The sequence below is a fragment of the Ziziphus jujuba genome, chromosome 9, assembly GCF_031755915.1.
Source record: "Ziziphus jujuba cultivar Dongzao chromosome 9, ASM3175591v1".
In the NCBI taxonomy this organism is placed as follows: Eukaryota; Viridiplantae; Streptophyta; class Magnoliopsida; order Rosales; family Rhamnaceae; genus Ziziphus; species Ziziphus jujuba.
The window spans coordinates 19,625,735-19,697,823 of NC_083387.1; the positions used below are offsets into that span (position 1 = coordinate 19,625,735).

At 31.4% G+C, this 72,089-nt stretch overlaps 5 protein-coding genes across 9 annotated transcripts; 1 reads left to right on the forward strand and 4 right to left on the reverse strand.

Annotated features, from left to right (window-relative positions):
* Window positions 1-11,658: 11,658 nt before the first annotated feature.
* Window positions 11,659-16,331, reverse strand: LOC107408240 (glutamate receptor 3.2). Of its 3 annotated transcripts, none has more exons than XM_048480086.2 (7): window positions 16,118-16,331; window positions 15,336-15,619; window positions 13,889-15,234; window positions 13,515-13,792; window positions 13,395-13,426; window positions 12,917-13,311; window positions 11,659-12,400 (listed from the first exon to the last, which is right to left on the reverse strand). In XM_048480086.2, coding segments are annotated over exons 1-7 (2,811 nt in total). In that variant the 5' UTR covers window positions 16,120-16,331; the 3' UTR covers window positions 11,659-11,926. The 3 variants fall into 3 exon arrangements, with proteins under 3 accessions (XP_048336043.2, XP_048336045.2, XP_048336046.2); XM_048480088.2 differs by having other exon boundaries at window positions 11,660-12,400; window positions 15,336-15,668; XM_048480089.2 differs by having other exon boundaries at window positions 11,660-12,400; window positions 15,336-15,678.
* A 20,246-nt stretch (window positions 16,332-36,577) lies between these two features.
* Window positions 36,578-39,878, reverse strand: LOC107427171 (transmembrane emp24 domain-containing protein p24delta3). Its single transcript, XM_016037522.4, has 4 exons — window positions 39,529-39,878; window positions 37,942-38,154; window positions 36,997-37,073; window positions 36,578-36,873 (listed from the first exon to the last, which is right to left on the reverse strand). The coding sequence occupies exons 1-4, from the start codon at window positions 39,730-39,732 to the stop codon at window positions 36,729-36,731; spliced, it is 639 nt and encodes a 212-aa protein (XP_015893008.2). The 5' UTR covers window positions 39,733-39,878; the 3' UTR covers window positions 36,578-36,728.
* Window positions 39,879-41,116: 1,238 nt separating this feature from the next.
* On the reverse strand, window positions 41,117-42,370 carry LOC125424041 (probable anion transporter 5). The gene has a single exon (XM_048480227.2). The coding sequence runs from the start codon at window positions 42,368-42,370 to the stop codon at window positions 41,117-41,119; it is 1,254 nt and encodes a 417-aa protein (XP_048336184.2).
* Window positions 42,371-54,905: 12,535 nt separating this feature from the next.
* On the forward strand, window positions 54,906-58,091 carry LOC107427174 (probable protein phosphatase 2C 27). 2 transcript variants are annotated; one of them, XM_048480648.2, is made up of 6 exons: window positions 54,906-55,065; window positions 55,722-55,854; window positions 55,969-56,123; window positions 56,222-56,416; window positions 56,599-56,804; window positions 57,332-58,091. In XM_048480648.2, exons 3-6 carry the CDS (start codon window positions 56,034-56,036, stop codon window positions 57,888-57,890), a joined length of 1,050 nt encoding a protein of 349 aa, XP_048336605.1. In that variant the 5' UTR covers window positions 54,906-55,065; window positions 55,722-55,854; window positions 55,969-56,033; the 3' UTR covers window positions 57,891-58,091. The 2 variants fall into 2 exon arrangements, with proteins under 2 accessions (XP_048336605.1, XP_048336604.2); XM_048480647.2 differs by having other exon boundaries at window positions 55,722-56,123.
* Window positions 58,092-58,771: 680 nt separating this feature from the next.
* Window positions 58,772-66,101, reverse strand: LOC107427175 (protein NUCLEOLAR COMPLEX ASSOCIATED 4). 2 transcript variants are annotated; one of them, XM_048480645.2, is made up of 15 exons: window positions 65,581-66,100; window positions 65,404-65,496; window positions 65,181-65,254; window positions 64,835-64,896; window positions 64,683-64,734; window positions 63,707-63,807; window positions 63,390-63,463; window positions 63,135-63,236; window positions 62,801-62,859; window positions 62,549-62,723; window positions 62,030-62,203; window positions 60,817-60,976; window positions 60,577-60,634; window positions 60,371-60,476; window positions 58,772-59,277 (listed from the first exon to the last, which is right to left on the reverse strand). In XM_048480645.2, exons 1-15 carry the CDS (start codon window positions 65,956-65,958, stop codon window positions 59,080-59,082), a joined length of 1,866 nt encoding a protein of 621 aa, XP_048336602.2. In that variant the 5' UTR covers window positions 65,959-66,100; the 3' UTR covers window positions 58,772-59,079. The 2 variants fall into 2 exon arrangements, with proteins under 2 accessions (XP_048336602.2, XP_048336603.2); XM_048480646.2 differs by lacking the exon at window positions 62,030-62,203 and having other exon boundaries at window positions 65,581-66,101.
* Between the last annotated feature and the right edge of the window lie 5,988 nt (window positions 66,102-72,089).

The following is a 72,089-nucleotide window of genomic DNA, read 5'->3' on the forward strand; positions in this document are numbered from 1 at the left end:
TGTGCGGCAACAAAGGTAAATGTTCAGTTTAGGGTTACAACTTACAATTTGATTTGAGATTTGGAATATGGGTATGTAAAAGAAAAAAAAAAAATATATATATATATATATATATTAAAAATCAATATATAAAAATAGAAAAAAAATTTAAAAATTAATATATAAAAATGAAAAAATATTCTAAAATTAATATATAAAAATAAAAAGAATAAAAAATATATAATTTTTTAGTTATATAATATATTATTTGGATTGGATTGGATTGGATTTATATTTTCAATCCATAACCAATCCAATCCATACAATTTATAATATTTTGAACCCAATTTATAATATTTTGAACCCAATCCAATCCAATTGATGTAAAAATCCAATCCAAACCGTTAAAAATGGATTGGATTGGGCGGATTGAACGGGTTGGATTGGATTTTGCCCACCCCTAATTGAGGGTAACTCCATGATGATGAGGTTGTTTCTCCGAATCTATTAATTTTCTTTCTAGAAACTTAGTTTTTTATTTATTTTTATTTTTTTATTATTATTTTTTTCAATCATGGAACAACTACATAAGATCCCTAATCTTAAACTACGAAAGGAAGGGGATAGTTTATGCTTGAAAAATGGTTTGAAAGGAAGGTCTTGGCTATGAGAAGGTTTTGGAAGTTCATGATATCTAAAATAGTTCTCAAGACTTAGAAGCTTAGGAACCAAGTATAGATCGAAAAGATTATTGATAGTATTGAGAATTTCTTTTTACCATGCTAAAAGAACTCTGTATAGTGTTGTTATTTATACACTACTATTTAAATATATAAAAAAATATAAAATAATTTTATACAATATTTTTAATACCTAAAATATCGGTAATTCATAAAGTCTTAACTAAGCCAAAAAATATTTTTTTTTTCCACAAATTGCTTGCAAATCAAATATCATTCCATAAAAATTGTTCATAATGTTTTTGGACAAAAGTGATAGTTATGAAAATTCCACAAAATTTTCTTTCTAGTTAAAACATTTTTGGGCAATGAAAAATATGTATTTGTTAGAGTATTCGGTCTCAAAATTATGAATATCTCTAAAGATGTTCGGTCCTATCCATTTAAATAAATTTTAGATGTTCAATGATATACTTTTAAACATATTTGAGATGTTCATATATAAAAACGTTCAGTTGCATACTTCTGAATGCATTTGATATGTTCAATTGTATACTTTTAAATACATCTAAGATATTCATATTTAAAAACGTTCAATCGTATATTTCTAAATATATTTAAGATGTTCAATCACATATTTCATAATACATCTGAATTGTTCAATCCTAATTTTGTAGACAGACGCATTAGGTCTTTATTGGAGAGCAGTGCTAATAGAACAAGATGATAGTAGAAAAGAGCATTATTGCAGTCATACTAGTGGACAGTTTAAGCCTGTAGAGCAACATTACCACTCAATCTACAAAGTGATTTTGGCGATCAAATATGGGATAAAGAAATTTGAATTTCATCTCATAGGACACTGAACATAAATATGTTTAATTAGTAAATATCATAAATAGTAATTTTAAATAGGTTTAGCAAAACCTCACACGATACGAATCATATTAAAATTTATGAATTTGGATTGATGATTTGGCATCGGGTCCGTATTAGTGCTACCCAATATGAGCTAATAAATTAAAGGGTTTTTAACGAGTAAAACACAATAATACATAATAAACCCATTAGACTCATTAAAGAAGGATATTTTTGTAATTATATAGGTTTTTATAATATTAAAATACTTAATTTATCGTTAAACATGTATTAACTTGTTCTTTTTAGTTTAATTTTAAAAAAAATCTAAAAATAAATAAATCTTTTTATTAGATTTTTTTTAAAAAAATATTATTTTATTATTTAAAAGCTAACTCAAATTTGTATATATTTTTAATAGGTTAATCAGTTCGATGACGGGTACATGATAATTTAACGAATGGGTTTAAATTTATCTATTTCCATACGAAAGGTTAACGGGTGGTGTTTGGGCTAACTAAATTTCATATAAACATAGCACAACACGAGACAAATACAATTCAATGTGACACTTTGCCGTGTTTAATTATAAATGAGGGTAAAAATATAAATTATAATGGGACTGTATAGAATTTGTTTGGTAGTGCAACTAAAACTTTTTAATAGCACCTTCAAGTTTATGTTCGGGTTGAGGAAAGATAAAGAGGATGTTTGCAAAGAGCATTCTGGGTCCTTCAGTGAAGTTCATAAAGAGCAAAAAGAACATTGCTTTAAATGAGATATCCTTTGAGGAAACTATTTTCACATTCCATATTCATAGGCTACCTTCGGTGCATATCCATAAAGGGATGGTATAGTCTATCGTTAATGTATCACAATATTTTTGGTATGATATTATTTATGGAGACTTTCTTTGGATTGTGGAAGCGTGATAGGATTTTTGCTTCATTTTACATTTGATATCCCTTGTATACAATGATATTGGTACTTGAGGTGTTGAAAAAGATTTTGTAAAGTTTTTTGTGTATGTATTCAAAATGGTTTTCAAAGGAGCTTGATGTTCTTAAAGTGAAGCATTAATTTGTAACGTATTATTGTTTGGATTTTCTAAAGTCTTTGTTATTTTTTTTAAAGCTATTGTTTGGAAAAGTATTTGAAAAGTGCATGGTTTTGTGTATTGATATTATTGGTTTTGGAAATAAGGATTTGGAAACTCTTTTGGAAATGATTTGTTTTACATAAACATTTTGGCATTGTTGCCCATTCGTAATGATAAATGATTTGATTTTTGGTATTATGGATTTGATTTTGAAATTTTAATTTTGATGAGGATTATGGTTTAAGCCGGAGCTTGCTCGGCTATTATTATGATGATTTTGATTATTGATTGATTGATTGATTGATTATGCATACATGGTTTGAGACTTTTATGCCTTATTGTCATTGGCTTGGTCGGATCCATTAAAGACAGTGTCAAGTCTGTCTTTTGATGAGATATTTTCTTAGGTGGAAATGTCCTCTGATTGTATATTTCATCTAAAATCCACTTTAAATTTGGTTTGAAATGATTTCCTTAAGTATTGGAGGTAGAAATATGAAGTTTGTCATCGACATGGTTTAGAGGCATTCCCTAAATGATAGAATAGTGGTTAGGGTTCACCTAGTTTGACATTGAGCTCTTCCATCAAGCATGGTGATAATTTTTTTTTTTTTTAACTATATCCTTATATGTATAAAATAATATTTTTCAAAATGTGAGTTTTCCCCTGTTCGACATAGACTGATATGTTCTTTATATGTGTTTGAGACGATGTTAGTTTACTTGTTGGGCATACATGAACTTGTTTTTGTAAATGCCTATGATTTATATTTCACTGAATTTGACTTATTATTGAAAAGGTTTTTCTTATGGATCACAAAATTTTGGTAAATTGCATTGCATTAATTGCATTACTATATCCCATGAATATATATATATATATATATATATATATATATATATATATATTATTTTGCTGTATATTAAGTTAGTTGGTAATTTGTATAGGTGCCCATAACCCCACTCGTAGAATATTCATACTCACCCTTTTTTACATAATTTTTAAATGTAGTAGTTGAGGTATTACTGGTTCGCAATAGAGGGAGTAGGAAGTAAGGTTGTTGACTTGAAGATGAGAGGTTGAGATGGAAACTTTTGGATTTGATAGTTTATTTTGAAATTTTTTATGTATTGATAATACTATAAACTTTTGTAATCTTAATAAGTTATACAATCTCATTTGCATTGTCTTTTTATGGCATGAAGATTTGGTATATATTATTAGATTTGGTGATGAATGGATTATTTGGTTTGATTAAGATTTTTGATGAGTTATGAAAATGATCATTTAATAAATAGTATTTCAAAACTTATTATTGTTTAAGCCGTTTAATGGAGTTGTAGTTAACATCATTGTGGGCAAGATCTTTGTGAATGCTTGTTTAAGCCGCTTAATAGAGTTGTTGTTAACATCATTGTGGACAAGATATTTTTGAAGATTATGTCTCATACTAGATGAATTATGATGTAATAAAATATATGAATAAGGATGTAATTACTTGCGTTGGTGAAAAATTGTGGTCTCCTTCCAATTTTTTCAAGATTTTGGAATTGATGGCAAAGAGAAAACAAAGAAACAATCAAAGCACATACACAAAAACATTAGAAAATAAAAAAAAAAGATAATAAATTTTTAACATAGTTCGGCGATCAATGTGATCCCTATGTCTACGAATCTAACCAATCCAAAATCCATTATCAATATTAGATGTTTTAGAAAGATGGTGAAAAACTCTCGTTTGTTCTCTTTTGTCAGCTCTCTTAGTTTTTCTTTGAGTTTCACAAACTTAAATCACACTCATAATGAAATTAAGGCTTAATAAAACCCATTAAAACGAGGATAAAAGAGTAAAAAAACACAAAAACTCCTTAAAGCCTCATGACCTTGCGAAACTGGTGCCGCAACACTTTGCTTTTAGGTTTTTGGCTATACAAGCCATTATGCCTACCATTGCGGCCCTGTTTGGGTGGCATTGCGACATTTCCTAGGCTTTTCAATGTCATCATAGCGTTGCAGATCTCTTTGGCTAGCTATGAGGTGGCAATTGTCATGTTTTTGTATTGCATCAAGTTTGAACTAGAGTCACGGCTCCACTTGACCAGCATTATGGCTCTCTTTAGCTAGAGCTACGATCCCATGTTACTATCTAGTAGCTTAGAATCTTCCTTTCTTCAGTTGCTTCAGTCTTGTGCTTTGGTTTTCATGTCTTCACACTTCAACAATCTCTCATGTGAAGGTTGAAAGTAACATGCTACCTTAATGACTAATGGATGCGGTGCGACCATCTACAGTCTGCAACCTTGAAGACCCATTAAAGTTACACACAACTCCAGTTTCTCTTTTGTTACTAGCTTGGTCAACATGTTAGAGGGATCCTTGCTTTCTTATTTTTTTCCACAAGTACTAACACCTCATCTTCAGGCAAATCTCTGGTGAAGTAATAATGGATATCAATAAGTTTAGTATATGCATGATATGCATAGTTTTTTGCTAAGTGTATTGCACTCTGACTATCACTGGAAAAAGCATACTCCTCCTAGTGAAATTCTAACTTTGATAATAAGCCTTGCAACCATATCATTACCTTGTTGGTCTCTATTACCATATACTCCATTTCAATTGTGGAAAAGATCACAATCCTCTAAAATTGAGATACCCAACTCATGACAATCCTACTCAAAGAAAACACGTGACCAGTAATGCTCTTCCTGTTATCCATATTACCAGTATAGTCCTCATCTACATAGCTACGCAGTTTCAACTCACCCCTTTTGAAACATAAACATTTCTTTATGATACCCTTCAAACATATGAAAATCTACCTATAGGCCCTAATGCAATTTACTTGGGCTTGACATGTATATGCTAATAGCTCACATTGTATGAGCAATATTTGGTTTCATGCTAACCATGACATATGTCAAACTACTAACTGTTGAAGATAAGGAATATTAGCCATGTAGTCTAAAACATCAATTGTTTTTGGACTCTATTTCTTATATAACCTAAAATGGTTTGCCGAAGGCACTCCAATAGGTTTAGAATCATTCATTGTAAAACTTTCCTATAGCTTTTGAATGTACTTTTCTTAAAAAGGCTTTAGAAGGCAAATTTATTTATTTATTTATTTTTATCTCACTTGAGTCCTTCATCTCAAATTTACTAGATAATTACTTATTCAACTTGTTGATCTCATTAAAACTTGAACTAGCAACCAACATGACATCAATATAAAGTAAGAAAACAATAAAACTCTCACAAGTTCTTCAAAAGTAGCAATGGTAATCGACGTTGCACTTGCAGTATTATTGTCTTTTATGAAATTGTAATATCCCGCCTCCATTGGCAAACCTATCACTTTTTGCAGATATTGTCCCACATTTGCAGTATCCATTATCTTTTATGAAGCTATAACACCCCATTTTCATCGGTGGAATTGTTACTCTCTGCTAATATTATCTCGCACTTGCAGTACCCATTGTCTTTCATGAAGCTGTAACACTTCACCTCCACTACGGACCTGTCACTCTCTGTTGATACTGTCCCAATTTAACCACTGTACTCGGTATGGAATTTTTTATTCAGAGCTTCCCAGGAGGTCACTTATCCTAGAATAGTTTTTTGTTCAGAGCTTCACAGGAGATCATTTATCATAGGATTTCTCTTGCTGTCAATATTGTTCTTAATTTAACCATTACACTCGGTATGAAGTTTTTTATTCAAAGTTTCCTACGAGGTCACACATCCTAGGATTTCTCTCATTTAAACACGTTTAACTTTAAAGTTCTTTCGAACCCTGAAATTAACCGCTTTGAAAAAGACCTTGATGTTATGAGGATGACTATTATTACATTTGAATTATTCCCTAATCTACATCTACGCGATGTGGGATTGAGTACTAGGTAATCTACCAGTGCCCCACATCCGTTCACATTGGTCGTTACAATCCACTCCTTTGGGGCCTATCATCTTCACTGGCCATATTGGTCGTCACAATCTACCCCTTTGGATCTAGTGTTCTTGTTGGCACACTTTCGATCAACTATAGGCTCTGATACCATTTGTAACATCTCACCTCTGTTGGCAAACCTATTAATCTCTGTTGATATTGTCCTTAGTTTAGTCATTGTACTCAATACGGGATTTTTTGTTCAGAGGTTTCTTGGAGGTTATATATCCTAGGATTACTCTTACTTGAACATGCTTAACTTTGGACTTCTTTTAAACCTAACGCCAACCGCTTTAAAAAGATCTTAGCGTTATGAAAGTGACTATTATTACATTTGAATTATCCTATTATCTACATGTGATCGATGAGAGATTAGACATTAGATAGCCTACTAGTGCCTTGTATTCATCTATACTGGTCATCATAAAGCCATCAAATTCTTGTACCACTGTTGAGGGGCTTGCTTCAAGCACTATAGGCTCTTCTTCAATCTGCACACAATATTCTCCTCGTTTGACTGCAAATCCCTTTGGTTGCTTAAATATATCTACTCCTTTAAATCACCATGGAAGAATGTTATTTTCTCATCTAACTACTCTAAATGAAGATCCTTAGCTATAACAATGCTTACAACTAACTTTACGATAGTTAATTTCACCATCAGAGAGAAAATGTCAGTGTAGTCTATCATTTACTTTTGTTAAATTGACCACCAACCTAGTGTTTTACCTCTTGGAACCATTGTATTCCTCATTTAAATGATAAATCCAATTGTTCTACAATGGTTTCTTTCCTTTTAGAAGCTTGACCAACTTCCAAGTTTGATTATGCATCAAAAATTGCATTTCCTCATTCATTTCAAGCTCTTACCTGCTTGCATCACTAACCCAAAGTGCTTCATCATTACTATCTGTCAAAAATAGCTAGTTTATGTATTTCCTGTTTGGTACATGTGGTTGACTAGATCTCCTAAGTGGAGTTGGATTTTATGGCTTCTCCACTTCTTGTGAGTGGTTTCCTCGACCTGTGCCTCAGTTTCCTCATCTTGAGGAGTTTGTTTAGATCTATCCTACTATATTTGCCAAGACATCATCATCATCATCAAGCTTAAAATAAGTAGGTTTAAAATGTACCAATCTTGTGGGATCTGATGCATCTTTATTTTTTTACATAACCTTCTCATTAAAGACTACATCTTGCTTCTGATAACCTCTTTATTATGCTCATCCTAGAATTTATACTCAAGGTCATCACCACCATTTCCAATAAATGTGCAATTCAATGATTTGACATCCAGCTTACTTCTAGCGTGATCACTAATGTGCACATAGGAAACAAATACAAATACCTTCAAATGTGAAACATTAATAATTTTTCCAATTACCTCGTAGGGTATTTTGTGCTCTAATGGTACTGATAGTTGGTTCATCATATATGCCAATATATTCACTACTTTTACCTAAAATTGCTTTGGTAGACTTGCATGCAACCTTTTTTATTTTTTTATTGATTCTATGCTCATAGCAAAAACTCTTAAATCCTGTATTTTCATATTCACCACCATCGTTGAATCACAGATTCTTGATTTTCAGCCTTGCTTTGTTCTCCACCATAGCTTTCCATTTCTAAACACCTCCAACACCTTCAATTTTTTAATAGAAAATAAACTCATACCTTCCTCGAACGATCATTAATGAAAGTTTCAAAATATGATTTACTTTCCAATTTCATAAACTCATACCCTCCTCGAACGATTATTAATGAAAGTTACAAAATATGACTTACCTTCCAATGATGAAATTGAAGTTGGTCCCCATACATTTGTAAGCACTAATTGGAGCTTCTCATCCTTTGGAGTTCTAGTAATATTTTAATTATAGTTCGCATCTGCTTCCCCATAATGTAGCTCTTACACATGTCAATTTCAATTAACTTTAGACTTGTTAGCTTCTAATTTGATTGCATAACCTTCAGCGCTTCTTGCTTATGTGGCCAAGTCTCTGATGCAATAAGCTGGTCTCCTCTCTACTTTCCACTACATTAAGAAACTCACAACCATTTAATGTCAAGTAGAGTGTCTTATTCTTCTTGCCATAAGCCATGGTTATAGCTCCTTTGGAGATCTTCCACTTGTCACATATACTCTTCTTTTGCCAATTGGCCAATGGATATCAAATTATTCCTTAGATTGGGAACATGTTAATGTGTAGCTTCCAAACTGACCCATTCAACTTGATTTCCACAACTTCATTACCAATAATATCACATACTTGGTCTCACCTAGATAAATTACCTGAAACATAATCTTCAAGTAACTATTTACATGAGGTAGGATGGAATAACCCCCCCAAATCAAGTGCCCATGACTTGGTTTACTCTCCATCGAGTAAATCAAAGCATCCATTTGACACAATATTTGCTTCTTTGTTATCATTATCTTTCTTAGAAGCTGTCTGCTGAATTTTATAGTGTCCAAATTCATCACAATTCCAACATTCTACGTCCTTGTGGCTTCTTATGTCGGTATCCCTATGATTCTTAGACTTAGACGTACCGTTCCTTAACTTAGAATGACATTTGTTCTATCCTTTACCTTTAGTTCTTTCTTTGCTTTCTATATTCGATGCCAAACCCGAACTAGAGGATCGATTCTCCTTCCTTCTAATTTATTTGGTTTCATGATCATATTCATAACTTCTAAAAACTTCAACTTAGATTTTCCCCAAAAAAACCACTAATTGAAGTGACAATACCCTTCCAACTATCGGATAATTGTCCTAGAATCAATAAGACTTGTCTCTCATTTTCAAATTTAATATAAATAAAATTCAACTGATCCATTATCTCATTAAATTTATTCAGGTGCTCCTAAAAGCTACTTCTCTCATGCATTCTTAAATTAAAAAGTCCTTTAACTAAGTGTGTTTTATTAGCTGCAAAAGGGTTGTATATACATTCTGGACAAGGCTTCTATGTGAGATGCTGTTGTACTCTTGGTTTTGATGTTGAAGGTCACTGATTTTAGACAATATTAACCTAATCACAGCTAGGGCCTTGCCATCAAGCAAGTCCTAATCCTTTTGTTTCATTGGATCCAGATTTTTACCCAAAGATGAATAGAGATTCTTATGATAAAAGTAGCCATTCATCTACATCTTCCAATACACAAAATTCATCCTGTTGAGTTTCTCAATCTTTGAGTCTTTCTCTAAACCCATTGCTTCTTTTTGAATTGAATCCTCTACATTGGAGATCAATTAGCTGAACTTGTCTCTAATACCAATTGTTAGGGAAAAATTGGGGCTTATTCCCAATTTCTTTTGGATCTTGGGATTGATGGCCAATATAAAATAATGAAACAATAAAAGCATACACATAAAAACAACAGAAAATAAAAGAGACGATAAGAAATTTTAATGTAGTTCAACGATCGATGTGATCCCTACATCCACGGAGCACACCCATTTAAAATCCATTATCAATCTTGGAGGTTTTACAAAGATGGTGAAGAACTCTTTCTTATTCTCTTTTGTCAAGTCTCTTAATCTCTCTCTAAGTTTTACAAACTTAGATCACATTCATAATGAAAATGAGGGCTAAAAAAAACCCACTAAAACAACGACAAAAGAGTAAAAATACAAGAACTCGTCAAAGGCTTGCTATATAGCCGTGGCCTTTCGAGTTGGATGCCATGGTGCTCTCGATGCTTTTCCATGGTCGTTGTAGCGCTGCTATTCCAACTCTTGGGTTTTGTTACTGCATTAGGTCTGAATCGGAGCTGCAACTCCACCTGACCAATGTTGTGGCCTTGGCAAAAGGGTCGCGACTCTCTTAAGCCAGAGCTACGCCCTTATGTTGCTGTCCAATAGCTTTTCATCTTCCTTTCTTTAGTCGCTTCAGTTTTGTGCTTGGTTTTCATGTCTTTACACTTCAACAACTTTAATATTTGGAAAAGCCCCAAAAAAATTCATTAGTTAGTTCAAATATTTTTTTGATCAACATTTATTTATTTATTTATTTTTGCACAAAACAATCAACATGTGATTATCACTTATAATGAGGTTTTTTTTTTTTTGGTGCTAATTATCTTATGTGGACATATAAAATATTTTATATAAGAGAGCTATAAGATAAAATAAAATAAGATATTTTACATATTTAAAAAAAAAATTATCTGATATAAGAGAGTATGTAGGAGTATTGAAAAAAATACCTAAATATATATATATTTTTTTTATATATGTTACTAAATAGATAAATTTCATAGAAGTGAAAATTAATAAATACATATATGTATAAATATATAAATTCATCAAATGTGGAATTATTTACTGAAGTATAAAATATAACTCTACTTTATTCTTTCGTAAATAGCAGGAAGTCATTTATATCATCCATCATATAGCCCAAGATTCCTAGAAATAAATAAATATATATTAAATATATTTTGTTAGTAAAAAAGATATGAATGTTTCCCCAAAGAGGGGGAGCAGAGATGAAGAAAATATAAATAGTTTATTGTTTAATGCTACTGGTTCTTAGTGAAATTACTTTATTAAGTCCCCCAAAAAGAGAGGGGAAAAAGGAAAAAAAAAAAAAAAAAAAATCTCAAGTGAAATATGCTGGTATGAAGTCCTATATAATACACTTATAAAGAAAACCGCTATTAAACTAAAATTTAATTTGTTTTTTCTGATGTGGTTGATTAGTATGAAGGCCTTATTATTTTTGTTTTTTACATTTAATATATTTATGCTGCTTTTGTAAGTTGCATAATGGTTGAATTCTGAAAAATTTAATGTATTGATTAGTATTAAACGAAAATTTAATTTGTTCTCTTTTACGTTTAATATATTGATTAGTATTAAACTAAAATTTAATTTGTTTAGCATGAAACTTATAAAGTTAGAATTGCCCAGTAAAATTAAAGTCCTAGGAGTTTTTTCTTTCTAAGAGCTCAATGCTAAAAAATGTTCTACATGTTCTGAAACAAAAAATGAGTTTCAAAGAACAACGACACTATCACTACATGGTAGAAGGACAATGATGCTTCTTCATTGAAAATTTATAGCATTGTGTATTTGATACCAAGATTGATCGGTGGCACTCCAGTAATTTAATCATGAAGTTAAAAATGCCCATCATCAAGGCCTGTCTGCAAGAAACTTTGTTCTATCTAATATTTTCTCTTTAAGTAGATAAAAAGACTTGAAAATTTGCTGTTTTAGGATCTTTGCTCATTGACAGTTTGACCATAGTATTTTTTTACAACCAAAAACATGATCAAAATAGCTTGTGAACGTGGAGAGAAAATGGGTAAAATTAGAGTAAGAGAATGTATAGCTAATGAAGTTTAAGTTTCATCCACTGTACCCATTCTGGGAAGTTCCCATATGTGTTCTCTTGGATATATTAATGTATTCATCTTCTTTCTCATAGACACTTGGTAATGTATCCTTCCGCTTTCTTTTTGACCTCTTTACTGGTTGATCTTCTTTCTTATCAATGAATGACATGAAAGTCTGTAAGCGTTCTGAAGGAGTACTGCTTCCATGTCTAGAAAGCTCAGAAACTCCAGGGGTTTGTTGGCTGAATTTTCGCATCATCAAGCACATATGCATTAACAGGGCGAAAACGCATACGCTACCACAGATGAGGAACAGACCCCAGAAGCTCTGTAACTGAAGCTGTTCTGATGGAAGATTGGAGCCTTGTGAATCACAAGCCTTTCTTGACAGCCATTTATTGTGAATCTTTTGGAGTTCGCCATTTTCCGATAGAGCAAGAATGGCGGTTGACATGTCGATGGCTAAAGGAGAGTCTTTTGGAAATGCCTATTGGAAAACATATGGTCAGAAAAATCAATTGAGTAGGAAATGCAAATAGCAAAACAGAATAAACATGTAGAAAATTAGAATTCCAAGTATAACATTATTAGTTTTTCATAACGAGCTACCTGTTATTAATTATGCTTTTTTCTAGTCACTTATTTTCACTTAATTTCTATTTAGACCATTTGTTTTTGTTGATTATTTGTTTGCAAATTTTTAAAGGACCTGAAGTAAACTTTGTTCTAAATGCCAAGATAAAATTTTGTAATCAAAAATTTGAAATTGTGTTCTTTGAGGTAGAATTCCAAGTGCAACCTTATTGTTCTCTTTTCTAGCCACTTATTTTTCACTTAATTTCTAGTTATGCCATTTGCTTTTGTTGATTATTTGAAATCAGCTCTTTCTAGAATAGAGTTTCTAAGTGTTTGTTTGCAAATTTAGATAAAAATACCAGAAGTACTAAACCAACTTCTAAATGCCAAGATGAAATTATGCAATCAATGAAGTTGAGATGCTTACAAATCCCCATCCACTTCTGGTGAATTGATTGCCTCTTATTGAGAACTTGCAGTAGTTTGAGAGGAAGCGTTCGATATATGATAGCTCATCCACCACAGCAGCAACAATTCCTTGCTCAAGCGCAGTAGCATATTCTTCCGGTGAGCCAAGAGCAAGAAGTCTTGATTTTGGGACGTCAAGTTCTTCACTCAAATAGTTCTGAGCGAAAGAGCCGACTTGGTATCCTATTGGTTCATTGTTCATTATCAAGCTATCAATTCCGTTGATGGGTGATATTAACTGTTCTACTGTGAGGATTGATGTCAAGCTAGCAGTATAGCTCGAGCTTATGATCAGAACCACGAAAAGCCAGATGAGCACCACGATTCGACCAAGTGTGGTCACTGTGTTTTCTCCTGTAAGTTTGCAAAATATATATCTACAATTGGTATTCAACTTTTGGAAACAACATAGTATATTGCCGGAGTGGAGAACTTACTATGTGCAAAGAACAAAGTAGAAAAGCCAAACCTGCAAAAAATAGGAAAAGATTTGTCATAAAGAAGAATGGACAAGTTTTGAAAAATCTACGTGCTTTTTTTATGTATAAAGTACTCACCATAGAACTGTGATAATCTGATTCTTAGGAGGCCCTCGAAACTCGTCATTTTTTCGATGTTCAAGAATCCATACAACTACTCCAACTATGAGGAAAAAAGATGAAGTGACAGCCCACATGATTGGAGTAAATGGCCTCAAAAATGCCCATGCACTTGAACTCAACTTCCTGACTGGTGCCACCACAACTAGCCCCGACTCTATATAAGGTTGAGTGAAATCCACAATCCTTGTTCTGTTCGTCACGATTGTTATGTCACCTACTGCAGCATCAAATTCCTGCATAACATAATTTAAGATCAATTTAAAACTTCATAGTTCTGCATATTGATGAGTGTTTGTTATACTTTATTATTGTTTCCGGGTTCTACTTACACCTGAAGCAACCATGTTTGCAAGGTCTTGATAGTTTGGATTCTGTTGACCATCTCCAAACAGAATGAACTTGTATGGAACTGCATATGGAAGCAACTTTATAGCAGCAAGGAATACATCAATGCAATATCCTTGGACTACATCGGTACCATTTACTTGGGATATGAAGTCCCGGTAACTTACACGGTAAGGTACTCCAATTCGTAGTTTCTCCCCATTGTTAGGGAAAACCCAACCGCGAGGCTTGTCTGTTGTTCCTCCTGGCCATATTACATTGTCTAAATGTTGGTTTGAAACGGAACGGTTCGGTGGCTTGGCATAGAGTGTTTCAGGGGACACAACAGATAGTCCAGAATAATTAGTCCAGTATCCAATCTTCTTATACTCATTTCCAATCACATTGATGATTTCGAAAGCAGGATTTATAATAGCTCTGTCTGGACGAAATCGAAGAGGACCAGTTAGACCTGCCATATTTGTTGCCAATATGTTTTTTAGCAATTGCTCTCCAGCATCAAAAATGCTCAATTCTTCGAGATTCATAGTCCCTCCTGCATCAAGATTGCCAGAATTTGTATATTTGGAGAATGAAATGTTTACTCCTTTGTCCAAAAGCAGTCTCAAAGCATGAGCAAGCGCCCAAACTGTGTCATAAGCATACAGACCATATGGGTTCAAACCAATAGTGCCATCACTGAGTTTGTCCCACCTTGAAATGAAATCCCTTTTTCTCTTCGAATTGGGGGTGTGTGGTCGAAGCGTGAGAGCTCCTTCAATGGAGTTAGCAATCTTTGGAGAAACCGGCGAAGTTGAATCCAAAACAGTAGATAACCAACTTGACGCTATCCAAACATACCCTTTTTCCATCATTCCAAGCTCTTGTGCTACATCGAAAACCTTGAGTCCTGTTTTGGAGAATGTGTGTAGGACTATTATTCTAGACTCCATCAAACGAATCTTGACCAGTTGATCCTTAACCTCATTTCTTGTTGCTTTTGGATCAGGTGGAAGTGCTGCTTTGTATGAGATTTTGCAGCCCCTTTCGGCGAGTCTATCACCTAATGACGTAACACCATTCCTGCTTTGATCATCATCGCTGAAAATCGCTATAACCTCAGACCAACCAAAATAGCTCACCATCTCTGCAATGGCAGCCATCTGGTACTGATCATTGGGTGCCGTTTGAACAAAATAAGGGTACTGCAGAGGTGTTAGGGAGGGATCTAGTGCTGTGAATGATAACAATGGAACATGTAGTTCATTTGCAAGATGTGAAAGTACATGAGCCATTACAGAATTTTGTGGTCCAATTATAGCAACTGTATCAGATCCCATGTATCTCAATGCTGTTGTCAAAAGGCAAAATAGAATAATTATCCCTGAAAATATTTTGTTGCTGAGGGAAAAAATAAATAAATAAAAATTAAGAATACAAGATAACAAGTACCCCCAATGATGCCAAGGAATCCACTGAAATTGGAATCATGGAAAGAAATGGACAATTTAGTTCCACCAAGAATGCTCTCGTCAGAATTCACATCCCGCTCAGCAGCTTCAATGGCAATCTTTGAGACTCTTGCATTAATGGTGCTTAATGTGAAAATAGCTCCAATATTCACCACCTTTGGTCTTGAAGTCCCTCCTGATGAGACTTCTCCATAGCAGACAATGAAGATTGAAAGGAGAAGAACCAGTTTCACCATTGTTATACTGATGGAATTAGATCCCAACCTATTTTCCACTTGGAGAGTTTTAGGTACTTTGTCCAAGTTTAGCAAACCTAAAAATAACTAAATGCTAAGTAACATTATTACAAGAATTTTATATACTAGAAAATGCTATAAAGTTTTTGGTGATTGAAGAAAAAGAAGAAATACCAATTTGAAGATGACAGATGCTACATAATAGTTTAATATTTAGGCTGCTTAGAACTCAAGCAACTGACAGACAAAAACCAGTCAAAAATGCAAATCTTTTCCTTCTATAAAGTGGAATCTAAGCAAATTGAAGGAAAAAGTGAAACTCTGGTAACTACATGGAGTACACTTATATGAAGTACACAAAATCATGAATCTCATATGAAGGAGAGGATAAGGTAGAAAAATTTGGGGAACAGAGCCATCTGGCATGGAAGAGAAAGTGAAAAACAAAGTAAAATGGAAGCTCCATTTAAGGAATGGAAAGTGAAAAGCATGGAATAAAATAATGTTTGAGAAAGAGAAAACTCACATGAGAGTATTTAGCTTGAGGGATGAGAAGAAGGAATGAATAATATGATTAGAGAATGTTTTAAATCAGAGAGAAAGAACAACTTCCAAAATTGGTCTTTTGGCACAGTTTTTAAGCAGCAGTGTAATGGTTTTGGTTCTTTTTGGGGTGAGTCACTTTTCAACAATCAAATGGATGTAACAGGAGATAACGGGAGTAAGTGGGAAAGAAAAGTTTAAGGTGGAGGGTTTAGAATATAGTAGGCCAAGGGAGTCTATTTAGAATATATAAATATATATATATATATATATATATATATATATATATATATATATATATATATATATATATTTTTCTCTTTTCTTTAACATGGCCGTCTCTTTGAAAATAATGGTAGATGTTGATGGTATCGTGTTATATATTCCTAGGTCAATTTGATCTAAAATGATGATGCCATCGATGCTTTTTTTTTTTTTTTTTTTTTTTTTGGGGCTATTTTATTATCTTTCTTTAATTTTTTTGGGGCTAAGCTTGTATTAATCCCTCTAACAGGTAAAATCATGCTAGGATCAAGAAAAACAGTACTTCAAGATGATGTCTATCTGGCTTGCATTTGTTTGTCTTCATTGGAAAAACAGGCATGAAAACTATTTTATTTTTATTGTTATTTTTATATTTTTAAGAAATAACATTAAAAGAAACATCAGCCACATATAACCCAAACTTTTGGTAATTAATTTATATTTTTATAAAATTATATGTTATGGTTCAAGCTTCTCTCTCTCTCTCTCTCTCTCTCTCTCTCTCTCTCTCTCTGTGTGAGATACTTCTCTTATTCACCTTTTGCAAGTGGGACGTTTGTCTTATTTGATGGTGGATCAACCTAGCTAGGCTGACATATACGGGAAGCTGTATATGTTATTGAATAAATTCTCCTAGTTAACTAAAAAAAGAAAAGGAAATTCTCCTAGTTCCATTAATTTTGTTTTTGTTTTTGGTTTTTTTTTTTTTTTGGTGGTCTTATTTTGTTGGGCATTCCATCCATGGCAGATGGGTGGGACTTTAAACATACAAAAAACATGGAAAATATCTTAGAGGATGTCAATGAAATAATGACTGTTTCTTCCACTTCGTGTGAAAAATAATAAAAAAGAAAAAAAAGGTAACCCAACAAGTGGGAGGTAGGTTTTTAGTTTGTAGATTTGTGGTGGAGGCTGGTGGTCCTTTGATAATGATGATCTCTGAAAATCCGAGGCATGCACTAACTGAAAGTGGAGGTCTGCTGTTTTCTTAAAACAAAACATTATAGCATATCTTAACGATCTTAATACCATATAATATAATGCGTTAACTTAATTATTAACTAATACTATGATGTTTGTTTGTGGTGCTTCGTTTTGATATTATATAAAACTGCCTTAATTTCAACGTGCTGCCTAAATTGATGTTATTTTCAATCTTAGTGATGTTTTCAATTATAGCGTGTATCAAATTATTTCTTGTGCACTATGGATGTTTTATAACATTTTTTAACATATATATTAAAAAATTTTCAATTTTGACAAAATATTCACTTATATATTTTAATCGCTTTTGAGAAACAAATACACATATAGTTCACTCTTTAATATATTTTTTTTTTGGGTCATTTGGTTCACTCTTTGATATGCTTATATTTTCGGTTTAATTAATTAACTCTTTCATTAAGAACTTTAAAATTTAATTAATTTACCCTCAATTCAAAATAAAAATCAAGAATCTAAATAGGATAATTTTACTCTACACGACAATATTCTCCATGATAATGGCGATAACTCATACTCTCATACTCTCTTATACTCTGCCTCTTTTATGGTACATCCAAAATTTTCTTTTACATACCATCGAAGACAGTGGGATAAGTTCTTCCCCCAATAGAAGCTTTCTCATGTTGACTTTTTAAATCCCTCTATATATATATATATATAATTCTTTTTTACAAAAATTGTAATATTTCATTTTTTAATCTTGTTATTTGTTACTTATTGATTACGACTCCAATTTATATAGCAGCTTTTAATTGAGATATTTGATTTTATTATTTTTTTACTAAAAATTTATAAAAATAAATAATTTAATGATAATTATTTAAATTATCATATGACATATAAATTCTACTAATGATCATTCTTTAATAGTAATAAATAATATTTTTTTAAAATTTTTTTTCCTATGCTTAACTTTGAACTTTTTATAAAGATTAACATAGTTATTTGCTTTAAAAGTTTTCACTTCTCGATCACCTTCTATAATTTATTTATTTATTTATTTATTTATTTATTTATTTATTTTTTTGTGTTGGCACTTACATTCAACCACTTGTCAATTTTATCAAGATAATATTGACAACTGATTTAAAAAACTTTTTAATCCCACCCCTTATATGGTTCGGTTCTTCTCCACTCTTAATCATTTTTCATTTTTGTTTGCATCTTTCACTATAAAAGACATATACATATATACATACATATATATATATATATATATATATAAGACTCAAATAAAATTCCTAATATCAAGACTAACATGAGATTTTTCTTTTTTAGCCATCGTATTATATCAAAGGTTAAAATTTAAAATTATATTATTTAGTCGCCGAATCTCAACAGGATTTATTTTTTCTAAATATAGTTTTAGCACGTCACTAAATCCATAGTTGACTACTCTTTGAATTTAAATTTTAGCTTTTAACATAATTCAATGATCACCAATGATGAACCTTAGTTTAATAAAATAAAACGAACTTTAATTGAGACTGACTATATATATATATATATTTCAATCAATTCCATTCTTTTTCCTTAATTACCAAAGGACAATAGAAAGATCTATCTAAATTTATGGTATGGTCAGTCTCAAAGGCTATCATAGAATTCTTAATTCCATTCTTTTTCCTTAATTACCAAAGGACAATAGAAAGATCTATCTAAATTTATGGTATGGTCAGTCTCAAAGGCTATCATAGAATTCTTACATTGTCCTTATAATATATATATATATATATATATAATATAATTTTACTATGATAAAAGATTTATAAGTCTTATAGAGAGGAAAAAATCACTGCTCTTGCTCAATTGAGTCTCTCTCGCCTTTTTCTCTTCTGTATCATAGTTGAACTAGTATGGCCAGAACAAGCAGCACCTCTAAAAGGTTACACCTCTTTTTTATTTTATTTTATTTCTTGTTGTTTTTATTGTTATTTTATTTATTTATTTTTAAGTGAGCTGTACGCTTAACCCTAAATAACTATTAATGATTTTTTTTTCATTTATTCGTACATGTTTGATCGGGACATAAAATTTTAAATTACGTTAGCTATATAGCTCTTTCTTTTTTCTTATGGCTGATCCTCTTCCTTAATTAGGTTAATTTTTTCTTTTCCTCCTCTTAGTTAGAATCCTAGTTGGTTGTTTTTTGGACTCATTTGAATTAATGTTTTTTTTTTATCGTATATATATTTTCAGTTTACAGAAGAGAGACAAGAAATATGAGGTAGATTCCTCGTGCAATCAAATTGCCTTTATGTGGTTTTTAAAATGTATATGACAAGGGAATTAAGAGAAGAATTTGGCGATAGATATTGGAAATTACATATAATCTACATAAAGACTACCATAGTGAATTATGCATATCCAATAATTATAGGATCTACTGTGTTTTTAATTGCTTTGTTTTTACTAGCTTTTTCATGCTTAGTTAATGTCTACTTACGTATTTAGTTGTAATGTATTCTTTTTAATATATATATTTTTCTTATGTTTATGTATATAATTTAATAAATTAGCCTATTTTAACTAACTCTTTCCAGAATCATGCCTATACAAACATATATCCCACATCTTGTAGAAGAACGAAAAATTAAGGTTGGTCAATAGTTTCAATTAATTGAAGAAGCTTTTGGTGTTTATAATTCATATACACAAAAAATTAAGGTTGGTCAATAATTTCAATCAATTGAAGAAGCTTTTGGTGTTTATAATTCATATACAAGAAAATGTAGATTCAAGGCAAGGATGAGTTCTAACGAAGAAAAGAAAGAGATAAATGAACTATGTTGGAAACAAATTTATTTTTAAAGAAGGACAAACAAACGAAAACTATCAAAGGAATTGTGAATAGACTGCAAAACGGTCTGGTGAAAGGCATAGAGGTGTCATTTGATTGGGATGTAAAGCTAGGTTAGCAATGGTAAAGTGGCAAATAGGGCCAAACTGGATTGTGACTCATTTCATTTGTAGACGAACATAATCATGAACTTTCGATAACAACAAAAGTTCATTTATTAAGATTTCATAGAGGTGTATCGATTGCAAAAAGAGTATTGACTTAACAATTATCAGAGGCAAATGTACCAATATGTCTACAAGTACGGATAATGGAAATCGAATTTGGTGGTCTTCAAAATATTGGATGCACAGAGAAAGATCTCAGAGATTTTGGTAGTAATATAAAAGATGAAGGGAAGGAATTCAATGTAGAGTTATTGATCAAGTTTTTTTCTTCCAAAAAAGAAAAAAAAAATCCTTTTTATTTTGCGTATGAAACTGATGAAAATAGCATATTTTTATGATATTCTTAGGTAGATTTATTTTTCTAGGAGATCATAAAATTTCTTTAGAGTTATCGTAATCTTTGATACAACATACAACACTAATAAACATGATAAGATATTTGCACCACTTACAAATATCAATCATCATGGGCAAACGATCATATTTGGAAGTGGCTTTCTAAGTGATGAAAAAGTTGAGTCTTTTTTGTTTGGTTTTTCAATAAATGGTTGGATGCAATGCTAAAAGATCCACCTCAAATGATTATTACAGATCAAGATCCTTCAATGAAACAAGCCATTGCTCAAGTTCTTCTAATAACATGACATCGATATTGTATTTGGCATATTCCAGACAAATTTTTTGAAAGAATTGTTTCAACAATTGTCGAATGTTACTATTTGTTCAAAAGTGTCATTTTCAATTTTGAAAATAATGAAGAGTTTGAAGAAAGATGGTTTGATTTATTGAGATTAGCTAATCTATGGCTACATCAGATGTTCGAGATACATGATAGATGGGTTCTTGCGTATTTGAATCACATTCTTAGTGCAAGTATATTAAGCAGCCAAAAACCAAAAAGCTCACAATCATTTTTCAAAAGGTACATTTCGAAGAAAGATTCTTTAATGAACTTTATAATACGATTTAATAGAGCTATTAGCCATCAATGGTATCAAGAGTTGATTAGTGATCATGTTGATCTAAATGAACAACAAATGTTGAAATGTTCATGGCCAATGGAGATGGAAATGGTGAAAGTGTACATAAAGATAATTTTCATGCTTTTCCAAAAGGAGATATTTGAAAGTCATGCTTATTGTGTAAATTGCATTTCAGAGAATGAAGAGTTGATAATTTATTCTGCCTAGAAAGTTGATGTAAGTTCATCATCAAGGTCTTGAAAGTTTACTTACAACAAGCATTTATTTTATTTAGCATGTAGCTGTAAACAAATTAAGTCCTAAAGAATCCTATGCAAGCATATTTTGGCTTTTTTTGTATCAAGCAAATATTTCAATTACCAAATTAATACATATTGAAAAGATGGACAAAAAGTGCAAAGGTTGGTGAAGTATGTGATAATAGTAGTGGAGAAATCAATGAAGTACATAATACATATTTGATGACAAGATATGCAAAGTTGTCTTATATGTCATTTCTTTTAATGGATTTAGCATCTTAACTTATTAGAGTATAAACTTTTTTATTGGAGAACATTGAATTATTATGCCACAAAGTTGAAATGGTTAATCATGATAATAATGATGTTAAAATGATATCCAAAATTTAATAGGCCGGAAAAGTACTAAAGAGCATCAAAGTACCAACATAATAATCCTTTAGATGTGAGTGCAAAATATGTGGTAAAAGATTAAAACCTTTGAAAGACATGTCATCTACAAGAAATAGACTTTGTTGTGGTTGTGGACTTTGTGGATAGTCACATGATATTTGAAATTGTCCAAAATTACTTAAATTGTAATATTTTGTACATTTTATTATCTCAATCAATTTGCATCATAAGAAAATTTTGACTATTATAATCTTATTTTTTTCTATTGTATTGTAGGCCTAATATTGATGATAAATATACTACTTCAGATGAAGATTCAAGAGAAAGTTTTGCTTAACGTTGGTTCTCATATTTGTTAGAAAAAGACTCATCTGAAGTTGCATATTTATTTATTTTTGTTGTTCATTTCTTATGTTAACCATGCATATAATTTATTAAAATAGATATTATTGTGATTGTCGATAAACTTGTGTTATTATATTATTTATCGATATGTTTTAGATTAAGAGGGTTGTTCATGAGAGATACAAGATCAAAGCATTTGGCACATTTTGTTTTTCAAGTCTTTTTGGATTTTATCATTTATGTTCATTACTTTTTCTTATTTATTTATTATTTATTGTCGTTATGCATATAATATAGTGGATTAAATTGGTAAAAGTTTTTAATATATTATGGTAATTGGTTGATTTTCATAATCATGTTCTTAATATGTGCATGAAAAGGAGAAATAACAAAGTCAGCGTTCATGGAATTTCTTAGCCCTTTTAACAATAGGGTGTAAAAATGTACTTTATATCCATTTATAATCTATTTAGTTATTCTTACATAGGCGATGAAAGTTAAGAAAAGTTTTTCACCTATATTTTAAAGTGGCATCATAAGCATTCTGTTAACTTTTATAACCATGAAAGTCTAACTTCATCATTTTCTACATTAAAGCTATTTCACTAATTAGCCAAATAAAACAGGATTTTTCTCAATTTGAATACAAATTACTAGTTTTTTTACCAACTATAGCTTTGGACCTTTTGTAATGAGTTTATTCTATTTTTTATATGAAATATATGGACTTTTTTTATTTTTGGTCCTTCACTCCATCTTCTAGCTTGGTAATAATAAAATATATATAATATATATATATAATATTATCTTTTTAATTTTTTGCATATATATATATTTAAATGAAAAAGCTTATATTGACAATATTTTCCATGCATTTGTATGGGTTTCTTATTTCACTTGTAGAGTTTGGAGATTCAGCTCATTGTATTTAAATTTAGAACTGAACTTGTTAAAGAATCTTATTTTATTGACAAAATTTTTAATTTTTGTGAAAAGTTTATGATTTTCCTTATGTATTTGCATAAAAATTGAAAATTTTATAACTTTTGTTAATAATTAATGGGAAAAAATTGTTTGGAAATTTATAAATTTTGAGTGAACTTTTTAAATGGAATTATTGTCTTCAAATGTTTTTTGATTCTTTCTAATGTTGATGAACAATATTTGTCATGAAAAAGAAGATTTTTCCCTGACTATAATTAAAATAATGTTCTTTAATGAACATCCATCGAACCAGCTTGAAAATCTGAAGCATTTTTTATGGAATAGTAGGAGAAGCAGTTAGAACGATGAAGCTAGTTCTTGTCAGACTGGTTCAATTATGGTCCAGAAGAGAGAAAAGTGAGTGAAAATCAATTGAACGAAAGTGGCGTTTTGAAAAAGAGTGGCTTTTTTTTTGTTAAAAAAGAAATTAGGAAAAAACTAAGTGAGTAATATTTTTTAAATAATTGGGCTGGTATTTGATGATGTAGCTTTTTTCGTATTGAAAGAGAATAGCTTTTTTTTTTTTTTTAATAATAAATTTAGGGCAAGGTTGAGTAAGCATTTTTTTTTTTTAAAATTGACTAGGCTGATATTTGATGATGTGATTTTTCCCGTTTCGAAAGAGAGTGGCTCTTTTTTTGTTTTTGTTTTTTTTTTTTTCTTTTTTGAAATTTAGGGTAAAGTTGATCATGCAATTTTTTATTGATATTTGATGATGTGGCTTTTCCCTCTCTGTAAGTCTTTTATAGATCTCTTACCATAGCAAAACTATATATATATATATATATAAAATCTTTTTATAGTGTAAGTATTTGCATATTTAACTCTAAGATATATATATTCTTAAAAGGATAGAAGTTATAATTCAAAATATATAACTATCTTTTTAAGAATAAGCATGCGTCCTCAAATTTTTCACTTGATGATGTAAGCATCTTAAATATTTTGTTTATATCTATATATATATATATATATTAAAACAATTCTAAACCAGTCAAAATACTCTGATTTTTATAAAGTTAGAATACAATTTAAATCAGTTAGGATAAATTGATCATTTTCACTTTAGCTTGATTTTTTGTATTATATCTTGACTTTATAACATCATAATATCTTTACTAGATAATTATTCTTTCTCTCTCTATATATGTATCCGTGTACACAGAATTACTATAAATTGTCTCTCAATGTAAGTGTCCATGCCAATCAAAATTAAATAAACTAACTTTTAATTTTGGCTTTCCAACTCATTCTCCTTCTCATTTAACTATAAATAAAAAATAAAAAATAACGACTCATCATCGTTGTTACACTTTTTTTTTTCATTTTGTTTATGGTCTTCTTTTTCACTAACCAAATATTATTTTATATTATCAAATTGTTTTAGTTTCTCAGAACCAATGAGTCTATTCATAAATTGGTTTCTATGTCCTACTCTTTGCCCAAAACACCAAACAAAATCAATTCTTTCATACCTGAATTCTCCCTCTTTCTCAGGCTCCCACTTGCATGTAAAAAAATTATTTGTGAAATTTTAATTTTAATAATATTTTTATTATCTTTTATGAATTTAGTCTAGCACTAAGTTTTTAATTTGTAGTTATCTCATTTATTTTAATGAAAAGTTATCTTCAATTTGAGCAACAGAACTTGAATGGTATCCTATTGGTTCATCAATCATTAATAAACTATCAATTCTAGTGATTGGCGATGATAGCTATTGTACTATGAGGATTGATGTTAGGCTAGCAATATAGTTGGAACTTATGATTAGAATCATAAATAGCTAGATGAGTAGTATAACCCAACCTAACGTGCACACCATGTTTTCCCCTAAAAGTTTTCCAGAGACATCCATAGTTGATAAAGCTATTTGGGAACAACATATCATATATATGTTATATATCTATTGCTATAGTGGAGAACTTACTATGTGTAAAACACAGAGTAGAAAAGCTAAACTTGCAATACAAAAGGAAAATTTGCCAGAAAAGGAATGATGGGTCAAGTTAATATTCAAATGGAAAGACATGCAAGTATTCAATAATGTATGAAATACTTACCAGAGAATTGTTATGATTTGTTTCTTAGGAGGCCTCCAAACTTGTTATCCATTCTATGTTCAAGAATTGACATAACCTCTCCAATTATGAGGAAAAAAGCTAAAGTAACAGCCCACATCATGGAGTAAATGGCCACACGAATGTCCAAGGACTTGAGTGCAACTTCTTGACTAGTGCCACTGCAACTAACCCAGAATATGTATGTGGATGAGAGAAATACACAATCTTTGCTTGGTTTGGGAGAATGGCAATGTTCCCTGCAGCAGCATCAAATAATTTGACAACTTATATAGTTCAAGATCAATCGAAAACCTTTACATATATATATATATATATATATATATATATTTGCATTTGGTGCCTTTAAATTTGTTTTCGTGTTGTACTTACATTAGATGCAACTGTGTTGATCATTGTAGTTGAGATTCTTCTGGTGGTCTTTGAACAGAACATACCTATAAGGGAACTTCATATAGAAGCAATTTTAGTGCTGCAAGGAAGATATCAATGCAATATTCTCATACTTTATCTTTGTTTATTTGATTAATGACTCTGTTAATCACTTTGATTTGTAATGGCTTTCCAGTATTAGGAAAAACCCAGCTGCAAGGCTTATTTGTTGTCTTTCCAGACCATACCATATTGTATAAATGTTGGTTTGATAAGCAATGGTTTCTTGGCTTTGCATAAACTATCTCAGGTGATAGAACAAGTAATCCAGAATAATTAGTCCAGTAACCTAACAACTTTGTCATGAGGCTTAACGCCTAGTTCGCATAGTGGTGTAAAATTTTAAGTTATTCACTTGTTGTGAGACTTAATTTCTCCATATCATGAAATTGCCAATGTAATAGAAGTTAATATAGTAAATGTAATTTTATGTACTTACCTATAGTGAGGTTTAATTTGTTTAATTTATGGGTGTCAACTTGGAGTTGGCATCGTGGATAGGATTCTAAGTATATATCTGTCGTGAAACTTAACTTGCCTATTTCATGAAATTGCCGATATAAATTATATTCTCTCCCATTTTTGATCCAAAGTCCATATGGCTTATTAGACTACCCTGTCAGTAGTTAATTACTTGGTAGGATATTTGAATTAGCAATGGAAGTTGATTGAATACAATGAATCGTAGGTTCTAAGTTACCCTGTTCATAACTTAGTTTAATTCATGTGATTATGGTGATTTGGTTGACTGTTCCTGGTCCATATATGAGTATCCTTTGTGCTATGAGGACCCCATTGATATTTTGTGTTTTAATATGATTAGGAGAGCTATGAAGATAGCATTAGCATAGTCTTGTGATGTATTGCATTCTTGTTATTTGCTATTTCACAACTAGGAGCACTTCTAATATTTTGTCACTGAATGCCATGATAAAATTGAATAAACTAATTATTAGAAATCATAAAATATTTTGATAATGTTTGACTCTCATAAAGCTAGATATGGTTTTGAAAATTGGTCCATTTGAAATGGCAATGGAAGTTGATTGAATACTATGAATACTATGATAATGTTTAATGCATGTGATTATGGTGATTTGGTTGACTATTCCTGTTCCGTATATGAGTATCCTTTGTGCTATGAGGACCCTAGCAATATTATGTGTTTTAATATGATTGTGAGAGCTACAAAGATAGCATTAGCATAGTCTTGTGATGTATTACATTCTTGTTATTTACTATTTCACAACTGGAAGCACTTCTAATATTTTGTCAATAAATGCCATGATAAATTTGAATAAACTAATTATTAGAAATCAAGAAAGATTTTGATAATGTTTGACTCTTATAAAGCTAGATATGGTTTTGAAAATTGGTCCATCGGAAATACCAAATAATTATAGTACTGCCAAGCTTAAATGTTGTATAAAGACTTCAAGCAGTTGCATAAGTGCTATATGATGGTCATTGAGAATCACGTGCATGATTTTATACTTTTTAGGTTTATGTTCTATAAATATTGTGCATAAGCTCTTCGAGATAAATAGAAAATTGATCAATTTTCATAAATTGAGAAACACTACTATTTGGATTTATTGAAGTCTATTGTGTATGATGGAGTTAGTAGTGTGAATGAGCTTATCTTAAAGCTTTCCTCTTATTATATCAGTTTTATGGACCTTGATAAGGATTTTGGTAAAAAATATCTTTTACCATAATAAGAAGCTTTTTGTGTCTTTTAACAATATTAGTTCAAGTCTCAACATATTAGGAAGTTTGAATGTAGTTTGGAGGAGTTAATTATTATTCTCTTCAAGGAGAAGGATGATATCAAACGAAACAAGTTTAAGTCTTCTCCTATGATGACTAATCAAAGACAAATTCAAGAAGGTTTTTGCAATGACAGCGAAGATCTAAAGCCCATGAGCATAAGAACTTTGCTGCCAATTTTTATTGGTACAAAGGAGAAATAATACGTTCTTGAATCGTACAACTTTGGCTGCTATTTAGTCAATTGTTGGCTTAACAAGAGATAACAAAAAATGTTAAGCCAATATACATTGGCCATTATGAGATTTAATGTGGCATTTTATAATAAGTTGGCTTATTAGCTACTGCTTATGTTAGATTTCCTTCGTTTGTAATTGTTTTTCTTGTAGTTGCGCTTATATGGGCCAGAATTAGTAGTAATTTTTTATATTATAGCATTGATGTCTATGTTTTAGTTACACTACTTGTTTCAAGAGACTATAAGTATTTTATTATCTATAATAGTGACTTCCTTTGTTACGGATATGTTGCGCTTGTCTATAAGTAGTTAGACTGCTTGATTATTTTTAGAGGAGTTCAGGGTAAAAATAAAGCTTCAAAATAATAAGAAGTTGATAGTTTTAATGTAGATGGTTAATACTATGATAGATATGACAAGACTAAATAGAACCTAGCTTCATTCAAAATTTATTTGAGTGCGGCATTGATGAGTAGTTTACAATACCTTACACTCCTTAGCAAGTGGCATAATTAAAAGGAGAAATTGTACTGTGATTTACATAGTGCAGTTGGTAGATTTAATTTGCCATTTTTCTTATAAGTAACAAGTAATGCCTAATTTACACATTTTCTTATTGTGATGTTGTAAAGCTGAATTTATGATGTATAATTCTGATATCAAGAAGTTGGACTTTAAAACTTTTAATGGTTATCTTGTTGGTTTATGTAAAGGATTTAGGAAATTTGGATTTTATTGTTCATCTCACACCGTCATGATAGTTAAGCCAAACATGGCCATGTTTTTTCTTTTTTTTAGAATGTTTCAGATTTAGTGAGAATAAAGGTACAAAAGTGCTTTTTTTCAAAAAGAAAAGTGTATTGATTCTCACTATTGATGTCTTTGCTAGAGATTTTTGTTGTTTCAATAATGTGGAACTAATAGTCAATCAAGATTGAACCTATTAAATTAGAATGAGATATTCTGGTTGTAGCTGAAGCTAATGTGTGCCTTTAAAGGTCACATAAGGTTTGAAAATCTGTTATACTTTATTACTATAAGGTTTATTTACAAGAGCATGAGTTTAACATAAGTGATGAGTTAGATCTAGCCACTTATGAGGAAGTCAATAAGCAATGCAATATCTATTCTTTTAGTTTAATTACATGAAGATAGCAACCTATTGGGTGCAAATGGGTCTATAAGACAAAACAGACTCTAATATTTGAATAAATAGATATAAATCTAGACTTGTTATCGAATAATTTAGACAAAAGGAGGAATCTAGCTGTAAAGAGACATTCTCTCATATATCTACAAAGGATCTTTTAGAATTATTAAGGTAATTGTGGCTAATTATGATTTGGAGTTGCATTATATGAATGTTAGAACTACTTTCTTAAATAGAATTTTGTATTTGAATGTGTATATATATGGTCTAACCAGTTGGATTGCAAACAATACGGAATGAGAATTTATTTTGTAAGCTTAAAAGATTTATTTATGGTCTTTAATAAGTATCGAGATAGTGGTATCTCAATTTATAATGAAGTTGTCACCTAAAATTGTTTTAAGAAGAATGTTTTTGATTTGTGCATATGTTTAAGGGTCAATGGAAGCAATTTAATATTCATACTACTATATTTTGAAAACATATTATTGGTTTCCATTGATATTAACCTATTGACTAAGACAAAACTATTGTTATGTAGCCATTTTTTACACAAAGGATCTTAAGGAGATTTAATTGGTACTTGAAACAAAGATTCTTTAAGATAAGACTAATTGTGTATTGTAGTTGTCTTAGTTAGAGCTTATATTGGTAGGATTATGAAAAGTTATAATATGCACATATCTCCTAGTATGGTATTGATGATAAACTTTACAGAGATTTGTGTCCCAAGAATAAAAGATTGATAAAAAGAACAAATAATAGTAGTCCAATATTCTTTTGCATTTAGAAGTTTGTTGTTTACTTAAGATTGCAGAACATCATATATTGTTTATATTGTGGGCATGTTCTAGTAAATATTTGAGTAGTCTTAGTTATGTGTACTATGAAATAGTCATTTTGGTATTGAGATAAATGCATCACTACTTTAATGCAGTGGATCTTTATGAGTTGATTATAATGTCTATATATATAGATGATTTAAAAATTTAACATTGAAAATGTTATTTATTATAGCAGTAGTAGTTGTTTTATGAATTAGTATTAGACAAACACTTATAGCTTCATTGATTGTAAAGGCAGAGTATGTGGTATGTTTTAAGACTATGATACATGCTTTTGGATACATTTTTGTTATATTGCCAATAATATTATTTTGTGGTAATTTCCCAACTGTATTATTTTATTGAAAGTCTCATTTTGTTGTGTACATATCTGTTACAATATGGTAACAAACCCACTAAGAAAGGCTAACCTATAGACTTGCTTGAGGAGTATGTGTCCCTGTATGGGATTGTGAACCAGTTGAGACTGTTATAGCTTAGTGGAAGTTTTATAATCTGCAATAATGTCTATGTTGTATGTAGTATATAATTGAGTATTACATTATGAGCAATACATGTATATATGTGGATCATTTTGTAGCACATATTGTTGCTCTTTATGCTAGCAGGTTTTGTTTGAGACTTTAGTCTCTGTGTATGTGTACGTCCACAGGTGCCATGGTAAGTCTCCAATACCTAGTTTAAGTATATTGTCGTATCTTGTCGATACGTAACGTGCTTAAATGAAATGGTATCATGTATTTGGGATTGCACGTGATAAAGTAAATCTCTATTACGTAGACTAAGTTTATGGCATGCAAAATGCTAAGTTAAAATGGTATCTAGTTTTGGGAGATTTAATGAAAGAATCTTTACTACCTAGTCTGGTATATTGTTGTGCCATATCGACATGTTATATGCTTAGATAAAATGGTATTTTAATTTGGAAGATTCTATAGTAAGTGAATTTGTTGTTACTTATAATGATTATGCAGTCTAAATGAGAGATTGTTAGATATTTTTTGTGGACTAACCATAATCACATATTCACTTGTATGGTTTGTTTTCCAAAAATAGGACTGAATTATTTAGAGCCCTTGGGCACATACTCTCTTAACACTTTAGTTGGCCCATTGGACTGAAGAACCTGTTCTCTTTAAAAGCCAATTAACTTATGCCTTGTTTTTATTATAATATTCATTAAGCACTACTCTTGGTTTTGTATTCTGTTTTGCAGATTAAAGGATCCAAAAGATCTAATAAGTCAATGGCTATATTTAAAAGCTAGTACATCATATTTTAAAATACAGTATATGCATGTGTGTAGATCCTAGATTTAGAATGCTGTTTAATTTTTTTATTTTATGATAACACTAACAACTATTACTTTGGTCTCCATATGATGATAACGGCTATCAATATGCTTTGTCTAGGAATGATACATCAAGTTCTTGCTCAAATCCATAACACTTTGACTGTAACAATATATCTTATAATCCTTTTGCTTAATGCCAATTTTATGGAGTAAATGCTTTAACCACAATATCTTTTTACCGACTTCCGCTATGGCAATGTACTTTATTTTTGTTATGGATAAAGTTACACATTTCTGCAATCTTGACGACCATGACACTGCTTCTCCAACAAAAGTGTAAAGATAATCTGAAGTAGATTTCCTACCATCAAAATCTTCGGCCATATTTGCATCTATATAGCCTTCTAAAATTGGATCACCTTCCCTGTAATCGATGTACCTTTAAAATACTTGAGAATTCACTTGACTGCTTTCCAATGTTCCTTTCCAAGATTTGAAAGAAATTTGCTCACGATACAAACTGCATGAGCAAATCCGGTCTAGTACATACCATTGCATACATCAGACTTCCCATCGCTGAAAAATGAGGCTCTGAAGCCATCTCCTCTATCTCTACTTAGATGAATGGCACGATCTCTTGCTTAACTTGAAATGGTTAGCTAATGAAATGCTGACTGATTCAGACTTATCCATGCTAAATCTCTTTATCATTCGTTTGACATACTTCTATTGAGATAGTCATAACTTATGATTCTTCCTATCTCGAGCTATTTGTATTCTTAAAATCTGTTGAGCTGGTCCCAAGTCCTTCATATCAAATGACTTGGAAATTTCCTTCTTCAACTTACTAATTTTCATTGCATCTTATCCAACAATCAACATGTCATCGACATATAGTAAAAATGTAATGAATTTTCCATCTGAAAATCTCTAAATATAAATACATTGTTCTGCGTTAGTCTTTTTGTATCCTTGACTCACCATAAAAGATTCAAATTTCTTGTATCACTGCCTAGGTGCTTGCTTAAGACCATACAAGCTCTTTTTTAGCTTGCAAACGAGGTTCTTTTTTCCTAAAACCTCGAAACCTTCTAGTTGCTCCATATAAATCACCTCTTATAGATTACCATAAAGAAATGTTGTTTTCACATCCATCTGCTCAAGCTTTAGGTCTAAACAGGCTACTAAATTAAGAATAACTCATATCGAAGTCATCTTCAACACTGGTGAGAAAATCTCATCAAAGTCAATTCCTTTCTTTTGAAGGAAACCTTTGATGACTAATTGGGTTTTATGCTTCACCACACATCCATTACCATCTTTTTTTTTAGCTTGAATATCCATTTATTCTTTAGTGCCTTCTATCCTTTTGGAAGCTCAATCAACTCATAAATATGGTTCTTCTGCAAATATTCCATCTCATCTTACATTGCATGCAATCATTTTTATCTATCTTGATAGGAATTAACTTTTATGAAATTCTCTGACTCCCCTTCTTCGGTAAGCAGAATATATTGAGATTTTAGATATCTCTTTGATAGAATACAGCCTAGTTCAAATATTCAGAGAGGTATACCATCATTTAACTGCTATGATGGTCCTATAGCTTCTAATGTTTGAGCATCTCTCTGCTCAACATCCTCTTCTATCTCTTATTTTGCTTATGGTAATTCTCATGCACCTCATCGTCATTTGTGGCAGACTATGTTGGTGCTAAATCAAGAACAAAATCATAGGCACTATACTAGAAGACTTCATGGGCTTTTTAATGTCTTTTATAGTCTGGTTTTCATAGAATACTACATCCCTGCTTCTGATAACCTTCTTTGCCTTTGGATCCCATAATCTGTATTCAAATTCTTTATCTCCATATCCAATAAAGATGCATGTAGTAGTCCTCGCATCGAGCTTCTATCTATGTTCATTGGATACATGTGCAAAGGCTGAACATCCAAATACTCTTAAATGAGAATAGGAGAGATTTTATTAGACCACACTTTATTCAAAATTTCAAAATTTAATGGTATTGATGGGGATATGTTAATTAAATAGCAAGTGGCATGAACAACTTCTTCCTAGAATAACTTTGGGTGCTAAGCCATACTAATCATACTTTTGACTTTCTCTATAATCGTCTGATTCATTCTCTCGGTTACACCATTATGTTGTAGAGTATGAGGGACCGTCTTCTCATGTTGAATACCCAATCCTCTATAATAGGCATCAAACACTCTAGAAGTATACTCACCTCCATTGTCTGAGCGAAGACACTTTAGCTTCTTCTCTGTCTCACGTTCTACCATGGCATGGAACTCTTTAAAGTGATCTAAAACTTGATCTTTCATCTTTAGAAAAGAAACTCACACTATCCAAGAAGCATCATCAATAAAGGTCAGGAAATATTTGTTGCCACCAAGAGATTCCTCCTCTAAAAAACCACAAACATTATAATGCACCAAACTAAGCAACTCTGATCTTCTTGTTTAAGAGGATTTAAATGAAACTTTATGTTGCTTACCATACAAACAATGATTACAAGTATCTAGTACAACATCCTTGAAAATAGTGATAAGCTTATTTTTCATCAAGGTAGACAATCATTTCTCACTCATGCGACTGAGTCTCTGGTGCCACAAATTTTAAGATACCTCTTTTTTTGTAATATTAAAGCTATCTGCACAAATCTTCACATGAGTCCGGTAAAGTGTTCCATAAATATGTCCTCGAGCGAAAACCATAACACCTTTTGTCATTTTCCATATGTCTTGTAAAAGTGATTGCCAAAGGCTTCCTTATCAAAGGCTATTCCTGATAGCAGATTGAGTCGAAGGTCTGGAACATGTCAGACATCCTTCAAAGTAATTATATGTCCAATGTCAGTTTTTATTAAAACATCACCAATTCCAACAATCTTAGTAGAACTGTTATTTCCAATCTTCACTATGCCAAAGTCTCCTACTTTGTATGTTTTGAAAAACTCTATATGGGAAGTAACATGTTAAGACGCTGCAGTATCAACTACCTACTTAACTTCTTTGCTTGAAATGTGAAGGCATGTTTCCTCATATGTGGAGCAATATGCCATTTCTCCTCTAAGAGTAACTAAAGTTTTACTATTTTTCTTCGGTTGATTGCTTTCTCCCCCTACTCTCGCAAAATCTTCCTACAGTACTTCTTCAAGTGACTTTCTTGGCCACAATAATGACACTTATATGTTGGTCTCTTTCCATTTGTGGATCTGCCTCTGCTCTGGTTCTTGCGTTTCCCCCTATCATGACTATCTTCTTGTTGTCTCTCCCGTTTCTTTGTGACAAGGGCATATGATTGATCATTGCAAATGTCCTTTCTCCTGACTTCCTCAATAAATAGGGCATCCATTACCATAGCCATGGTAAGTTTGGCATTAAGAGTCAAATTGCTAAGAGAGACTACTTGTATCTCCTAACTGTATGTAAGAGAGCTAAAAAGTAAAAGTGCCTGTTCCTCATCCTCTAGTTGTAAATCCACAACAAACAATTGATTTACAAAGTTTTGAAACACACTAGTATGCTCGGCTACAGAAGTTCCATTCTTCAAATTCAAATTCACCAAACGCCTCATTAACAAGGCTTTATTCTGAGTAGTCTTGGTTTAGTACATGTCCTCCACATTCTTTCAAAGGGTATGTGCGTCTGTCTCCTACGCAACATGATAGAAGACATTGTGATTGATCCATTGTTGGGTTTGAACGATCATTTTTCTATTCAACTTCTTTCATTCTGCTTCTTTGGTGGGATTTAGATTCCTTCCTTCAACATCCAAGGGTCAAAAAAATCCTTACAATTTAGGAAATCTTCCATCCGAGGTTTCTAAAATGCATAGTTAGTGGCAGTAAGCTTAATCATAGCTCCCAAATATTATTCATCCATTGACATCTTGCTCTACAATAGATTTATAAAAAAATTGGAGCTAAATTTGGCAAAATAGAGTCCACCAATGCATGTGGAATGGTAAAAAACATTGGATTTATCTATTCTCGGATCAAAATTTGAATATCCAAAAATGTAAGGTCAAAGTGTAATTTCTAAAAGTTTTGGGTCAAACTATAAATATCAAAATTTCTGAGAAAAACCTGCAAATACCAAAAACTATAGAGGTATTTTTGCAATTTCAAAAAAATTTGGGACCGTCGCTGATGTGGCGGTTGATGTGGTAGACTAGATGACATGTCACCACGTGGTGGATGATTAGGCAGATGACGTGTCATTCCTCGACTCGGCAGCTCATCTCATCTAGCAGCTTGGCTTGGCTCAGCTTATAAGGTGCATGAATGGGGCATGAAGAGTTGACTAGCGTGTGAAAACCTGCATAAAAATTCGACCGGGGCATGGAAGCACATGCTGCAGCGGATGGAGGTCCTGATGGGCTTATTCTCTTCGTCTCGACGAGATCTACCTCTAGGTATTCTCAAATATTTTGTTTAAGCTTTTGGATGACAAACCCTATCACTGGATCTTAGCTCTATTACCACTTGTTATAATCTTCTAGTCACAAAAAACACACAAAACCAATACAAAAAATAAAGAAAGACAAAAGCACAAAAAACTTGAGAAGATGTATTATTCTCTTTGAAATTAACATACCAAAAAACTTCTATAAAAACTCTCTATAGAGTCTCTAAAAACTATGTTGTTTGTAATCTGTATGATGTGATGGAAAATTGAAAATTAAGCACTTAGTTATAAGACTCTAAGATTGAAACCCTAATGGGCTAGACTTCAGAAGAAGGATGGAACCCACACAAAATAACTCAAACGAAGGTGAGAAGAAAGGTAGGAGTACAGGATTAGGAATATTAAAAAAAATAGAGAAAGAAAGAACGATTCGGTAAGTTGGTTTTTGAGTGCTCATTCTTTGTGTAGGACAATGTTATTTTCTAATGTTTTCGTCAGCCACTCTTTGAAGTAACGGGTGTAGGGAAGGACGGGGGCCAAAAGAGGAGCATTTCTTTCCTGATCAAATTCACTTGAACATATTCTATTTGCTAATTGATTATGTTTGTGTCAAAATGGACAAAAATGGCCTCAATCATGATTGTGCTTTGTCCAACTTTACGTTTTTTTTTTTTTTTCCCAAAAGTTTTCTTGAATTATGTATAATTGATTTATACTTTAAACAATAGTTAGGCTTTTCATCTAACTACAAGCTTAAAAACAACTAAAATGAAAAGCTATTTCAAATTGTTCGTAAAATGAGGTTTACTTTGATAAACGTTTTTATTTTGGCATTACCTATGACTATCATAGTAATCATTTAGCATTTCATATATGCTTAATATCTCTAAAAAAAAATTAATAAACTTTAATAATTGAGCCATAATAAAGAGATTGATCTATCATTTCTTTTCTTTTTTTCTTTTTTGTTTTTCATTTTTTCTTTAAGAATTGGATTTCCAATCATAATGACATCTTAGAATAAAGAGATGTATCAAATTTTTTTCCTAATGAAAATACAAAGAAAAAGAACACATTTTGTTTTGCTTAAAAAAGAAAAGAAAATTAACAAAACGAAATAAATTCTAAATCTTATCACTCTCTTTGAGAAAGATTATTGCAGTAGCATATTCTAGATCAGTTTCTTCTTCTGGAAAAATCGCTTCAAGTGCCATAACTGCAGAGTTGAAACAGCAATGCAGACAGCCAAGGACATCATACTATACCATGCCACTCTAGAATTTGTCTTTTCGCTCACATTTCTCATGTCTGCCTCTCTGTTTTCGATAATATTAAACCAAAACACTAGATTAAAATAAAATAAAAAAAGTGAAAGCTGCTTTTTATGCATTCAACTTTTTGCTAAGTAAATTTGCATATGTTAGAACCGAAAATATTACCTGCTCTTAAGATAGAGTAGATTCTCATGGATGGCCTCCACTGATCCTTCAAGCTTTCTCAATTCAAGCTCAACACCCTATAAATGGGAAGATATGTACAATAAAGAAACTATAATTGCCATTGTTGCTTTGCACGTCAGCACATTTATACACTATGGAGGAGCCAACTAGCCAATTAATGTATAACAAAGACCTTAATGCAAATCTTCTCTTTGAGTTCCCTTAGGTACAGTCCAGTGGCTTTCCTCGGGAAATGATTGAATCCCCATAACCCTAAATTAGAAAATAAAAAATCTTGTCTTTGTCATAAATGGGGAATCGAAGGCCATGGCCAAACTGGCCTCCAGCAGACCAATTTGCGAAGGGTATGGTGAAATTTTGACCATCTTGACAACTACTAGTTCTACCTACCAAGTCAATCCTCTATAAAAACTGCTCGCAGGTTTCACTAGCAGATAAACATGAAGCAAAAAGCAAAAAACATTAAGAAAATCCAGAACCTTCAATGTCAAATAAAATGGTATTCGAGCTTTGGATCTGTAAAAGTAGCAACTTCTCAATTTTACCCGTATGCATTTTTGGATACTTCTGTAAACTGTTAATCCATTCTACATGGTCCAGATAAGGTGGATATGATCAATCTTATCTAGTGCAATGATTATCCTTTTCTAAAAGAGAAAAATGCAATGATTTTATCCCATCAGAGTTAAAACAAATATAAGCTTGGCTAACACTCTTTTAACTTCAGTTATAAATCAACCCAAGTCTACATTGTACACCATATGCACTTCAGATTCAGAATTCCATTTCTACTGTTATTATAGCCACTAGTTTCATTTTGCAACATAAGGTTTATCCATTAATGTTCACTCTTGGGAAAAATTTTAACCAGCTAATAAACTGAAAGAAAAGTAAAGTAAAAAGATCAATTATGAGTGCTCTAACCTCTATCTTCTCTTTCCTTGCAACTGATTCCCAATCCTTGGCTGCAATACCAGTTTTCCAATCAAGATTTACACTTACATCTCCACCTCCATGATTATAACCATCCACCCAAAAACAAGACAAATAGTTTCCAGCTTCATGCGTTGTGAAAGCAAACTGACCATGGGTTGTATTCTCCCTTTTATGAAGATTATTCCCATATGGAGATGTCACCTAATGGTAACAAACTATTAATATTTGCAAGGAAAACACAAAGTAACTTCAACTCAAAGGAATCAAAGAGATAGGAATTTAACGGGTTTGGTTCCTGTCTTGTATCTTACATGTGTAAACCTTTCCACCAACATATAATCTACCATATTAGCTAAGAATGGAAAAAAGAAAATAAATAAATAATAATAATAATAATAACAAAAGGAAATGACAATGAAGAATAAAAATTTCACCAGTTTTGTTAGCCACTCTATCAAACCGCAAATAAATCTAACACACCAATAAACCACAATCATTCCATATCCTTCTATGACTCATGCCACTGATGGTCTTCCAGTAGGAAAATGTAGTTGACGATTTTCACGTTTCTAGATGTGTTACTTGGAAACTTAAAGTATCTAAAGTGATTTTGTAGCCAAACATCAGATCTGTTCAATGGCAATGGACGCCTTATGCTTCATCGAGTGTCGCTTGGCACTAAGGTTGCGTTTGGGAGTGATTCCTAAAGTCCTAAATGTGTTGAAACATTAATATTTGACCAATCTAACCAGATAAAACAAATTGCGTCAACCATTTGAGCAACTAAATGGCTCAATTTCCAAATAATCACCAACGGTGTCAATGTTTAAAATTCCAGTGCAGAAATCCTTGATACAACATAGGTATTAATTTAGAGTCCAAACAGACAATGGAGAAAGACATACTTGAAAGGCTAAATCAAACAAAAACACATCTTGGAAACAAGAAGTGCAATATATAATTAAGCATACAACTCAGCTTAGCCTTAATTGTAATTGTAAACGCATAGTATTTGCTTTACATGAATACTGAATTCTCAATAGAGACTAAATTCTTTATAGTCATACTGCATATTTTTATTACTTGGCCTTTTTTGTTTTTCCACTCATAATTTTTTACCCAATTTTATACTGTACTGCTAAAGAAAATGGGAAAAATCGCATAAAAATGAAATTGAAAAGGAATTTCCTGTAAAAATCTCCATTTCCAAATAGTGAATAGACTAATGAGAATTATTACACACAATCGAATTTCACAACTATGTATATATTACACCAAGATATGATTTTTTTCCTAGCACATCCAGATACCCACTTCTTAAAAAGTTGCAAATATTAAAAGAAACTAAAAAAAAAAAATTAAAGAAAACATAGATTAACAAAAAAAAAAAAAAAAAAAATTCAAAAATCTAAAATAATGAGACATTGAAGGAAGAAAAAGCAAAGCATAGCAAATGAAAGCTTCTAAATAGATAATTCCTAAATTGTCATCTTTCTCTTTGCACAAGAAAGTAACAAATAGAAATAAACACAACAAAGTTGCAACATGAATATGTGTGTGGGTTGTTAATGCCACCTTAACAGAGATGGTGGGGGTGAGTGGTTGCTCTTCTGAAACGACGGCGTAATCACCAAGAACGACAACGTTGTTCTGGATTTCCTCAGAGACACATTTGGTCCCTGATGGCGGTAGAGTAAGCCAGATGGCCCCACCATTCCGTACCATGCAGATGATCAAGAGAATGGCGACCCCACTGATCTTCATCATCACCATTATCATCAAAATGGCCTTTTATTATTTATTCTGGTTACCATATGCTTTTCAACTACCATTACAATTCACTCGGATCTCTATCTCCCTCACTCTCAGATTACCTTTTCTTTTCTTTTCTTTTCTTTTTCTCCTTTTTTTTAACTACTTCTTTGTTAAATGCTTTTGTAATCTTTATATTTTATAAAATAAAATAAAATAAAATATGTATATATATATAAAGAAAAACCCATTTAAGAGATTTCCATTATTATACTAGAAGATGTAAACTTTTGCCATTTGTTCAGATCTATAAAGGAAATTAGGAATGAATGCTGACCTATTCAACATATTGGTTCTATCATGTTTACTTCCTATTTTATTATTATTATTATTATTTTTTAACATTTTTGTACGAATTATTAGAAACAATTACCTAAAGTAGAGACCATATTAAATGATGCATTAAATGTAATTTGTACTATACTTCTATTTAATGGACAAGTGTAGTTCAATACTTACATGAACTTTACTACATGTTCATCTAAAATTACTTTAGTTTATTTATAAAAAAAGTGTTTTTTTTTGTTCTACCAACAAAAATATATATGTTATTTTGCATTAAATAGTTACTTGATATTGTGTAATTTGCCCTATGTTTTCTTACACTTTAGGGCGACATTAAGTTGATTCTAAACTTTTAATTACGACAAATTATATATTTGTATCGATTAATCCCTTGCACTTTCTCTTTTAATGGAGAAACCCCATAAACTTGTTATATGCTAAAAGTGCTATTTACATTGAACAAAAAATTATTAGTTTTTATATTCCAAATGATTAAAAAAAAAAAAAAGGTATGTACTCATTTTTTGGTAATAAAATAGATATAATTATTATTATTATTATTATTTTGGGAATAGAAGTTGCATTAGGCACAAGGGAAAACAAAGCATCCACTCACCCTGTGACATCAGTATCCGAGTGGGTGAGGGAATTCATGTTACTTATTAAATAAAATGTCAATGTCTATTAGTATACTTCCGCCCAAAAAAAAAAAAACAAAAACAAAAACAAAAACAAAAAATGTCTGTTAGTTTACAATTCTTAAAGTTTTACATGAAATATTGTTACACAACTAAGTTTAAATATTATTTATTAACGGTAAACTTTTCTTGTTTTGCTACAACAATTACAAAAGTAGGATTGTTATGTAAATAACCGAAAATTACAACCCAAAAAAAAAAAACCTGTGATGAGAAAGGAACATAATATATGTACTGCATGCCAAACAAGTATAAAATTGATTAGCGGCCCCCCAATAAATTTACAAGATCAAAATCAGCAAATTTGTCATGTCCAAAATGTTGTCTTTTCAGAAAAGGACATTATCACCCACGTGACATGCCTATAATCAATCAAAAATCTTCTCCCCAGTGGAGAAGAGTAAAAACCCAAATGTGCTAAAAATGCAAAGAACACCAGGAATCAAAAACACCAATCTCCAGCTTTCAGGACTACTAATTTCTGAATTAGCAACTTTAGCAGCTTCAAGAAGCTTCCCGGTAAGATCAACACCAATAATCCCAGCTAAAGTACCAGCAATATTAGAAAAACCCATCACAATCCCAGCATATTTTGGAGCAATATCCATATGATTTACAGCAAAACCAGCTCTCCCAAGTGCCAAAGAACCAAGAGCCAGTGAAGAACAAAACACAGCCCCAACTGAATTTCTAAACATTGGAAGAGCCATTAATGCCATAGAAGCAACCAAAAACCCCACAGTGTTCAAAACCTTCCTAGTTCTGGTCACAGAAATTGCCTTCTTAATAATCATATAATCTGCAACAACCCCACCAATGTTCGAGAACACAAACATATTAAAATAAGGGATCATCTTATAACTCCCCATTGCTTCTAAACTAATTTGGAGACCCTGGGCAAAATAAGTAGGCAACCAGTTCATCAGCACATATAAAGCATAATGGAATGAGAAATTGTTCACCACAATAGCCCAAACAGGCAAGCTTGTCAAAATCCTCTTCCATGGTATTTTACCTTTTTTGATGATCCTAGAGCCATGAGATCGAACAGCCGGATCAGAAGAATAGTTCAACCAAACAACAGACCACAAAGTGCCCAAAACAGCTTCAGCCATGAAAACAGATTGTGGGCCTCTAAACCTAACAAGCCCAGGAAGGGCAAGCATTCCAGCAGCAGCACCAAGATACATACCAGAAGTTGTTAGAGAAACAGACCTAGATCTCTCATTTGGTGAGACCCATTGGGCCAAAACGGTGTGGATAGCTGGGAAGATGAACCCCTGTGCCATGCCAACAAGCAAACGCCCTATAACCAAGATGATCAGACGGTTAGGATCAAGTGGTAGAAAAGCACAAGTTAAGGACCATAACACAAAGGAGAGGAGGAGTACACACCTTCCTCCTACTCTTTGAGCAGCCCAACCTCCCGGAATCTGAGAACAGGCGTAGCCGTAGTAGAATGAAGATAGAACAGTTCCTTTGCTTGATTGGTTTATCAAGCCTGCTGAATCTGCTGCTACTGTATATGCAATTGAGAATCCAACACGTTCTATGTAGCAAATGAAAGTGCTAATGAATGTCAGAAGCACGATCACATAACGCTTTGGAAATTTCGTGTCCATATTTAGATTGTTTTGTATAAATATATATATATATATATATATATATATATATATATATATATTTGTAAGAAAGCTTTTTTTTTTAAAAAACTTCTTTTAAATCAATCTTGCTTTGTTAGTTTATGAAATGGGGAAAAAAATAAATAAATAAGACGCAGCAAACTTGTTGCATTTTGAGATCCAATATGAGATTAAATTTCTTACCCTGGTGAAATAAATACAAGAGAGAGAATATCATTGGTCATTGACGTCAATGTGGAATTTGTGAATGATAATATAGCATAACAGGTATTATCAACTAGGAAAACCATGTTTTCATTGCTGAAAGTGTTGTGTATATTGTCACCTAGAAAACCATGTTTTGATTGCTGAAAAGAAGGTGATAACCTAAAATTTTTTTATGAGAGGTTCTGGTTTATTCAAGTGCATGTCATATGAAATTAACCAAAAAAAAAAAAAAAAATGGTATATGTCATATATAAAGCGATATATATTCTAAAAAGGAAGTGGACTCCCTTTTCTTCCTAATGATTTTCTTTTCTCTTCTTTTTTTTTTTTTTTCCGTGTATAGCAATAGAAATAAGAAATTAAAAAAAAATGATTCAATGAGAAAAAAAAAATCCTCTAAAAATACTCAAAAATAAAAAGTATACCTCTACATCTAACATCCAATCTTCGAATCCTCAAAAGAATCGAATGAGAGCCATATACATATACACGTTGAAATACACTTTTGGCCTCTAAATTATTACATCTTTTGTTTTACCACTTGAAAATTTAAAATGTATCATATTGTCCTTGAATTATTCACTTTTGTCTTTAGTCTAGTTATGTCATTTTGGTATATAAATTTTATAAAATTAATCATAACTAATGTACCTGTATTGGAAAACAATTTTGTTCTGTTTTATTTTATTTTTTATTAATGTTTATGGCCTAATTTTGTCAAATTTATTTAAAAAATTGAAAAATTGCACTAAATGACAACAACAAAAAACAAAAACAAAAACAAAAACAAAAAAACAATAATTCAAGGGTCAATTTGACACTTTTAAAATTTAGGGCACGTTTGAAATATAAGAATATAATAACTATTCGGTAAGATTAATTATTATTATGTTTGATAGATTTAAACTTTAGAAATATCTTTTCTGTTGGAACATTCAAAAAGCTCAAAATTACTACTCTTTTAGTTGAAGAATAATTATTTTTATCATATTTAAAATATATTTAAATCAAAATTAACTATCCTATACTCAAAATATATAAATAACTACAAATTTTAATTTTTAACTAATTTATCTATATTTTTTTATTTTTGAGGAGAAAAAAATTATAAGGATTAAATATTGAATCTAATTTAAAATAATAATCAAATATATCAATAACAATATTGATTCATTTTCTCTTTTTTATTTATTATGCATAGTTATTGGTATTTTATCAAGATTAACCATTCTATATACCAAAGGTGAACTTAGATGGTAAAGTGTAAAATGTGTAATAGTTTAGGGACAAAGTGTATTACATGTACAAGAATATTCAATTGGAAGACGAGCCTGATATATCAAGATTAAGGATGTAAATGAACTAAGTATTGGTACTCTCCAGCTCAGCTCAAGTTCACAAAATTTTGAAATTACTTATTCAAGTTTGGCTTAGTTCATTCATGAAAACTCTGTTCAACTTGTTACATTATAATAATTTAAAAACTTGAATATTTATTTTTTTCAAATAAAAATTTTAACATTAATAATTAATAAATTCCATTTATTCTATTAATTTTATTATAAAATTAATTTAATTTCAAAAATTTTATAAATTTAAAATATAAAAAATGTTATTTATGCATTATAAATATTCAATGTACTTAAATTTATAACAATTTTTTTTTTATAAATACATATAAATGATAAATTTAAATTAGTCATAAGCTACAGATGAGCTTAAATTATTTCTTAAGATTAGCTAGCAAGCTTCATGTCGTGTTCAAACTCGGCTCTTTTTTTATTTTATTTTATTTTTAGTCAAATTTGAGCAGAGAAAACAGAACGAGCTATTCGAGCCTGTTTACAACCTTAAAAGTGACCTTAGATGGTAAAATGCAGAAAATGTAATAGTTCAAGGACAAAGTGTATGTAACCCATATATATATATATATATATATAGGATAATATTCAATCGAAAGATGAGCCTTATATACCAAAAGTGACTAGGGGTGTAAATGTACTAAGCATTGGTATTTTCAATGTCAGCTTCAATAATTTAATAGTGCTTAGGCTAGGCTCAAGCTCATAAAATTTTGAAATTACTTATTTAAATTTGACTTGATTTATTTATGAAAAGCTCAAAGTTAGCTCAGCTCAATTCATTATATTATAACAATTTAAAATTTAAAATTTTTATTTTTTTTAAAATAAAAATTTTAACATTAATAATTGATAAATTCTATTTATTTTGTTAATTTTATTATAAAATTATTTAATTTCAAAAAATTTATAAATTTAAAATATAAACATCGTTATTTGTGTATTATAAGTATTCCATATACTTAAATTTATAATATAATTTTTATATAAATACATATAAATGATAAAATTCGAACTACTCATGAACTACTCACAAATTTAATTTATTATTTAAGATTAGCTTGTAAGCTTTTTTTTTTATTTTTTATTTAAGTTTGATTTTTTTTTTTTCACGAGTTAAGTTCAAGCAAGTGAAAATCGAACCAATCAAACAAAGCTCGAGCCTGTTTACAGTCTTAAAAATGACGTTAGATGATAAAATATAAAAAGGTATAATAATTCAGGAAAAAGTGTATGTAACCTTTATATATATATACATATATGTATATAAGAGAATATTCAATTGGATAATCAGCCTAACCTAGAAAAATGGGAATATATATATATATATGGTGAAAAATAGGATTATATATATATTTGGATGATGTGGGTTATTACATAGAAGCCATGCATATGAAATCTTCTCCATAACGTATACACACACACACACACACACACACACACAGAGTCTTAATATCTCTCATTTGAAAATTCAGTACAAAGATAAGAAAGCGCCTTTCACTGCTTTATCACCAAGAATAAGATGGTTCACGACAAATTTTGTCCACAATTTTTCAAGGATTAATATATGTGGATGAAGATTAATATATGTCCATGACTTCTGGTATGACATAATTAAAAACAAATATAGCCGCTGGCTGTAGCCACACTCAGACGCAATGTGGCATAATAGTGTTGCTTGATATACAAGTGATATTATTTTCTTTTATTTTTTTACCCAAAATTCAAATATCGTTTTCAAGGCTTATTACATATTACAAATTACAATATTGCAATGTATTTCCGTTGGTCGGATGAAAAGTTTCGAATTGTTTAAGAAGCGGAAAAATTAATTGATTATATATATAGATATATTATATTTGAATTAGTAACAATTGATGTTAAAAGAGACATCTTTCGGAGAAAACCCTTTTACAGGCAACCACCTTGTTTGACGGATACGTCATGCACGATTCATGCGTGCTACTTAAATAAAGTCATTTTAGGAAAAAATAAAAAATAAAATTATATATATATATATATATATAATAATAAAAGAAATAAAAATTAAAATAAAATGTTACCTTTCTACTCATCTATTTGTTTAAATGATTATGTCAATAGATCTTCTAGAAAAATCTTATTAAGGAGTTATATATATATATATATATATATATATATATGTATATGAAAATTTTATGGTGAATATGGTCTGCATGAAGACTGCAGTATTAGTGACAGTTTTTCATAATATTAACGACGGTTTTTTAAAAAATCGTCATCAATACTATGAAAAACCGTCACCAATACTATAGTCCGCATGAGAACCGTCCGCACCATAGACGGACTGTATATGTATATACATATATATGACTAATTTTATGGTACAAGGCTTCTGAGCTTGTGCTAGACATCATCTGGCTTTTTACCAGTAACAAACCCTTTAATTGTACATACAATTCTTCATTTCTATGCGAACAATATTTATCTACAAGGCTTCTATGCCAGCTTATGCTAAGCACTATTGTACCCAAACTAATAGCACATTTGGTATATATGACTGTATTGTATTAATTTTCCTGTACTGTAGTAGATGGGAATGGATTATATTAGAGTTTATTGTATTTTATGCAGGATTTGTACTGTACTATAATTTTTCGTAAAAAAAATTAATTTTATCAAAATAATTTGATTTTTATTACTATTCATCTAATTCTTAAACAACTATATTATCTAAAGAGATATAATATTAATTATTAAATTTTTAAGAAAATTAAAATTAAAATAATATTAAAAATATCAATATAAATTTTCTATTATTATTAAATGGATTTTATTGTAAGCAAAAAAAAAAAGACACAATCGGTTTAATTATTGTTATTTTCCATATTTCAACATATTAAATTGAAAGTTTTTATTATTTATGAATAATAACAATATTATCTAAAGTATATAATATTAATTTTTTTGAAAAAATAACTTTTGCATATATATATATATATATATATTATATAACCCAAAAGGAGAAACCGATACAAAACATAAAGAACCCAGAAGCCACCTAAAAACGCATCAGATAGTCCAATACTCTCTTGACCAAACCGCCCATGGCACTATTTGCGCTGGTGTTGGCATATTATATTAAAATATTCAAAATTTCTAAATTTAGGTTTCAACAAGAAACAAATAAATTTTTATAATATCTATCAAAATTTTTATAAAAATTTTTATGAAAATATTTATATTAAATTATAATAATTTAGTTAAAAAATTCATAATATCCATTAAAATTTCAAAAATTTTCATAGAAATTTTGAAAATATTTATAAGAATTTTTTATTTTTTATAAAAAATTTAAAAATATTATTGATATTTAGTAAATTATTTTACCAAATTAACTTTACTGATAGTTTTTTTTAATATTTTAATTATTTTTTAAATATTTAAGGATATAAATAAAATTAAATGAATTGAATACAGTAACATTAGTAAGTTCTGTTTATTGATAATAGATATATATATTTGCTATATATTTTTTATACGATGGATTCATTAGAATCCTATAACTACAAGTTAATAATTGATTATATAAAAATAATAAATAATAAATATAAAATAATAACATGAAAATATAATATTATATAGAATTGATGTTGATGACATTTAAATTAATCACATTAAGCAAATAAAAATAAAAAGATGATAAAATATATTATACTAAAAATTAAGGATAACTATATTTAATACAAGATCTTTATAATTGACATATTAATAATTACATAAAAATTATTAAGGAAATACATCTTTTAATAATTTCTTTTCACATTTCACATCTCAAAATGAGAACAAAAAATATACTAATAATTTTCAATTATCTAAAAGTTGTATAAGTATTGAAATGATATTTATGAAATAGAGTGTAATTGTAATACTTGTTTTATCTTAATTAATAAATAATTTATCAAGTATATATGCTTTTGGCATATTTTTATTAATAATAGTTTATTTATGATTGTTACCGTTTACTATAAATTAAATTGATTAAAAGAAATATAATATCTATTCAATATTTTTGTAATTTTTATAATCAATTTGATAATTAATTGTTTAAATAAGATAATGCTAAAATTTCAACAAAAAATTCTATTTTTAAAATAAAATTTCATCTTTTTTGTAAATTTTTATCGATATTCAATACTTTCAGATATTTACATGAAAATTTTCATATTTTGAACCTTACATATTTCCTTCCAATACTGAAATTTTAAACATTGTAAACGTCTAGTTTGACATGTTGTAAAATTTTTGTTAAAATTTTTATATTTCTAAAGGTGAATGAAAAATTTTTGTTTCAAATTGAAACTGGCAAAATTTTTAAAATTTTTATTTAAAATTTTTGATATTTTTTAAAATTTACATATAAATTTCTATCAAATATCCATATTAATTTATCGACAATTCTATAAAAAATTCGTAATTTCTATGAAAGTTTCTATTAAATTTAATTTTTTTATCAAAAATAAATAAATATTATCGATATTTAAATATCTATATGTTCATTGTTTTCTTTTATCATGATAAATTATAAAGTATATATAGATTATAATACATATGATAATATAAATATGCATATGTAAAATAAATGATAAATATTATAAAGTTAATAAATTTTACAAAGATGTTTAGATGAACTAATGAACTAATGGAATGTCGATAGATGTTTACGAAATATCATAAAAGTAATTCATGAATATCATCTCAAACTTAATCATTAAAATATAATAATTTTACATATAGTCAACTAATATCCTATAATGATTATCAACAAAGATAACAACATTTAATATAAAATGCATTTAGTTAGCATATTAACAATTACATATAAAATTTTCAAGACGATATAATTTTTAATAATTATTTTTAACATTTACATCTCAAAACAAGGATAAAAAAGTTATCAAAATTTTCAATCATCTAAAATTTTTATGTGATATTGAGATGACATTTTATAAAATATAATATAATTGTAACAACTATTTTGTATATCTTTATTGATAAATATTTTTATTAACTATGTATTATTTTGAATATATTTTATTGATAATAATATATTTATGATTATTAATGTTTATTATACATTGATCAATTAAGAAAATATAAAATTTATTTAATATTTTTATAATTTTTATAATCAATTTAATATTTAATTGATTAACTAAATTAATATGAAATTTTCAATAAAAAAATTTTATCCACGATCAACCTACATGCATCTCTATGCTCCTTTGTCCAACTTTCTTGTGCTAATAAGCATCTTTTAGCGCATGTATTCAAACCTTGGAGTTATAGGATTTTATATCCAAAAAAAAAAAAAAAATTACAATTCCAAACAAACTTTATATGATCCCATTTGGCATGGAATTAATAAAAAGCCCTTTTAAACTTGATCTCTTTCTTCTTTAAGATTATCCATTTAAGGTTTCAAAATCTTACAATAACCAACAACCATGGCTAGCAGAGGATCACTGGTGGCCTGACCTTAAGGTCCGTAACAAACACCAGGCTCGGCATACGTAGGTTCTCACGCGGCAATTGTTGCTGGGTTATGTTTCTTTTTCTTTTTCTTTTTCTTTTTTTTATTTTTTAAAATTATGATTATTATTATTATTATCATTTTTTTATCTCTACCTTTTCTGCCAATAGCCACTGTCACTGTCATGAGTGGATCTTCACAATCAAATGTCAAGGCTTCGTAATAAGTCCTACAATTGGATGCCAGTGGTCTTCTTGTTGGCTGTGGCTTTAGGTGGGTGTAAAGTTATGCAAAATAGTGAACAAATGAGTAAAATAAAAAAATAAAAAAATGTTTAGCAGCCACCATAGCCGATGGGATGGCCATCAACATCTTGTTGGGTTTTTTCCCATGGAACTTCAGATTAGTTGTTGGCATTCTTCCACCATGGTTGCTGATTATACTAAAAAAATATAAAAGGGTACCTTTAAAAATTTGAAAACTAAGGAATGTATTAATATTTTTTTACAATGCAACTAAAATTTCTCAAAATAAAGGATTTGTTTGTTTATGTTTTTTATTTTTTATTTTCAAAATATAAAATAAAAATAATTTTTTATTTTTCCATAAAAACAATAAATGTTTAGTTAATTATGTTTACAAATAATTTTTAAAAACAAAAAACATAAAATATTTTTGGATACAGTAAAATTATATATTTTTTTTAATTACAAAAAAGTGTAAATTTTTTTTAGTGTAGCCCACCATGGCATCTCTTGTCTATAAAAACTTATATATAATATATATTAATATTCACTTAACAAAAAGGAAAAACCGTTAATTGATGCAATATATATACATTTATATCCACATTTGCTTAAAAAATTGAAAAAAAAAAACAATAGTTTTACATTTTACCAAAAATATTCTGTGGTTTGAATTTTATAAACAAATAAAATCAAAGAATAACTTGTAATAGTACGTGAATACATTAACAATGAAAAAATACAAAGCAATAATTTGGTTTCATTAACTTTTGAATATAATTACTTAAGAAAAAAAAAGAATTACTTTTATTTTAACAATGTTTGAGAAGAAAAATGAAGTTTACGTATAATAACTAATGACGAAGATTAATTATCTTTAAATATAATATATATATATATATAACGTAATAAATAAAATGTAATAACATAAAAACAAGTGTTATTATAATTTTCTTTTATTTTTTTGGCACAATTTTTTAATTTAATTTAAACAAAAGGAGTAACTACTATAGAAGAAAAAAATACAAGCACAACCTATCTATTTTATTATTATTATTATTAAACTTTTTAATATAAATGGAATATTAAAAACAAAGAAAGTATTTTTGTAATTTTAAAAAAATATATTTATGTAAAATTGGAAAGAGAGAAGGTTGTTTGTGTAATTTTGCTTTTAAGCAAAAATAAATATATAAATAAATAAATTTGCTTAAATATTTTTTATATTTTGAGTTGAAGGTGAAATATGTGGGCCTCCTCCTAGCCCAACCACCCTCTCTCCTGCTCAAGCGTAGAAAAATTATTTTTAAAATAAAAACGTGTTGTTTGACTATTAATTTTTAAAAATTATTTTTATAGAACCAAAAAAAAAAAAAAAACAAAAATTTAGAAAACAATAAATAAAAAATTATTTTTAAAATAAAAATGTGTTGTTTGACTATTAATTTTAAAAAATTATTTTTATAAAACAAGTGAAAAAAGAAACAAAATTTTAAAAAACAATAAAAATATATTTTAAAAACTCAAAAATAAAAAATAGTTCCGAAAACAACTGTCCAAGCAAGTCCATGATTTCTCTCTCTCTCTCTCTCTATATATATATAAGCAAGCCCATGATTTCTCTCTCTCTCTCTCTCTCTCTCTCTATATATATATATATATATATATATATTTTACAGTTTATTTGATCTCATTTGAATTATCTTTCAATTTTTATAGGAAGATATTTTAGCATAGTAAGTTCTAAAAAGTGTTACTTGTTTAAATAGATTAAGTTTTGATATATTTAATGTGATATCACCAATAGCTCTTACCAAGCTAACTTGTCTCCTAATGTAAGTTAAAGGATTAGTTATATATATAATTAACATATACATCTATAGTAACATTAAGGCCATCAAATTTTGGATAGCAAATGATATGATAATTTATTAATAGTGATAAAGTAAAATAACCTAATATAAGAAAAAATGAACCAAGTAATTTGGCAATTTTTGATATTCAAGATTTGGTATATATATATATATATGAGTTTTTCTACCATGCAGATGTTCACATAGTTTTTCTATAAAAATATCTGAAAAGACAATGGTTTTTATAGAAAATTTTTGCCAATATTTCTCAAACATATAAAAAAGATGATAGTTTTTAAAAAATCATTAAAAGATGATAGTTTTTTTTAAAAAATCATTGACTTTTCTAATATTAATATCAAAAAATTATGCTGATATCTTCCACATCAAAAAGTCATGCGTATATTTTTACAGTAAAAAAATAATATATATATATATATATATATAATTATCTTATACATCTCATTTTTCCGTACGATTATTGAAGAACACATCACACTAAAATTGGTGAGATATGTAATTGGTATAAACGCATCCCACCAATGTTGGTCGAACGTGTTCATGGACAATCCTAGAAGTTATTTTTCTAAAGAAAAGAATTTATGTATATATATTATCATATATATATATATCAGGATCGAATTATCGAAACTTTATTTACGAGTTTTTGAATTATTTTAAAAGATAAAATTAAAAATATATTAACAATTCATTTTATTTATATAAGATTTTAATAGTTCATTAGACTTATAGAAGAAACTTGTACATTTTTAGATTTTAGCATTTAAAACAATCCAAAACCTTTCAAATATATTCTAATGGTAAAACTATCAAGATTTTATGCTAAGGAAATTATTGCATATTGTATAATTTTGATTTATTGGTCAATTCATATAATTATTTTTATGAGAGTTTATTAGGAATTCAGCTGTATGAGTGCTACAGGGGGCATCAAATTATTTATTCAATTTATTTATTAAATGATATTTCTATATATATATATATATATATATATAGAAGTCTGACAAATTTGCATAACCTAAATATAAATAAGGTATCACTAAATAGATAAGTAAAACCCAACAACAAGCAAATTAAAAATTAGATCATCATTTGTTAGGTCATCTGGTAAATAATTTGTTATCTCTAACGTAATTTATTCAATTTTGACTCCAATTTTTTTATTAGTAATAAAAAATTCATACTTAAATATAATTAAAAAATATATTAAAATAGAGATAGGTTTGTCATTAAAAAAATAGAATTAAATACAATTAAGTTCCATGAATTTTTACACATTTTGCAGATTACCCCGATATCAAAAAAAGTTCAACATTGTCTCTTGACTTGTAAATTTGCCACTTTAATTCAATTATGTATTTTTGAAAAATAATTTGATGAAATTACGTTTACATAACTTATATATAAATTTATTAGAAAACTGTTTAATTTTCAGTTATATTTAATTTTGAGTTTTGCTATTTGGTAACAATCATCAATTTTAAATGACAAATTCTAACTTAAACATTTAATTCTATTATTTTTTATTTTAAAATTTTAAAAATAAACATTTTAATAATAATTTAAATTGTTATTTGGTATATATATATATATATATATCCCATTGGTGGTCTTTCACCGACAGTAACAAATCACTTTTTTTTTTATTTAATTTTTCATTAGACAAAATAGCATGCAATTTGACAATTTGGCAAGAGAATGATGGTTAAGGGGCCAACTTAACTGTTTTTTAAAATTGGGAGGTGGTTTTAAAAATATATGGACAATACTAATTTCCTAGTAAATTTAAAAATGACATATTTTGAAAGAATCATTTTCTACTTCCGTTCCCAAATATTGAGAATTAAATTCATTATGAGCATATTAAATAATTGTGTATTCTACTACTCCAAATTTTTTTTTTTTTCCTTTCCAACTTAAGACTTACAAAATTTTAGTAAGTTTGTTAATTTTATACTTAAAAAATAACAAGCTGTACATAACATGAGATTTAAAGGAACGTATATGTTTCAATCTCAAAAAATTTTAAGCAATGGGTAAAATTTATATAATTGTCTTTTTCCTTTTCATTTCATTTAATTATTTCAATGTCAATCAACGAAACATACCCACAAGAAGTAAAATGATGTTTTTCTGCTTGAAGATATTAAATCTTTGTTAGCTTTTAATAGCAGTATATATGTTCTTTTACGCCAAGAGAAGCCAACAAAGCAGCTCATGTTTTAGCAAGTCTTTCTTTATATCTGTCCTCTCATGTAGCACGGATTGAGATATACAGGATGAATATGAGGTTTTGATTCCTTCTTTTAAAGAAGATGCTTGTAATATTGCTACTTTTTAATGAAAAGGGTGATGAAAAAAAAAATAAAAAAAAAAAAGAAAAAGAAAAAAGGTAAAATGGTATGAGCCATGAACTGTCACATGCAATTATCCCTTTCAAGAATTTTATAAAAAGTTCCATTAAAAAAAAAAAAAAAAAAGAAAAACAAAAAGATAATGATATGTTATTCCCCCTTCTATGCTACCCTGTACCCTCCAAATTACAAAACTTCTCAGGTTGTCCCAGGAGGAATTATTATTTTCATTTCTGTGTAATCCAATCTTGCAATTTTCTCTAATAAATTTGGTAAAATTAGTCTTCCATATTTATCCAAAGTAAAATGAAATAGAATATAATAGTTTTTAAACTAAATTATATGAGTTATATGTTTGATTTCATTAAATTCATTTATCGAAAGGCCTAATTGGATTTAACTAATAAAAAATAATAATTTATGGGCAATTTTTTGTAATATAGGGGAGCAAAGTGCAAAATGGTAAAATGCATTGAACACAAAAAACATTAATAAAAAGTTGGGCTTTAAGTGGATCCTGACTGAGCCTAAGTAGAGATCCAACCCGATCCAGAAGTCAAGATCCAACCCAAAATTTTAAAAAAAAAAAATATGGGTGGTCGATTCTTGACGGTACTGAGCAGAGCCACGTGGCAAAATGATCAATTATCAGCCGTTGAATCCGTTAGAAAATCGTGACCGGGGATCAGGGCGTTTGTCAACGACCGTCAACTACCCTTTTTTATTTTTTTTATGCGCCCAACTTTTGTACAAAAACCGTCTCTTCACATCTGACCGTCCGTTTTCTACCGATACAAATCCAACGGCTAGGATAGATCAGCCGCACTTGTTGAAATACGACAGCCTCCTTATCCGGTAATCATCCAGGCTGTGCAATCACACATCGCCACGTATCGGTAAAGTTCCCCTGTCCAGACCACGAAGGCCACGAGGATGACCTGGAACTACCGGTCAATAAAAAACCACATGAGAAAGAGGAGAAAATCCTCTGTTTTTCTATCTTCATCAATCAGACGCTCTTTCTCTCTCTCTACAAACAACAAAAAACCCAGTTTATTTTTTCTGCATATTATCAGGAAAGGAAATTCCTTTTCTGGGTTGAAAGCTTTGGAGGCTTGTGGGTATGTTCCCTTTTCCTCTTATCTTTGTCTTTCAGCGATCTTTTTTGTGAATTTCTCTTCAGCTTAACCAGAATAGTACGGCGACTATTATCATTACCTACTTGGGATGTATAATTTATTTTTTTCCCACTAGTATCTTTCCTGGAAGAAGCTTGGTGCTTTGTGTTTGAAGTTGATTTGATCTTTTTTTTTTTTTTTTTTTTTTTCTTGGTTGTGTATTGTTTGATTTATATGTGGAGTTGGGTTTGTTTTTCTTTGGTTCTAAATTTATGTTCTGTCTTCCTGAGCTTTTCTTATTTGGATTTATGTAATCTTGATCTGTGGATTATGGTTTAGGTTTTGAGTTAATTTTTTTTGATCAAACACTAAAATTTAGTGAATTTTGTGAATTTGATCTGGGTGTCATACTTGCTCTTTGACTGATTGTGGTAATGGGTTTACGAACAATCCTAATTAAGTGTGTAATTTATTCTTTGTGTTTGTTTCATAGTTCTGGAGTGTAGATTATCATCCTGGCTGCAATATATAAATAAAGTTTGCAGCTTTTGTTTGCAGACTCGTTGGATCATAAATTCGCTTGATCTTTGTTTTATTTGGCTGACATAAATATAAAGTATTGTAGTAAGCTGACAAATTTATGGTATCTTTCTTCCCAGGTTCTGTAAGGGTATCTGAATCAACATCGTATCACCATACCGCGGTACCATCTGGGTTCTGTTATTGTTCGTGTTCTAGACTAATAGAAATCAAAGCTGACCTTAAGTTTGATTGGCCTGTTTGAGTAAAAAGGTGCTTGAAAAGGAGTATTTGGAGATAATTACTTTTCCATCAAGGAGTGATTTCATGTTTAGGAATGTAAGATGGCTGCAGGGACTGATTATCCACCTTCACTTTCCATGTTAGATGGCAGCTACAGAAAGGGAAATGTTACTGTGGTAAAAGATGAGAAATCGGAAACTTTTGAGATCATGAAACAGCCAAATGTTGGGAAACCTCCTAGGCACATCTCAGGAATTCGGCACTGTGTGAGCTCTGCCCAGTTGGCTCCTGCAACTGAAGTGGGTAGTCGATGTTCCAAGATTTTATTTACTATGTATGCCCTTTTTTCTTACTAAATTTGTTTAGCACTTAATGTTGCCTTTCTACTCCTTATTAGGAATTAGATGTAGGGGTTGTTAGCTCCAAGTCACCATCAGATGGTAACTCGACATTTGTACCTGTTTTCCGGTCGGGAAGCTGTTCAGAAATTGGATCAAAACCATATATGGAGGATGAGCATATATGTATAGACAATCTTCTTGACCATCTAGGTTCAACAACAAACTTCCCTTCTCCTGGAGCTTTCTATGGGGTCTGTAATTTAATTGTTGCACAATATACGTCAATTATCATAATCATTGTTAATTATTGGTACTTTTATAATTGATTAAGAAACCAATAATAGATTGGTTGTATTTCTAAGTTGTAACTAGTGCATAACCATCAGAACATGTGATGGCTTGTGCGAAACTGAACATTATTCTACTATGGCAGGTTTTTGATGGCCATGGTGGTACAGATGCTGCTTTGTTCATTAGAGAGAACATTTTGAGGTTCATGGTTGAGGATAATCATTTTCCATTTTGTGTAGAGAAAGCTATTAAGAATGCCTTCCTAAATGCTGATCATGCATTTGCTGATGAAGCTTCTCTGGATAGTTCCTCTGGTACCACTGCGCTGACTGTCCTTATCTTGGGAAGGTAAGTGCTGTGACCTCAATTCTATATCCTCTTGTCTATTATTTGTAAATTAGTGTTTGAAAGTTTTAACATCTCATATAAAATCTTTCATTGGTGGTTTATTAAACTACGATTTGTCTCCTATGTGAATTAGCTGTTTATTTGTGACAATTTATAGAGTAATTTGTCGAGATATATTGAAGCTTTTTCAGAAAACTAATCAACATGTAATCAAGTTGTTTTTACAGAGACCAGTCTTGTGTTTACGTTGTTATTGAGACTCTTCCTGCTAATACCGTCGTGAAAATTTAATGTTTTCCTATAACACATGCTCTGGATTAATGTTGTATATGATGCTTCCTTTCTGTATAAGGACTTGGCCGTTATTTGGTCTTTCTTAGTTAATCTTGTATATAATAATTAATACGAAAAATTCTTATGTCTCTTTCGTTGGAAGAAAAGAGTTGTAGATACAGCTATGTTTCTATGTTACATCGGCAATCTATAAATCATATAACTCATGATTGTCATACAATTTCATCTTTCAGAACAATGGTAATTGCCAATGCGGGGGATTGTCGAGCTGTGCTGGGGAAAAGAGGTAGGGCAGTGGAGCTATCGAAGGACCATAAACCCAACTGCATCTCTGAAAAGCTAAGAATTGAGAAACTGGGAGGTGCGGTGTATGACGGGTACCTTAATGGTCAACTATCAGTTGCACGGGCCCTTGGAGATTGGCATATGAAAGGCCCGAAAGGTTCCTCATGTCCCTTGAGTGCAGAGCCGGAGCTGGAAGAGATGATCTTGGGTGAGGAAGATGAGTTCTTGATTCTTGGCTGTGACGGACTGTGGGATGTGATGAGCAGTCAGTGTGCAGTCACAATTGCAAGGAAAGAATTGATGCTTCACAATGATCCTGAGAGATGCTCAAGGGAGCTGGTAAGGGAGGCCCTCAAGCGCGACACGTATGACAACCTGACAGTGGTGATAGTATGTTTCTCCCCTGACCCTCCGCCGAGGCTTGAAATCCCGAAGTTCAAGTTCAGTAGAAGTATATCGGCAGAGGGTCTGAATCTTCTTCAGGAGGCATTGGATAGTAATGCGTGAATTGGATTTGATGGTAATTGTAGCCTTTTGTGAAAATGATGCTGAACTGTTGTTAGCTGTTTAGTGTTCTATTAAGGCTTGCCCTTGTTTCTTGGGAAATAATTACTTTTGTTTCGTAGGATTTGGCATTTGAGTAAAATTTATTGTACATAATGACTTCAATTATATATCATCTGAAAATTCGTTAGATTCATTTTGAGAGTTCATGGTGTTTCCTTCTTCCTTTCACCTTGAGAGTTCATGGTGTTTCTTTATTCTTCCCTTCAGCTTAATTTTTTTTGTGAAAAAAAATCCATATGGTCTTCAAAATCTTGAGTGTTACACCTACTTTAGCACAGGCAATCTAGTTTAAAAGATTATCTATAGATTAAAACCTATTAAAAAACAAAATGTTTTGAAAGAATATTTTTAAATTGGATATGGATCTTTTGTTCAAATTTTCCGTCTTGACTCCTTTTTCCCTGTTCAACAGCAATAACTGGTTATACAACATGTTTATAATTTGTCCCTGCCTGCTTTTATATGTTATATATAATTAATCACTTCAAAAAGTTTATGTGAAAGGAATATACTTTCTCAACACCTTCTCTTTCTCCCAATCTACCTCTTTTATTCTTGCCACTTTCCCTTTTTCAAAACAAATATATATATATATATATATATATATTTTTAATCATTTTTTCCCAGACCTCAGATAAATCTTTCCTTGCATTTTAAATAGAAACAAAAATTAGGCGATAATATTCCAAGAACACCAATCAAAGATGGTTCTATTAAAATTTAAGTCAAAATTCAAATGTTGATCGTTTAGCTGTCCCAGTGTATTTTGTTGTAGTAAAAATACTTTTCAATGCTTGACCAAAAATAAGTTAACAGAAAAATAACAAAAAATAAGAAATTACATTCAAGTTCTTTTAATTTCAAACAACGCACTCTGAGAAATCTATTACAATGATTTTGTATAGTGATGATATGTTATCAAAAAAATATGAGATTTGCACAGCGTAGTGTTAGCCTGGCTAAAAGGCAGATAGATTGGAGTAGCTGTGTAGGATAGGGAAACATAAACTTACAATATTACCAAAAACTATGCTCGCCCGAGGTGAAGATTCGCATGCCTACATATTCGCAAAATTCCTGAAAGAACAGAGATAGAAAGGAAGGTAAAGTGTATTTGATTCATAAATACTCAGGTTCGAGCTCTCTTTGCTGAACCATGCTCAGATTCTTCAGGTGCTTTTTCTGTTTCATTCTCATCATCACCACCCTTCTCTTCCTTGCTGGCTTCAGGTTTGAAGGTCCAACCAGCAAACTCAGACTCTGAGAACAAAGAGGTTGGAGTTGCTTTGTAGAATGCCAATGGAACCTGTTTTACCCTTCGTCTAATCTGAAACATAAAATTAAATTGGTTTTAAGATTACCTGCAGAGCATAAATAGATTAAAATAAAAAATAAAAAATAAAAAAATGCTTAAACTCACCCTATTTTTACATTTAGTACACCTAAAACACCTTTATTTTCATTTTTCTCATTTAACCCCTCCCTCTAATTAATCGATAAGTTTCATATACCCTATTTATTTGTTAAGTTTACTAAAATCTCCTGTCAGTCAAGCGTTAAAAAAGGTTACAACCGATGATTTTTATCTGAATTTTAACCTTTCCATAATTTTTTTGCTTATTTATTCTTTCCTTTTAACAACTTTTTTATTTTATTTTTTAATTTTTTTATTTACTTATTAGCTATTTGATATGAACCTTTTCTACTTAGATTATTGGTTATATATGATTTATTGTTGCTTTGGATGGAAAGTATAAATATTGTAATCATGTGACTGCAACAAGTACAAATTTCATATAAATTATGTTCACCAATAATAAATAATATCGTAAATTTAGTTGATAATAATATAATAAAGAACCATATTAGATTTTCTGGGTAATAGATCATAAATTAGTTGTACCTTAACCAATAAGATATTGCACATTTAAACAGTGTTTTTACATTTTTTATAACTTTTATATACCACACGTTTTATAAGGCTATGTTAATCATTTTACTAGTTTATTAACGTGTTAACTAACAAGAGGCGTCACATCATTTTTTCAAAATAGAGGAGTTTGACTTTATTAAATAAAAAATATAGGGGGTTTAACTGCAATTATCCCTAAATAAAATAAGGAAAACCTCTCAAGCTGAACAAAAGGACTTCGTTAATACACACATACATATAAGAAATATTTGCAGCATTAAATAATTTATTCCAGATGAATTATTTTGATGCTAAACCCTGTTGACCCATTAGTGTAGTTTAGTTGGGATACTGTTCCGGGTAGGAACATTAAATTAGTAACCCAAGCATACTCATAAGAAGCACCGTCTTATTTTTTATTATCTTTTTCTTCCCCTAACAAATAGATTCTCATCAAGACTGATTCAAGTAATAACGTATTTTCCAGCAACCAGTATATTATAATTACCTCCTCCCCAAAAATTGTCGCATATGACCCTGAGCTGAAATCTTCTATTGAAATTTCTGTTGTTTTGGCTCTGACTGTAAGATCATTCTCAAGTGACAAAACAAATCTAGCAGCAAAAGAAAGAAAACAGTCAGATGCATAAGGGACAATGTCATAACTTAATCTGAGAACAAACCTGCATCATTGCTGCATCAAAACACATGTACCTTGAAACAGGAGGGCAGTAGTGGTGTCTTAGACTATCAATTTCCCAAAGTGAACTTCCTGCTCCAAAAAGAAAGTCACTTTCATGAACATAGAAAAACCACCAGGGTTTCACATACCCTATGTACATGTTACATGCATGTCTATTTCTGTATGTAACTAAGTGGAATTAGAGAAACATTCTAAATTCACATCAGCATGGATCTACCATGCAGGAAAAGCAAATGAAAGAAGATACATACTGATGGCATTTGACTTCTTTGGATCACTTTCCCCATTATTAAAATGATCAATGCCTCGTTTTCTGACAGATATATCTGCCCTTTTTTTAGATTCATCCTCACCGTCAGCAATCCTTTCTTCTGCTTCTGAATCAATTTTAGCACCTGGACCAACATTTTCCTGCAAAAACATTAGGCAAATGCAACATAAATTATTAAGTCAAGATGCAATCACTCCATATCAGAAGAAACAAGATCATATCCCAAGTACTCCTTTAAGGTAGTCAACAACAGAGTTTCCATATCCAATTATTGGTTGAGGCTGATTAATAAGTGGTCATTCTCTAAGCTAATCACAATGAAAACATCCCCTTACACAGATAATCTATAGGGTGCAAACAACAAACAAAATAATGGAACTCCATCCAAATCCTTTAATAGCAAGCACTTTAACAGGAAATTAAAAGAAATAAATAAATAATGAACAGACCATAAAAAAGAACACAATTTCTGTCAACTTGACTCCAGATTTTCCTAAACTTCAATCATAGATGCTCCTCGTGTATATTGTTTATAAAAGTTGAAAAAATTAGAAAGTTAAAATACATACATATATACATATATATATATATATATATATCAACATCATCCAAAAAAAAGTCAAAGAAAAAGAATGATTGTGACTCTGTGCAATTTTATTGAAATAAGTGACATATTTGCTCCAATTACAAATTCTTTCTCACTGGTTTCTACTCTATTGTACATGTCAATAGCATAAAGATATTCATTAGACGGTTCTCTCTTCTCTAAGGTCCATCATACTTTCTTAATAGCCTATTTTAACAACTTTTCGAAGACAATAAATACTAAATTCAGACATTTAATAGTCTAATCAGGATCTACGTAAACTTACAAATTATGCAGGAGACTTCCTAAATAATTCACCCAAAAATAAAAATAAAAAAGGAGTTTCCTTAATAATGAAGTTCACTTGTTTCATAATTCAAGTAACAAACAGGCAGAATACTTCCAAGGGGCACAAAAAAGTGGGTTTCCAGTCTCTGCACTGCACATATGGAAGCCCACAAACTGCACAGCCTTTTAACCTTACTTTTACTCTGATGATAAAAGGGAAGCATAGCCCTTTTAACCTTACTTTTACTCTGGTGATAAAAATGGAAGATGGATAAATCAACAAAGACAAGGTCAATATCAAACTAGCATTGATCCTCACCCGATGCACCAAACAGTTTATTGATGGATGTCTTCTTAGAAGATTATGAATTAATGCAATAATCACCAACGCTCCTGAAGGAGGAACCGAAATAGACAGCCTGCTCAGTTTCTTAGCAAAAGCAGCAGCCAAATACGCAGGAAGAAGTGGTGATTTTAAGCAAGAATCCAGAAGCTGCAGAAATTAAATTGCATATTTAGAAAGTAATGAGTTACTATAATATAAACAAACACCAAATTTCATATCACAATTTCGTTTTCTATCCTCTTTTAAATTTCCTATCATTCTATATGCAATAATTATGTCAAACCAAACGAGTCTTACAATAGTTCAAGCAATTACACAACCAACAATGTTTTTAACACTTGTGAGTCAGACCAAACTTCCAATTTCCATGACAAACAAAACAGACTTGAAGCAGAAATAAAAAATTAAACAAAAAAAGGCATATTATACTTTCATGTGTCAAGATAAATTTAAAGATTTATATCCCATGGCAGTAGAACTAATGACCATTACCTGGAAAAACTTTGCACGATGCTTTGCCATGAAGATTGAAGGCACCAATAGTGCATAAAGTTTTTCATAAAAGTTAGGGTACTCTAAACCATGTTGTGTCATGAGTATAAAGAGGCTACTAAGAGCCATAACACTGATGACGCCACCAATGTCATATGATCTTGTTAAAAAGTCACTGCAGAAAGACAGGTAATGAATCAGCACCTAAGTTACAAAGTAATAGAACACGTAAAAACTATTATTTAAGTTTACCATAACATAATGGGATTAGACAGATAAGGAATTACTGCCTGATGGAGACTGACAAGAACCTGAGATCAAAAGGCAGACATTTTAGGAGTCAAGAAGGCCTAAGAAAAGCATCTATGATTAACAGATGGTGTGCACAACATGGTGCTTAAGTATTGACTATCATGTCCAATTTTTGAATAAAAGTGTCTATCAACTAAATGCTCCTAACTCACTACCCAATCTGCCCCAAAGCTTCCAACTCAAACCTATTAATCCTTTTTGACACCTAAAGACAAGAACCTAGAGAAGCTTCAGTTGCTTGACAAGAGTACAAATGTTTAACAAATAATCTTACCTCCTTGTACACATCAAGTGGAAGTGGCAACCTAAGAAATGAAATCCACGCTTTGGTAAATTTTAGTTTAATCCTTTTAGCAATATTTGCCGGAGACAACATCTGCACAAATTAAGAAAGCAAAATGTAGCTAAAACTTTAATCTCAGAGTAAAGAGAAATACAGTGGACTACATAACAGATTTATAGATGAAAGAGTTTCTCCACTAAACAGCAATATTAACACATCCTAATCATTAGATAAGTGATATTTTACCTTGAAATTATTCTTCTTCACCTTGTTTTGATCATCTTCTGCTTTCTGGTTTCCAGAAAGCTCTTCATTTTCACCTTTATTAGATAAAAATCATAATCAATAAAAATGTAAAACCAATGTGAGATGATTAATTAGTAACAGGTAGTAATCAATCTTCAAATTTTATTGCTGAAAGGTTAGTACAAAATGAGTACTTGATAAACTGATACATCCCATTTATCATATTAATAGCCACTACTGAAAGGTTAGGAGGAAGTAAAAAAAAAAAAAGAAAAAAAAAATTAAAACATAAATACAAAGTTCAAAAGTTAAATCACCTGATCCACTCCAAATCTCAAAATCAGTTTTTTCAACCGAGTCTTCTAGCAAGGGTACATGCGATAAAATATAATGCAGCTTGTGAATTACGTTCTCTGTGCTGCAACAGAAGTAAATTGTTAAATAGTGAAATCAATAAAATTGCAGTATCAATAAGAAACCTGAAATATTTAGAAAATAGACAAATTCTGCTTTAAAAAAAAAATAAATAAATAAATAACAAAGAGTTAAAAGGGGTTGACATGGACAATAAAAAGATTAGGAGAAAACAGAATCTAATTACACATAGATGCATGCAAAGAACCAGCCAATGGTTTTACTTTCAATTCCAAGAAACCTTATGCATAATTGAAACATCCAAAATAAACAAGTAAAATCTTCTTGGTGATATCTGGAGTTAAATCTCTCTCCGTATATAAATAGAAAAAAACATAAAAGTTTTTGTTGTGTGTTTATGATTTCTGCATGAATAAATGTGGGAAATGAGTGGGGTGTAATGTTGAAACCACAATGGGCAAAGCAGATATGAAAATGATTATATTATAATGTTGAATGCAAAATAACCAGAGTGCAAATCCAACAGGTAATACATTTGATTATGGAAAAAGCATACTTCACATTAGCTAAGACTGCCAAGTCATTCAGTAGTATTTATACCTTAATGTTTCCAATCAACATTATCATAACAGTTAGCAAAGTCATTCCATGCACAAAAGGGGAGACAAACATCATTGACGTCAATTATCAAAGAAAAATCTAGCAGTGGAAAAAACAATGAAAACTCATCTCATGACAGTTAAAAAACATGAATTACTATTTTTCCCAGAGTTCCACAACCTCAGTTGATGTCGAAAGCATGTATATATTACAAACAATTTTATTAAAATGGTAAACCAAATCTTTTAACAAAAATGAAATGCAAGAAGCATAGGATAGAGATTTAGTTGTGTAGTGAAACATATAGATCATACTAACCTTTCTCTAGAACAATTCTCATTGTTTCCATCTTTACTCAATTTTTTATCATCTAACAGGGATGCAAGAATCAGTTAACAAATAAATAATAAAAAATAAAAAAATCAAACGAAAAGAAAATAAGTTTTGAAAAGGACCAAGGAAGGAAGTACCTGAGGTTTCCTTTGAATCCAAAGTTTTAGCAATTTTTTCCACACTAATGAAGGTAAAATATCTGCAGTGAACATATTCATGTAAGAATTAATGATTCTGATATTCTTTATAAATTTACCACAAGAATTGTTATTCATATAAATCCGACATAGGTACAAATACATGAAAATGTCAACATTACACTTTTTTTGCAATTGACTATCCTGTTGCTTTTTTGATGATTATATACGAAGTATCAAACATAACTCCGTGACAAAGATGCACACAGTAAAAAATTAGCTTCGAAGCAAAGATATGAACACCCAAAAGAAAACAACCATAAAGAAGGAAGCATTGTGATCATACCGGACATCCATGTACTTGAAATACTTTGAAGCTAGCAACTCTAACAAGAAATCCACAGGGGATGTGGAATGAACCTAATTATGAAAAATAAAATAAAATGATTTTATAGAACTTCCTAACAAGTTTTAAATTAACAAATATAAAGAAAAAGAGATATCAAAATTATCTTAAATTAATAAATTAACAACAATTAAGCCTACTATGAGTATAAGAAAAAACTTACAATGCTATATATAAACCTGTGGTATATAGCAGAATGAAAATTTCCCCTATTGCCGAGTTTCACAAACTCCATTATCGTATCCAACACCACCTCCTATACCCACAAAATCAGACCAATTCACAACCAAAATAAGAAAAAAACCAATAAATAATTCAAAAAAAAAAAAAAAAAAAAAACCTTGAGAGTCTCATCGGATTGCGGAGAAAGCGAGACGTCAATGAGAAGCTTGACGAACTCGTCGAACTTGGAGCGGAGCCAAGTGCGGTAGATGAATTCGGGATCGTCCTGGGAATGGTTGAGAGAAGAAGGGGAGTTGGAAGAAGAAGGAGGTAGGTCAGGGAGGAGGGGGGTGAAGAAGGACTGGAGGGAGAGGAGGGATTCGAGGACATGGTGAGGAGGGGAGGATGGGGAGACGTAGGAGAGAAGGAGTGGAAGGTTGTTGATGTGGGATCGAGAAGAGAGAAGCTGGTGGCCTAGGGTTTTCAGGTGCGAGAGTGTGGAGGAGTTCTTCTTCTTCTTCTTAGTTTTCTGCTTCTCAGAGTGAATGGAAGCCATTGTTGGTCCGCAGTCAAAAAGCTTTCGGCGGACGAACCAAAAATGAGACGCAGAGACAGAGACTATGAAGCTCTTATGTTCGGAGGGGTTTATGGAGGTTTTACCGTTTTAGGCCGTTCGTCCACAGAGCTAGAACCCTTTCTCATTGTTTGTTAATAAATAATAATAATAATAATAATAATAATGATAGTAACTATTGTAATAGGTTGAGAATCATCAATTTTTTTTTATTATTTATTTTTTTGATAAAGAAAATTACCAACTTATTTTCTAAATTTTTATGAAAAATTATATAGGGTTGAAAAAATGTACAAAGTGAAACCCGCTTGCATAGTTTTTAGTATTAAAAAAAAAAAAAACAGAAAAAATGTACAAAGTGAAACCCGCTTGCATAGTTTTTAGTATTAAAAAAAAAAAAAACAATTTTTTTTTTTTTTTTGGGTAGCTTCCATTGTATTATTCTTTTTTTTTTTTGGAAATGTATTACTCATTATTTAAACCAAAAGATCAATAATTACATTGCCATTTAAGATTGTTCTAACCGATGAAAAAATTTGACATTAAGAAAGATTATTATTTTATAGAGGTTTATTTATTACATGCCAGATGTTATTTAGAAAAGAATAATGCCAATCTATAATATTAATGGTGCTTATGGTCATGTTTGTTTCATTGGATTGGCAGGTCAGGATAGGACACAATCCCAGTCTGATGTTTGGAAAGCAAAAATGGGAAGGGGACAGGTTTGTCCTGTTTGTCAGGCCCTTAGCCCCTCGGCTTGGCCAAGGCATGGTTGGTTTTGCACCATGCCAAGGTGAGAGTGGGTATGTCTGTGATGGGCACAACCTTGGCAAGCAAGGCACGGTGATGTGCTATGTTGGTGCATAGCAAGGCACGACATGGGTTGATGCCTAGCTTGCCTTAGTGGATGGCATGTTGGCGGTGCATGACAAATGTGCGGGTTGGCTAAGTGCTGGCACGGAGTGGTGCCAGGGTACAGTGTGGCCCACGCACACAGCAAGGGCTAACATGCATGTGTGCGTGTGCAAGGGATCGTTCAGTTGTATGGTTTTGGACAGGCGTGCGAAGCATGTCGGGTGCGCACACAGAGATGAGTGTCAGGCGCACAGACAGTGCCTGATGCAGGCGTGCGGAGCATGTCGAGCACACACACGGACGTGGATGGCAGGTGCACGAGCAGCGCCTGACACATGTGCGGGCTGGTGTTGGTGCACCTGAGCGGGGGCGCGAAGTGTTGGCGCGTAGCCTTGCTTGGGCGCGGGCTGATGGCTGCATGGCGTGCATGCAGGCATGCCATGAAATGGTTGTGTGTGTGTGTCTTGGCTGACTTGGATGAGCGGTTTCTAGCAGTTATGGGCGGTTAGACCTGCTGGGTGTCTTGGTGGCATACATCCAAGGGTGTTGGAGATTCTGTCCTTAGAGATGGCTTATAATGGCATGTGACAGCATGCCATGGGCAGTTGAGGGAGGCAGCTGTAAGGCCAGGTGGCTTAATTTGGCTGGTCCAGCATACCCAAGACAGTTAGGCTTAATTTGAGACTGTGTGCGCGCCCGACATGCTCCGCACACCTGCCCGAAGCCACATAGCTGCACGATCCCTTGCATACGCGCACATGCATGTTAGCCCTTACTGTGTGCGTGGGCCACGCTGTACCCTGGCACCACTCCGTGCCAGCACTTAGCCAACCCGCACATCTACCATGCATCGCCAACATGCCATCCACTAAGGCACGCTGGCATCAACCCATGCCGTGCCTTGCTGTGCACCAACACAACACATCACCGTGCCTTACTTGCCAAGGTTGTGCCCATCACAGACATACCCACTCTCGCCTTGGTATGGTGCAAAACCAACCATGCCTTGGCCAAACTGAGGGGCTAAGGGCTTGGGAAATCTGCCCCACCTGAAACAGACGACATCCTAGTCGGGTTTAGCTTCAGGTACTCCCCAATCTGCTTTTCAAACTGCCACAATGTTGCATCTCTCTCCCAAGTAGCATCAGCCTCTGACTCTCCCCTCCAATGTATAAGAAAATCTGTCCTCCGTGTCTTCTTGCTATACCCTTTGGTTCTATGAGCAAGGATCTTCTCCACATCTTTGTCAAACTGTTTCCTCACCACAGGAGGGGCTCTCTTTGTTTGCACTCTATCTGGATGACCAACATCTTCATGAAATGGCTTCAGGAAACTCACATGAAAAGTTGGATGAATCTTCATCCTATCTGGCAACAACAATCGATAAGCCACATTCCCAACCTTCTTCATTATCTCAAATGACCCTTTATATTTGTGGACCAATGCTCAATGCACCCCAATACCAATAAGTTGCTTTTGAATTTGTGGGGTCAATTTCAACAACACTTTCTCCCCCACCTGGAAGTCAACAGGTCTTCTCTTGGAGTCTGCATACTTTTTCATCCGCCTAGAAGCCTTTGCCAAGCTGTCCCGAGCTTGTTCCAACAAATCCTCCTTCTCATATATAAACCGATAAGCTGCTGGACATGCATCGTTATGCTTCTGCCTCAGCACTTCTTGAGGCTTCATTGGTTGTCTTCCAAATATCAACTCTACAGGGCTTAAACCTGTAGAAGATGATCTTTGTACATTATAGCTGAATTGGGCAACATTAAGTAAACCTACCCAATTCTTCTGGCTTGCAGTCACAAAGTGCCTTAAGTAGTCTTCTAGCAAAGCATTCACACGTTCCGTTTGTCCATCGATTTGAGGATGGTTTGCAGTAGAGAACTTCAATTCCGACCCCAACAACTTGATCAACACAGTCCAAAACCTTCCAGTAAAATGGGCATCCTGGTCACTGATTATATCCTCTGGTATACCAAAGTATTTCACAAAATGCTTGTGAAACAATTCAGCAGCAACATTGGCAAGGCATGCATGTGGTGCAGCAATGAACATGGCATATTTAAAGAACCTATCCACTGCCACCAGTATTGATCTCATCCCCTCAACATTTGGTAATCCCACAATGAAGTCCATAGAGATAGACTGGAAAGGTTTCTTTGGAATGGGCAATAGTTGTAACAAACCAGCTGCCTTCTTCTTCTCCAACTTGTCTTGTTGACACACCAGATAAGTTCGTACATATGCTTCCACATCCTGCTCCATCTTAGGCCAATAATAGGACCTGGCCAGCGACACCACCATGCGTTCCACACCTGGATGGCCCACCCAAAGAGAATCATGAGCCTCACGCAGCAACTCTCGCCTTATACTACCACCAGTAGGGACAAACAATCTACCACCCTTAGCATAAATAAGATTTCTCTCAAGCCAATATCTCCGTACCAAGCCCTCTTGGATTTCCTTAGCAAGCTTGATATATGCAGCATTCTTCAAGCTTTGCTCCTTAATCCGCTCCAGAAAATCTGATTCGACATGGGAAATTGCAACAACATATGCATGCACTTCCTTCCTCCTCAAGGCATCTGCAACCTGATTTTGCCTTCCGGGTCGATGTACCCAATCAAAGTCAAATTCACCAAGACATTCCTGCCATCGTGCCTATTTTGGGATTAATTTCTTCTGTGTTTTCAAATATGTGTTGGCCAATTATCAGTCACCACAGTAAACTTGGTACCCAGTAGGTAATGCCTCCAAACATCAAGACAATGAACCACCGCTGTCATTTCTTTCTCATGTGCTGAATACCGCTGCTCTGCTTCCTTAAGTTTCCGACTCTCAAATGCAATTGGGTGATCACGCTGCACTAGCACGCCACCAACTGCCCTTTCCGAAGCATTTGTATGTACTTCAAACGGTATGCTAAAATCAGGCAACTTCAAAATAGGTTTTGTAGAGATAGCCTGTTTGATCTTCTCAAAGCACTTCTAGCATCTCTCATCCCACACCCATTTAGCATCCTTCTTTAGTAGATCTGTAAGAGGGCTCACCTTCTTGGAATAGTCTTCGATAAACCGATGGTAATAGTTAGCTAGTCCCAAGAAAGACCGCAAATCAGCAACTTTTGTGGGAGGAACCCACTCCATGATTGTTTGCACCTTCCTGCTATCCATTCGAATCTGTCCTTGGCCAATCTAGTGGCCAAGGAACATTACTTCTGAGCGACAGAACTCACATTTCTCCTTCTTCACATATAGTTGATGTTGCCTCAACCTAGCAAACACCATCCTCAAATGCTCAATGTGAGCATCAAGGCTCTCACTGTATATGACAATATCGTCCAGATAAACCACCACAAATTGATCCAGGAACTCATACAGCACATCATTCATTAAGTTATAGAATGTGGCAGGGGCATTGATGAGACCAAAGGACATCACAGGGAACTCATACGAGCCATACCTTGTCACACACACTGTATTTTGTTCATCACCTTTCGCAATCTGCACATGCTAATAACCCGACCGCAAGTCTAACTTTGTAAAAACAGAAGCTTTGGACAACTGATCAAACAAATCCTGGAAATTAGGTACCGGGTACTTGTTCTTCACAGTTATTTTGTTCAAAGCCCTGTAATCTACACATCCTCAACGAATCATCTTGTTTCTTTTAGAATAAAACAAGAGCATTGTAAGGGGCCTTGGATGGTTGAATACAACCTGCATCAATCAACTCATCCAATTGCCTTCGCAGCTTAACCAATTCCGATGGGGCCATTCGATAAGGAGCACGAGCAGGGGGTCTCGTACCGGGTTCCAAATCGATCTTATGATTAAATGCTCGACGTGGTGGAAGTGTCTTTGGCAATTGAGATAGATCTGACCCATCTAGAGATTGGGTCACTTTTGTCTGAGTGAGCTCTCTTTGAAGCCTCTCTAGCTTCCCCGTTCGAAGCATCTTCGATCTCACATCTCCAAGCTGACCATCTCCTTTGAAGCATCTCTGGCCGATGAGCATGTCTTCTTCTTCTGCTTCGTTGATCTTCCATCATCATCTTCTTGTTCTTCTTCTTTATTTTTTTTACGTTATTTTTTTAGCTGAAAATTTGAGAAATTGTTTTGGGAAATGTCATTTGCTTCGTCGATCTTCCATCATCATCATCTTCTTCTTCTTCTTCTTTGGTTTTTCACATCATTTTTTAGCTAAAAAATTATGAAATATTTTTGGAAAATGTCATTTGTTGATCTGCGAAATAAGCTTCGATCTGTTTATGTTAGGGCTTGATTTGATATTTAGGAAGAAGAAGGCTTGATTTTGGAGGCTTAAACCACCTTTTGAAGTATCTCTGGCTGGTGAGTTCTTCTTCTTATGCTGCATCCTTCTTCTTCTTCTTCTATTTCGTCAATCTGCCATCATCATCATCTTGATCCTTCTTCTTTGTTTTTTTAAGTTATTTTTTTAGTTGAAAGTTTATGAAATTTTTTGGGGAAATGTCATTTGCTTTGTCGATCTTCCACCATCATCATCTTCTTCTTCTTCTTCGGGTTTTTGCGTCATTTTTTAGCTAGAAAATTATGAAATTTTTTTGGGAAATGTCATTTCTTGATCTGCAAAATAAGCTTCGACCTATTTATTTTAGAGCTTCATTTGATATTGAGGAGAAAGAAGGCTTGATTTCGGAGGCTTAAACTAGATCTAAAGCATCGGGTGTGGAAGGTAAGTGTTCTGTTTTTGCCAATCACTTATGTGATGCTTATTATCATCCGTTGGGTAGATTCATTCTGTTTGTGATGTTGGTTTGAGAATTACAACTAATTTGAGTAATGTTTATGTGCAAAGAATTAGAATTGATGGTGATAGTCGGGTGATAGTTGTGTGTTTGGTTAGATGTGTATTCCATTAATGTTGTAAAAGAGGCCTTTGAGTTGGGATGCTGATAATAGAGAGAGAAGTGTGTGTACATTCTTTTTCTCTTTCTCTTGTTTCAGTTTGTTTCTCTTCCCCTGTTTAGCCATATTACTATTTATTTTTAATCAAGTCAAACGATTTTGAGATTTCCAAGTTAGCTATTACCTCTCATATGGAATTTAGGATTTCATTCGCCAAGTACGCATAAGGCATGATAGAAGTGGTTTAAGGTAGGTGTGTTTGTTTGTGAGCTGCAACCTGTAATTAATATGCTATATTTCACTTTGGGCTGTGTATATACAAAATAAGAAATGCCTTACAAGAAGTTAGAATTTCATCAG

What these genes read in the sequence shown, in the direction of transcription:
- LOC107408240 (XM_048480086.2), bottom strand. An exon ending in CAAACATGGTTGCTTCAGGT is followed by an intron (nt 13,793 to 13,888) that starts GTAAGTAGAACC and finishes TATGTTATGCAG; the next exon opens with GAATTTGATGCTGCAGTAGG. An exon ending in CAGATTATCACAGTTCTATG is followed by an intron (nt 13,427 to 13,514) that starts GTGAGTACTTTA and finishes TATTTTTTGCAG; the next exon opens with GTTTGGCTTTTCTACTTTGT.
- LOC107427171 (XM_016037522.4), bottom strand. Translation starts at nt 39,732, where the DNA reads ATGATAATGGTGATGATGAAGATCAGTGGGGTCGCCATTCTCTTGATC. An exon ending in CAAGGAAAGAGAAGATAGAG is followed by an intron (nt 37,074 to 37,941) that starts GTTAGAGCACTC and finishes TCCCATTTATAG; the next exon opens with GGTGTTGAGCTTGAATTGAG. An exon ending in CTACTCTATCTTAAGAGCAG is followed by an intron (nt 36,874 to 36,996) that starts GTAATATTTTCG and finishes TATCGAAAACAG; the next exon opens with AGAGGCAGACATGAGAAATG.
- LOC125424041 (XM_048480227.2), bottom strand. Translation starts at nt 42,370, where the DNA reads ATGGACACGAAATTTCCAAAGCGTTATGTGATCGTGCTTCTGACATTC.
- LOC107427174 (XM_048480647.2), top strand. Translation starts at nt 55,926, where the DNA reads ATGGCTGCAGGGACTGATTATCCACCTTCACTTTCCATGTTAGATGGC. An exon ending in CTCCTGGAGCTTTCTATGGG is followed by an intron (nt 56,417 to 56,598) that starts GTCTGTAATTTA and finishes CTACTATGGCAG; the next exon opens with GTTTTTGATGGCCATGGTGG. An exon ending in ACTGTCCTTATCTTGGGAAG is followed by an intron (nt 56,805 to 57,331) that starts GTAAGTGCTGTG and finishes TTCATCTTTCAG; the next exon opens with AACAATGGTAATTGCCAATG.
- LOC107427175 (XM_048480645.2), bottom strand. Translation starts at nt 65,958, where the DNA reads ATGGCTTCCATTCACTCTGAGAAGCAGAAAACTAAGAAGAAGAAGAAG. An exon ending in GAGAATTGTTCTAGAGAAAG is followed by an intron (nt 63,808 to 64,682) that starts GTTAGTATGATC and finishes CTTCTGTTGCAG; the next exon opens with CACAGAGAACGTAATTCACA. An exon ending in CGACAATTTTTGGGGAGGAG is followed by an intron (nt 59,278 to 60,370) that starts GTAATTATAATA and finishes TTTATGTTTCAG; the next exon opens with ATTAGACGAAGGGTAAAACA.